This window comes from Carassius carassius, chromosome 30 (genome assembly GCF_963082965.1).
Source record: "Carassius carassius chromosome 30, fCarCar2.1, whole genome shotgun sequence".
Taxonomy (NCBI): domain Eukaryota; kingdom Metazoa; phylum Chordata; class Actinopteri; order Cypriniformes; family Cyprinidae; genus Carassius; species Carassius carassius.
Window position 1 is genome coordinate 22,149,025 of NC_081784.1, and position 71,983 is coordinate 22,221,007.

Sequence of the window (71,983 nt, forward strand, 5' to 3'; positions counted from 1 at the left end):
TTTTGAAAAATACTGAATAATGTATTTTTGCAGTATGTCATATATACAGCTTTTTTATTTGGACACACTGAGACCTCCTTTTAACCAAGGGACTGATGATGTACAACCAATGTATGTACAGTAGTATATGTGGCTTATTTTCATCAAATTCTATTTTAATACGACCAATATACAGTGGAGTCCAAAAGCCTATGACAACATTGCAAATTTAATTTAGGAATAAAAAGAAAAGTAAACCAAGAAAAGTTATGATGTAAAATGAAGATGTATTTCATTATGTTATTTTATTTTATTAATTAAATAAATGTATGACATTGTTCATGTAAACTCAAATGATCTTGCATGCGTTGAAGCTCAAGATGCTCTTTAGATCATTCTCATATCACGTCAAAGAACATGATAATCAGGTTTCAGTCCATAGTTATGTTTGTAATATGATTTGTAATGGAAAAAAATCATCAAATGAGGAAGGAATCCATAATGGTCTCAGACTTTTGGACCCCACTGAACATTCCCCTAAAACAGATAAGATAAGCTATGCTTAAACTAACGAGTCTTTTAAATAGGCTCAGTGGACAAGTCTCTATTTCCTTCAAGTTAGCACACTGTATTTTATACTTGATTGTATTCCCTTAGGCCCTTTGGTGTGGATCCACTTGTCTGAATTTCACATATAATTCTAATATTACTGACCAAAACTCAAACACATCTGTCTTTCATCATGGCATGCTAAAATAATCCCATCTAATGTGAACTCTAGTCCTACCTGCCAATTATAACCTACAAACCCCCATCACTCATGGCAGCTATTTTTGTGAAACTTTGCCGTAAAATCTTTTTTGTGTATTTTTTGTTTAAATTGTTGGCAGGGCTGGTCAAAGTGGGGATGTAATCTCTGCCAAAGCTTCTGATTGATTGCATCATCAGGAAATGAAATGAAATTGTGTATTTTCTTAGGATGGAAGGTCGGGAAGGGTGGCAAGCGTGTTACACAAAATGTGTCCATTAGATTAGTTCTTCAAAAATATTGATATTGGCATTCACGCTCCGTTGAACTATTAAGTGATACTTGTGGTTTGTATATTTAAGCTTTACTGCACATTCACATGTATGTTTGACTATTTAACACTTCTGATTTGTAGTTGGGTACTAAGGCTCATTTGGAGAAGCCTGGACTTTGTACTTCATCAAGCTACTTCTAATCTAAAGCTGTAGATGATTTTACATACTTTCTACAATAGAAAGATTCTCTTTCACAAAAACTGCTTTGAATATTGGCAGTACTTTATGACTTTTATAGTATATGGCTTATACTGTGTATTGTACTTAAATTGAGGATAACAATCATATTAAAATTATTTATTTTATAGATAAAATAGTGCATAGAATCATTACATTTATTATGGTAACTAATACTGTAAGTATTTTGGTAACTAAATAATGCCATTAAGAAATATTAAGATATATCAAATCAGCACCTTGGACAAATCCAAGAACATTCTGTCAAGTGACTTTCCTCTTGGGACATTCAGCAGCAGGCAGTGAATTAACTCTGAAGGTCAAACTAAATGACCACTTCTAATTCGGGAACCTTTATCTTAATAGTCTTAGGGCTTAGTAAAACAACTATGCACCAGAAAAGCTGGTTCATGAGCACATTCATTGTTTTAGCAAATGCTTTGTTGACTTTTGATGAGTAATGGGGGCTTAGCCAAACCACCCCTTCGCCCATACAACCCCCACTTTCCATTACGTTTTACTCGAATGAGTTGTCAGCAAGCTGTCAACAGTCCCAGACCTTCTAATACACTGACCTGCAACTTTAAGAATGCAAATAAAAACAGCTGTAGGTCTGGACAGCCTTGCATAATAAGTCACTTTAACGTTGCAGGAGTGTATAGCCACATTAAATAGCATAAAATGTTTGGAAATGCATTGGTACAGGGCTGTGAATGCTGAATCCGTATGACCATTTATTTTATCAAGATTTCAAGTTACTACTCACACATTTCACATATGTTCTGTGGATTTTTGCCTTAATTGAAAGAAGTGGCTGGATTTTTGATTAGGGATTGGATATTTGGAATGAGTTTGGGTTTCATACAGTAGTTGTTAAAGGGATAGTTCACCCAAACATAAAAGTTAATTTTTTTTGTCTTTAAAGCTTTCTACACCTTTCCATGGAACTTAAAATGAGAATATTCCATTGTTAATACTATTTTTCATTATACCTATATGTGCTTTCATGTCATTTTTAAAGTTTGAAGCCTTCGGTTTCTGTCCATTGTAATTGCATTGGAAAGCAGCATGGAAAATGACAGTAAAAATCATCAGATTTTTTTGTTTTTGTTTTCAGAGGGAAAAAGGCATTCATGTGGGTTTTAAAGTGACGAATGGGTGAATAAATGATGACAGGATTTTAATTTTTTGGTGAACTATTCTTTTAAGCCATTCCAATAGGAAACAAACTGTCATGCTTCCACACTGCTGTCTTTTTCATTCACTTCATCATCTGTCATATGATAACATCATCTTATGCAAGAACCATGATTATGAAATGGGCCTAATACAAAAATACACTGCATTAACCCCATTCTTTCATTGGTATAATGTAAAAACTGGTGATGCTTGCTGTCTGACCACTACACTGTTATCATCAAATTCTTGAATAGCTGACTTCTGTTTTTTTTTTAAGACCGTATTTGGCATACCTGCATCATTACCTTTAAATTTAACAGTATAGTAGATTAATGTTTAGTAATGTAGGCATTTAGTTTGAATCACACTGGTCAGCTTAACATTACTAACTCTTCTTAGCCTTACCATGTAAACATGCAGCTGAATGTCATTTAGTGGTAATAACTCTAGACTGTAGAGGTTCAATCTGTCAGATTTATTGTTCCTGATTTTCACTCTTGACTTTGCATTGACCACTAGGGAGACAAAGGATCAATGGGCATTCCTGGAAGAATGGTGAGTGATTTGATGATATGCATGAAGGCCAACCAGCTGGTCTGTAGTATATGGCTGTAGTCTTCAATAATTGGTCAGTGTCATGCCACTGACACAATTTCTAGCTGAATATTTCTAGCTGCAACTGTACATCACCTTTGTATTTATGCCAAAGATCACATAGATAATTTACTGTAAAGTCAGACCAAAGTGAAGAGTAATGTTTGCTTTAGTTACCAGAGTTTGTTATATACAGATCCCAGTATCAGTGGTTAGTATCACTAAATCATTTTGACCTGTTTTAGCTTTCACTGTGAATGTAAGCATTCACAGTATTTCATATGAATTTCTTCCAAAGGTTAAATGTAGCATTTCAGCTTTTCAGCACAACTTTAGGATGTATTCAAAAACTATATCTTATTTATTTAGCCAGAAAATGGTTCCCACTTCATCACCACCTATAATAGTTAACAAAATTTCTGAATGTCAAGTCTGAAATATTTCACAGCCCCCAAGTCACATTTGAATAAGTACTGAATAACAGAGCTCTTTCTGGCTGCATTTGATGAGAAACTCTCTCTCCATATTACTCAATTTGTCTTGGCTGCTTGGAAGAAACATTTTGTATATATGTATATATATATATATATATATATATATATATATATATATATATATATATATATATCCACAGAGACAAAGCGTACATATTCAAAATGGGAGAAACAGACTGGAAAACCACAGACAGTTGTGAGCTCTGTTTTACCCCCTCATTCATAAGATTTGTGCATTTGGAATTGGTCATTTTTCAGTTTAGCGCCAATGCTTGATATGTGGCAAAAGAAAGCAGGATTAACCAAAATCCATATAGTCATATAGATGTCCCCCTGGAGCCTAGCAGCTACTCTTCTTTAAACATTTTCAGCAAGAAACCGATAAAATTGCATTGTCCTCAAAGGAGAAATTCCAGACTCTTGACCCTTGTATGGTTGCATACTCTAAGCTCACCCTAAAGATTTTTCTTGAAAAACAATCCCTACCTAAAAGCAGGTTTCAGCAGTGTTCAGCTCGAACTCCGAGCCCCAAACAGAGCTTTCCATATTTCACCCAGTGTAAAGCTACATTGTGCTCCTTTAGATTCTCACAGAAAGCATTTTTTTCACCCTTCATGGCTTATCCTTCCCTCCTCCAAACTCCTCCACTGACCAGTCTATCTGTGAGAAAAGTTAGCAGCCCCCTCATCTACTATCCATTACTCCCCACAGGCCAGCAGTGTAACACCCCAGTGCTTCAATCCCCTGTAGCTTCCACCCCTCAACAACCAATTGTTCCAGTACATCAGTGTGTCCCATTCTCCCGACCTCCAAACACTCCATCTCAGGCTGCTGCATGCCCATGTCCTCTCAGAACCTTGCTAACCCTGGTTCCTCTCTTTGTCTCTCTCCTTCTCACTGTGCATGTGACTGTGTCTGCTGTGACTGACCAGGGCTCAAAGGGAAACCTGGGGGAGAAGGTAAGTGCAGGATATCGGCCTGCATGTGCAGAATTGAGACTCTGTCTCATTGTGGGTGGCTGTGTTGATGAGGGTGGGGGGGGGGGCAACCCAAACCTATTGCACAAAGTGCGCAGGTATCGTGATTTATATCAGGAAGGCTTTAGGCTTTATTTTGAAAGGCCTTGGGGGTCACATTCGGAAGAAGTTTCCCACAATGCTTGGATTACCTGTGTTTATTCTTGCAGGGCTCTGAAGTTTTAAGACTCCCCACTCTAGACAAAGAGATGTTTGGAATGGAGAAGCTTACGAAACCCTACCACTTCTAGACACGTTCAAAACTATCTAAAAGTTGTGTAGTCACTGGATGTGTCCTTGAGTCTGTATCTGGTATGAGTAAGCACTCTATACTGGATTTAGTGCATTGAACTTCAGTTCCTGTTGTGGCAAATGTGGTTTGAGCCATTCCTAAGCCAGTCCCTTTAGGCAGCTGCGCTCAGTGTTTGTACAAGCCAGCAGTTCTGCGGCCTCCCTTCATCAAGCTTGAATGATGTGTAATGTCTGAGGCCAAACAAGCAATGTGTGAAGGAACATGTTCCTCATCCTTCTCCATCACAGAAAAGTAGTGAAACTTCTAGATGGTTACCCTCACTTGCCAGAAAAACATTGGGGTTATAAAGAACTTGGAAAGGAAATAAATAGCAATGTGACCACCGAGCTGACAAGTAGAGAAGTAGACAATTTATGACTTTGGAAAGACCCACCAGATTCTCGTCCAGAATAATCAGTGGGCTTCCCTCATTGTTTCAAGGGTTTAAATTGTATCCTCTCTTTTTAAGTGCAGCCATGTTTTACCTTCCAGCAAGGGTAAGTCTTGACCCAACTAATTTTGGGTGAAGAACTTCACTTCATTAGATATCAAAAAAAAAACCCTCAAGATGAATGGGCACGCTAGCCCTGAAACTGGCAGCTTTAGCATATCAGTCCTCAAGCAAATAAATTCAGCTGAATCATAATTGGTTGCATTATAATGTTCATGCTGAAAATCAGGTGAATTGGGGATTGATTGGCTGAAATTTGCAAGAACTGCAGAACTTGAGACAACTTGATATGTATTCTTTACAGAGAAAGGATTACTTGCTGAATGAAATGAAATCTGTAAAGATCGTATCATTCATTAGTAAGTCCAATCCTTGAATATCAACAGAATTTTTTGCTCCTGTTTTGGCTGATTGTATTTGGACTCTTTGTCCTGTACCCGTTCCTAGCTGCCAAATACTTGTAATGTAAGCCTGTTCAAAGGGATATCTCTAGATCTTCGGTTGTCCTGTTGCACAGATCTCTGCAAGATTCTGTGGGTAACCATAGACCTTGGGAGCAAAGCTTAGTCTTTTCCTTTTCCACAACCTGGAAATCAGTTTTGTACATCACACTTATCACTCACCAGTAACCTTTGTAGGCAATTCAAAAAAGTGCTAAAACAAATACTTCTCTATCCTGTGATAAAGTGTGCATTGAACCAGAAAAATAAAAAATTGCCCACAATTTGATGAATGGCTGGGTCATCAAAGGTGTCTTCCTGATAGAGTTTCACATGAGAGAGCTAATTAGGGAAAGTGCTGGAAACCCGAGAGCTTTCCTGTCTGACCACAGAGCGTTGCGGGATTGCGCTGGATGTATGGTACAGTGCTGCGGACAGGCTGACACAGTGCAAATAACCTAGTTTGCACCAGATAACCAGCCCTTTGGGCCGTTTGCTGTGTACTCAGCAGTGCTCCCTGACCCTCCCAACTCGCTGTCAAGACATAAACTACGACCCTGAAATGAGAACATGGGTCTGCTGACATTTTACTTACAGACCAAAATACCGTTTTCACCTCTGAGCCACATGCAAGCACTCTCCATGAGGCGGCTTGGCAAAAGAGTTATGTTAAACAGATGTTACAGGGTGTTTCAGAGAATGTTTTTCTATTCTGCAGATACAATATATTCACTGATACGTTTGGCTTTGTGTACTAGGTGTAGTTTAGTGGACATCATTCTGTCTCTTTTCTGTCAGTTCCTCTCCTCACTGTCTTTCTACCTCTCTATCTGTCCGTAGGGAGCACCAGGACAGCCAGGTCTTTCTATCATTGGCCCACGAGGACCTCCTGTAAGTGTTTGCTCTGTCACTGCTAAAACTCTTCATCATCTTCTCCTAATGTCAGCTCTCCAGAGTAGATAGAGGTCATAGTGCAGATATTAGAAGCTTCTGGTCTGAATCATTTTATGATTCCAGGGGTTCTTGGCAAATTTTTCTTCTATTGTTTTTCTTCCCGCACTGAAGTTACAGACCACCCCAAAGTGAGCTTGATAAATATGTTGTGTAGGGTAGATAAGCAGGATCAGCGTCCTCCAGCACACTACTGTATGTGGAGCAAATCCAATAAATATCTGCTAATCAAGACACAAACTCTAATGTGCACGAACAGGACGGGGATCCCAAAGCAGCTTGTATGGAAGCACTTACACTTCATCAGAGTATTTTCGGGTCTGTGACTCCCACATAATGATGCCCATTTGGATTCTCATCTTCATTAACAGGAAGGAATGAAAACATCCCAGCCTTTGTCATTATAATCCAGACATTAGACGCGCAGATTGCGCTGTATCTGTTAATGAGTGGTCAGCCATCAGACGAAATGGGGCTTGTCCCCAAACTGGAACTCTTTCCCTTTCCATGCATTCCACTCAGTAAGACAAAGGGCCCTATTTTAACGATCTGAAACGCAAGTATCAAGCGCAAAGCGCAAGTAACTTTGTGGGTGGGTCTTTGGCGCTGTTGCTATTATGCCGGGGGAATAAATGACTCTTGCGCCCGACGCAAGTTTCAAAGAGGCATGTCTGAAGTAACTTCATTATATAAACCAATCAGAGCTTCATATATCCTTCCCTTTAAGACGAGACGCGCATATTTCATAGCGGATTGATATTTTAACGGCGGATCTTCTGAGGAGCTGAGGAGACAGATGTTCTCGTCTGGCCATAAAACACAGGTGACATTGTATGGGGATAGGAGAAACACAACCTAATAAGTTTTGGTTTTACAGGCATATAATAATTATGTAAATGTGTAATCTAGATTAAAATGCCTATTTTTCAAAGAGTCCTGGCCGAGAATTGACAGCATTTACAGATTGAAACAACAGCAAATCAATGATTCTTCTTCGCGTGACAGAATAATATATTTAAAATGCCAATATATTATTCCATTCAAATAGAACTGCGTACATAAATGCCATTTTTCCCAATTCGGTCTTGCAAGTGAAACGAGAGTAAAACAATTATCAGACCAGAGGGAATATTCACAAAACCATTTTTAAGACAACCTAAATAAAAAGGCAACAATCCCAGAATAGTTTTTATAAATATTTCGATAAAAAATAAATTTTCCTTCTAAAATACAAAAATGACCAGGATAAATTATTATGCAATTTATAATTAAGAGTTAAAGGCTTACAATCGGATTTAAATCTTAAAGCATCCAGAGAAGAAAGAAGTAGATAGGAATCTAATTCATACACCACATAACTGTGTATAAGTAAAGGCAAGACATAGTAGAAACTTCTCTTTCTTACATTTCATGTTTCTAAAATAAAACCCAAGCTTTATTTCATTTTTTTTCTTTAAATGAGTTATGTGAGACTCAAAAGATAATTTATCATCGTTAATGATGCCAAGATAATTAAATTATTTTACTAACTTAATCACATTGCCTTGTGAAGTCTGGAGAGGAATGCACGCACACACGCTACACTATGGCCATTGCGCGCTTAAAATAGCATCTGATAACATGCGCATTGCGCCATTGACTTTAGACCAGGTTTTTTTTGGTTAGTTGCGCAAACGTTTTATTGAACTGCAAGATAGCATCAGGGACTATTTGCGCCGGATCACGCCTTCTTTTTTGCGCAGACCTGCCCAGGGAGCGCAAGTTCAATCTGTAGTTTGACAACGTGCGTCTGTGGAGGGAAAAGTCCGCTTTGCGCCGGTGCAAAATAGGAATGATACTTGAGTCAGTGTACAAAGTCAATTGCGCTGGGTGCAAGATAGGGCCCAAAAACTTAATGTTACGCCATCAGAAGCGGAATTTTCTTGCTGATTATGCCATGCATAACCTGTGGTTTCCCCATTTATCCTAGCACATTCTTATGGGAGGGCATTCAGACTGTTCAGACTGTTTTTCTGCTTGCTGATTATACACTTATCTATACCTCTGACCCATTACCTCTAATATGGCATCAGGAGTGGACATCAGGCACAGAGAACTGGTAACAGTTCAATTAAATTCAATTCAAGTTTATTTGTATAGCGCTTTTTACAATACAAATCGTTACAAAGCAACTTTACAGAAATTATGTTTCTACAATATTTAGTAACAGCTTATAAGTGGTGACTGTCAGTTTGTGCACATATGACAGGATTTTTCAGAAAAAATTAATACAAGACGTAGTCAGCCAGATGATGAATATTATTAATATTATACAGTTAGATGTTTCTTTGCAGGGAATGTCTTAAGCAGGTGAGCTGAAAGCGCTTTGTCCTCTCCTCCAAAAGGGTCGCAGAGGTTGATTTGAGGCAAAAGTGTGGAAAGGCCAGCGGAAATTACTGCTTTAGCCAGGCAGGTAGACATGATGGGATGGTAACAGTTTCTTTCTCACACATAAGTGGGGCAATATAGGTCATTAGATGATGTTGTCATTCGATCAACAGTTACTGTCTTGGCTGATCAGGTGGGGAACATGGTTAAACCTAAAAGTACAACAAAGATACAACATAAATACAATACATGCTTAACTTAACATTGAAACTTTGACAGGCCTTAAAAAATAATAATGCTAAATATATATATATTTATCCATTAGGATTCCTGGACCCCAGTTTGAAACCCCTGTCTTATGTTGTCAAATATCTTTTGTTGTATTTGTCATGTTTTGTTCAAGGTACACTTTGAACATTGTATCTGTCCTGAAACAACTGAAAAGTGATATTTAATCTGGGTTTAATTCCAAGACAGACTGCTGTCAGGAAATTGATCACTCCTGAAGAATGTTATGTTTTGCGGCCATAGTGGATTTTTGGTTTAGAGGAGTTATTTTCAGTAGACTAGACTTATTTTATTCAATTGTTTTCTGTTACTCTTGGCTACATTTTCATGCCAACAAAATTAATGTTGTCAGTTCTGTTTCGGGTGTTTCTGCTGCTTCTTCCATTATTGCAGACTAAGTTCCCAAGGCAGAGAAAATCAACCATTTTCCAATAACTACCTGAGACCCAGACACACAATCCCCTTCATTAGCTCTGTTCACCTCTTCCTTGTAATTTTCTCTCAGGTCACTCCAATGCAGTCCTTTTTTGCCAGGCATATTGAATGACTTCCTCTTTTCCCAAGGGCTACAAAAGTTTTTTTCAGGAAAGCAAACTTGGCATTGTTCACAGAAGAATGTAGAATTAATTATTACTGACATTTATTTTTTTATTTTGTTAGCCTTGTCTCATTGGCTCTCACATATTGAATTAGGACAACTCTTTAATGTTTTTCAGATTGTTCTTTCCAGTGTTGAATTTCAGTCGGTGTCACACAGTTTTTAGAGCTTTATTTGTCTTTGTCTCCTCAAAGTGCTTCCTAGAGAGCAGGAAGGCTCTTGTCCTTCAACCTCAATTACGACACAACTGAGTTTGGAGGAACAATACTGGATCTCTCAACACAGACCTCATTTCATCGAGTTCACATAATCCTCATGTTTTTCCTACAGAAAATAACTCCTCTTATTTTTCTTTCTGTCTTCCCTCAGGGACAACCCGGTACTAGAGGATTTCCAGGCTTTCCGGTAAGTGACTTTTGTCTGAAGCCAATTGGACAAACATGTGTAGAGTTTATTTGTTAGTTTATAAAAGCCATCAGTTAGCCACAGCTTAGGTAGCCCCTTATTTAATGGATATATGTGGAAATTACTTAAGCAAGTGAGAATAAACATATAGTGTATATACAGCTGTCATTCTAGAACAGTGGTTTTCAAACCTTTTTAAAAGCGAACCTATTTTTTTTCTTTTTAAATTGATGTGACCCTATACAACCATTTACATGCATCAAATCAAGCATATATATATATATATATATATATATATATATATATATATATATATATATATATAGATAGATAGATAGATAGATAGATAGATAGATAGATAGATAGATAGATAGATAGATAGTAACATATTTTGTCCAGTCAATTATTATGATTATCACTGTCAGTCATTGTGGTTTCAAGAGGGAGTACTCCATTTATGTCACTTTATGTCTTTGCTGCGTATTTGCCAAGTTGGTCTTCTTAGCAGCATGAAAAACAAAATTTATTCAAATTCTGAATGGGTTATATATGTAGTCAAGAAAGCGCGCAAAGAGCGCTCCATTTATAACCACCGAAAATCTCTCACTCATTTCAGTTTATCACAATCTCAGAAAATTTGATTATATTCAATGAACTGCATACTGAATCTATTATTTAGATCACGTACACATTTTGTTGGTTATAATAAGAGGATTCACAAGCTTGCAGAACTCTGGAATTTTGAGCGGTGAGTGGATTGTGACTAACTGAAACAGCTCTGATTGGCCATCGCGTTCCAGAAATCAACAGTTGGGCTACAGTGTTCATTGCTGAAAAATCACTTTGTGAATAGAAACCTTTGATGCTCTCTAGAGTGCAAACACAGAGACAGATACACACTAGTGTCTGCTTTGAGGTTGCTGCCGCTTACTTTTTGTTTTGTTGTTTATGTTTATTTTGTTATTAAAGTTATGTTTGTCAGATCTCGCTTCCTTCTTCCCTGAGTCTTAAACTTTGTTACATATATGTATACATTTTCCTTACATCATCTTGGTGACCCACCGGAGTGCCAGGACCCAGGGCTTGAAAACCACTGAAGTGGGATAATGTGATATTATATAGGCACTGTAAGGTCCCTGCATCCTTTCTATAGGCAGTCTGCGTGCTCTGGATGTTAAAAATCACTTTTTAGGTGTTTATTACTCTGCATGATCACTGATCTGCTGGACACATTGGATACAAAGAGTTAAAGTACAATACCCACAGTTTTTCTAGTCTTTATGCTTCACCTCTGCCTTGGCCTGACCCTCACGGAAATACCTTTTTTCTATAAACATTGTCATATTAGTCAGCTAGTCTAGACAGGAGAATTGGAGCTGTTTTGTGCCATCACAATGTCACCAATCTGCTGTTCTCCCACTTTTTTTCCAGGGCCCCATTGGCTTGGACGGGAAACATGTGAGTTACGCTTCATTCCTTACAAATATTTCAGTAATTGGAACCTCCGAACCCTTGTATTAAATTATTTGGCAGTAATTGATAATTGACCGTCATTTTGACAATGAAGAGAATAATCATAGCAATAATAATTATGCTAATTATTGTAATAAATTCTCTATTGTCACCATCATGAATATATAATAAATAACAATATGTGCACAAAGAATGCAGTGATTTGTACTACATAAAAAAGATTAAAGAGAATGGATATTTTTCCTTTGTCAAACTTCTTTTTTTTTTCATCTTACAGGGACAGAATGGTCCAAAGGGTGATACGGTAAGCGTTTTTATTATTATTATTATTATTATTTTTATTTTTTTTTGACATCATTAACTGTCTTTAAAGGAGCAGTGCAAAACCAATTTCCTATGAATGGGATCTTAAGAAAATACATTTTAACCTTGGCTGGAATTAAGTGAAGTGTTAAAATACAAATTTAAATACTTTAAAAGGACACTTTTAGTTTAATGAAATCTGTCATGTTTTCTTTCAGTAATGAAATACTGTTGAAATAAAAACCATCTGTCATAAAGAGAAATATGTAAAAAAGTCAAACGTAAAAAAAAAAAAAACACTGTCAGTGTCTATAAAACTGACCAGTTGAGCCATTTATTTTCAAGATGGCTTGTTACAGTGATGTTTATCTAGGCTGTAAGCATGGCCATATAAATTCACAAGGACAACACTCTTCTAGTTTGATTTATGGATAGTGACTAAATGGTGGTATGTGTGAGAGAAGAGAGGCTGCTAAGACATTAAATTCAGTGGGGATTGTCAAACGTGACTTTAAGTCAATATCTGTATGACTTTGGCCACCTGTGGTATTAAAACAAGGACATTGGGTTGGCTCTGTCCTTTTAAACTGCAATTTAAAAAATATAGTCCACGTCTTTCTTTAACGTGATGAAAGACAATGGGCAGAGACATTATGCTTCCAATCTGTGCGCTTTAAACCATTCCTTGTTAAACATAATACAACATCTATGTTCTTTCTTTTATAGCATTGTGTGAAATGGCAAGCGTAGAAACTATAAAAGAAAAGCACTTTTCTGAAATGACACCTTTATAAGACAGCCTCAGAGCTGAACGGCCCCTGCTGAGCTTTTGAACATGACACATTGAGCTAATAAATAATACATAGGTTACCCAAATACAACCTAAGCTGGAATTTTCTTCTTTTATTGACAAGTTTCTACTCAGAAACTCAGATTGTAGTGTATTCATCAATCTAGCTGTCTGCTCTAAGTCTGTGGATTACATGTTTATTTAAGAGAGCATAATGCATTGTGGGACATTGTTTTTTAATGCCCACCATACAAGCACACAATGACAATTGTAACCTGCTAAAGCTTCCTCAAGCAAAATTTTGCTTCACCCTTAGCAATTAAAAAATAAAATAATTATTTTTTTTATTTTTTTGCTTTTCCTTTTTTACCAACTAAAGCTTCCTCTAGCAAAATTTAGCTTCAGTATTAGCACTTAAAAAATAAATAAAAAAGGTTTCTTTTTTTGCTTTTCCTTTTCTAATATAAGAAATTAATTTACAGTATAAGGATTTTTTTTTTGTGCCTGTTATGGCTGAGAGGTTTTGTAAACAGGAAAGTAAATCATGGACAATCCAGTAACACTTCCATATTGTCATTCTGATTATTTTGCCAGGGTCCTCGTGGTCCTAAAGGAGTACCAGTAAGCATTTGCTTTAATATGTATTATTATTGTATATAGTGATAATCTAACAGAATTTTTCATGGACTTTAAGTTTTTGTTCAACTCTTATTTTTTCAGGGTGAACCTGGTCCAAAAGGAGAGAAGGTAAAATCATACATGAAATGCATTAAAATAGCAGCTAATTTTATTATAATTTTTGAAATGCCCTTAGAGGATTTTTTTTTTTTTTATTCCTAGGGTGTATGTGGTGACTACACTCACAGGGTGAGTGAATCTTTTATTGAACTTATTGAATTGATATTGTGATATCAAAAACACAGTTCGTTTTTGTATTAAAATAAGCTACCAAATACGATTCAAAGGTTATCTGGTGCTGAGCGCTGGAAAATTTGAAACTTATATTTTAGGCATTAAAGAAAGGCCTCTCTTTGTCACGGTATCGGCGCTATTTGTGGTTAGTCATTACAGTTTACATGATATTCTTTTATTTGTCAAAGTGATTTGTGATGTTTTCCCTTAAAAAGACATGTACAATATGTTTTGCAGTTAAATTAGAGACATTAAAATGGGGGGGGGGGGGGGGGGGGCAGTTGATTGACAGCTTGGATGTTGTCTCAGATATGCAGCACATGACCATGTGCCAAGGCAGGGCCTCAAACTTGATCAACTCTCTCTAGGGGAAATCACAGTTTCATGTAAACAAGGCAATTTTTTACCAAAAGCCTACTGAATTGGATTTGATAAGGCTCTCTGTTAAAGACGGCCAAGCTTCTTATGTGGTGGATAGGGGTTTTGGTAACAGCCCTGGCCTATTTAAAAGTAATTTGGGCCTTTTGAAGCTATTTTAACAATTATATAATCTTAAAAACAGCATGCGATATAAAAAGAGAAAAATAGCCTTGGAAGTAAATGTTTCTACTGAATCTGTGTTTGGCTTGAAAAAGAAAGAACAGTAATAGCAGCAGGACACAAGTTGATAGTCTTCTTTCTAAGTATTTGATCTGTCCAGATCAGATCAAAACAGAGCTGTTTTTCTTGAATGTGTGCGTGCGTGTGTCTGTGTGTGTGTGTGTGTGTGTGTGTGTGTGTGTGTTTATGTATCCGTATCTATATCCGTGTATTTGTATGTTGGGACATTTTAAGCAGGGGCTCCAGATGAAAACGCTGGCAGCTTTGCGCTCCAGTCAGGCTCTAATGTTTAAGGTTTGTGTTCTGTTCGCTGTCCCTCATCCCTAATACTGTGATATGTGTGTTACAGTCCTGCTGCAAAGAGAGACATAGTTTATTCACGTGTACAGCTGGAGGTGCAGAATAGTGCCAGTTATTATAACTGATTGAAAACACTGTGGGAATTAATTATGACACATCTTAACATGCAGCTGTTCTCCTGCCTTTTCTTTGGCCTTCTCAGGGAACTTTTATGGTTGTGGTATATAATTTTAAGGTACTCTATGCAACTGTAACTTTATATTGCATCAAAAATGCATCCAAATTTTAAATACATAAATATCATGTGTCTTTAATATTTCGATTGGCCTCCTTATGGATAGAGTATCTTAACATATTGTGACTTTCTGGTAAACTGATGAAAAACCTTCTGCAGGGAGAAAAGAACACTTGAAAACACTCACACAATCGCCTTACTCTAAAATTCATCGAGTGAACATACAGTAGATTAAGTGAGCCAATTTAGTAAAAATGTATTACAAAATGTCTTACAAACCCCCAAACCTTTGAATGGAAGTGTATTTTTCATGCACAGTACGGTGCCAAAATCTGAAACCCTATTACAAATGTTGTATTTTTTCCATTTAAACCAGGAAATAAAGAAAATGTTTTAGGGTTTTGAAAAATTAAAACATTTGATTGAATTAGAATTTAAAATTCAGCATTTTCAGTAGTCTTCAGTCCTTTGGGATGCATTTTTTATGTGTAAACCATTAAATAGAGGTATGAAATACAGGCAGCTCCCAAGAAGGCAAGTTGTATTTAAGGTAACATCAGTTATTAAAGGTATATCTATGGTTCAATAACTCTTCAATCTGTATTTTGCAATGCTGCTGATCTCAACAGAAACGCCGTATTGTCAACGCCTGTGCTGGAGGACAGGCCACAGTAAGTCCGTTGCGAAAGTCTCTTTGTGGCAAGACTGAATCCAGCCTGATCTACACAGCATCGCTGCAGAGTCACAGATGCCATCACAGTGGAAATGAAGACAGAAACATTATCACTGATAATGATAATGTTTGATATGCAAATGTTTTAAGAAGGCTGTATCTTTCGATTATCAAAATTAATTCAGTGGCATTGCATAGACTTTACAAAAATTGGACTAGGAAGTAAATACAATTTGTTTGAACTACATATTATTGAACATAAATCTTTTACCAGCTTTTCAAATGAATTTGATGATTAATTGTGTTTAATCCGCTCTGATGGACCTGTGACTGCTGAATACTTTTGCCTCTGTCTTTTCCTTTATCTACTTAATCTCTCTCTTCCTCTATGCCCATGCTTTTTCCTCACTGGTCACTCTCTTTTTCACTTGTTTTTCTGTTTTTCCCTTACCCTTCCCTCTTTCTGGCCTGTTTCCTTCCTTTGGCTTCCTGGTGAACTTGTTGGCCTGGTGGTTTTGTGCACCGTGGCCCACCTGTGCTTTGTGACCTCAGCAGATGTTACCCATCACCGTCCGCAACATGCCCTCAATAAGCCCTCTAATCCTAAAGCGCCTCAAGGTACATCTCTCTCTGCCACCCTTGCACCCCTTCCCTATGGATGCCAACCTACATCCAGCCTCTGCCAGCCGGGCCTGTTAGTGACCCTCCCTGAGGCCAGTAACAGTTACTGAGCTCCAGACAAATATCATAGCCAATAGTTTCATTGTCATGATATGACATAGTCCACTTGAAATACACTTATTTCCTAAAATAATGTCCAATTCACAAGATTTATAGGTATATAAACCCTACCCCACAGGAAGAGCTTCTGTGAGGCCCTCTCTGGCTTTTCAGACATTGTCCATCTGTTTTAACAGGACATCAATAAAAGACACTAATACATAATGGATTATCCTTATGTCTAGTCCTATTATAATGTTGGGCAAATTTAGGGATTGATCAAGTATTTGTAAGATATCATCTGAATGGTATTTCAATACAATTTCAGAGATTATTTTGGAAATAAAGAACTTAAAATACAACTACTAGAGAATTTGAGATGTTTTAGATGATTTTAAAGACCCCATGAAATCAGGTCACATCTGCTAACTTTGAGACAAAGTTACATTACAATTTGTTAATATAAGTTAATGCATCAGGTATCATGAACAATAAACATCCATTTTTAAAGAATTCTACAATATAGATTAATATTAATTCTGCTATTGTTCATTGTCAATTCATGTGTGTTGACATTATATCAATGTTCACACTTGATTTCAATATTTGAAAGTATTTTTTATTTCATTCTAGATGTTGCATTAACTAACGTTAACAAATAGAACACTGTTGTAAATTGATACCAATTAACTTCCAGCAAATATACACAGTTAAAAAAAAATATATCTTCATGGAAAACAGTCCAAAACTCATCGTAATGTCTTTTTTTTTTCAATTGGCTTTTCTCCAAAATGAATACTAAGCTTCATTCATTAAGCCATTTCATTGGGTGTTTATAAGCTCACAATGAAAAATGTATATTCTTTGTCAATCTACAGTTACTCATCAAATCCCTTAAGAACAGTGAGCAAGACTTCTGCCATATTAACAAAACAAACAAATTTGCATAACGACAGTCGAAAGATAACAAAAGAATGAGATAGCTTATTTGGCAGCCATATGAGTCTTTCCTCCTTTTAAAGGGAGATGTCAGCCCTCCACTTTGGCTTTATTAAGAGCCTCTATGCCTTTACTGCCCGCTCCAGGAAGTGACCCTGGCACAGGTTGACCACAGTTGGCATCCGTCCTCCATCTTATTTCTACAGGTGTGTAGTCTGTGTGCACCAATTTAGAGCACCATGTTTGGAGACAATGGTACAGACTGTTGAAGACCACAGTGTTAGGGAAAGAACTTTCCAGCTGATTGGCTGGGTCTTCAGTTTGGGTCGGGTCTGTGCATTGGATGGAGATCATGGAATGTGTCCATTTAATAGATCTACATCTGGCCTCATAAATCAAATCTAGACAAGACCTGTCAAGAAATAAATGGATAAAATAAGGATCTGAATCTGATGGATGTGTTCCGGATTTCACTGAGCTTCAGAGTGCTACTGATCAGAGGCTGCATTAAAGAAAGGCCTCTCTTTGTCACGGTATCGGCGCTATTTGTGGTTAATATAGGAGGTCTTAATTTTCTGTCTATAGTAGCAGACTTTAAATAAATGCTGTTAATGGAAGGAAAATTAACTTACACTGAGTTCTCTGAGTGCAGGTTAGACCTCTTTAATGTAGAATACAGACTTTAAAAAATATATAATTACATAGCAGAATCTTAAATAATCAGTTCTGCTTATGGTCTACTCAGGAATAGCAGGATATTGTTTAGTCCAATCTTATTTCCTAATTTCACATCCCTTTCACTGTGTAAATACAGGACACTTTCCTGTAGATGATTTTGTTTAGTCTTCTTCTGTGTTGAAGGTCTCCTCTTGCTGAGAAGTAGCCGAGACATGAGTGGATCATGTAGAGTGGTGGTTTTCAACTGTGGAAAAAATAATAATAATAAATTATTAATAATAATAATAACAAAAATGGACAAAAAAGACCATTAAAAATGAGAAAAATTGTATAGTTTGTTGTTTATGTCAAAGGCTGCATGTATAATCAAACTTGCCTCACAACAACATAACTTGGACTAAAGGGAATTTCTGTTCACTTATAACGAGGATAAACATGTCTTGGGCCTACCACAGTGTGTTTTGTTGTTATTGGCTCCCAAAAGAACAAAATCATTGAAATACTATTTTGTACAACAAACAAGTATGGATCACTATTTGATGTACAATTCTAAATTGGGTCCTGAAACAAAACCAGCCGAGAACCACTGAAGAAGATCTGTGAGGCCACAAGCAATATTATTGGTTTTGAAAAGTTGAAACCATTAGCTAATGGTTAGTGGGTCCCTGAAGTGCTTCTTAAAAGCATTAAAGTGTACATTTGTATTTTTTCCAAATTTGTATTTATTGTTATTAAAATTAATTCTTTTTTTCCCCAAACATGGTACTCTGTAAACTAGAATAACCACATCAATCATCTCATCCTGACTCTTGACTTTCAACTCAACCTTCAGGCTTGGGTTCCTCTCCGCTTCAAATCCTCTGTTTCATCAGTGAATTATTGTGAATATATATATATATATATATATATATATATATATATATATATATATATATATATATATATATATATAAATCACATTTTATAAAATATTTTGAGTAGACATTCCAACAACAAATTTTCAAATCTGATTATTGTGAATTACTAGATTTAAATCGGAGTGGACCTTCCTACCTCTGATGTTATAAACTGTACCTTGTACCTAAATAACTTTTTTTTAATCTCAGATCCTAACTTCCTGTCTTTCAGCAGGGCGAGCCCGGAGCCCAAGGACCACCGGGACCTCCTGGCCCCCCGGGGCCTCCAGGGACTCCTGGAATAACTGGTGCTAGTGGGCCTCCGGTAAGTCGCTGAAAATCATCTGCATTAGCTGCAACTAGAAAATAACAATTTCATGACATGTCATGTTCCAGAGAGCTCTGCAATAAATTTAATTAGCAAATAGCTTGAGTTTTGTAAAAAAAAAAAATATATATATATATATTTTTTTTTTTTTTTTTTTTTTTTTACAATTTGTTTTATAGGATAAGTTTTGAGCATTTGCTTTATTTCTGGCATAGGGAAAACCCGGAGAACCTGGAAAACCTGGAAAAGACCCAAAGGTGATTGTTTGAATACATGCGTTGTCATCCTTACCTTCCTAGTACGGATACTTGACATTAAGTGAAATAAACTCAGAAGTCTGTAATGCTCCATATGACAATTTATGTTTCAAACTGAAAGTATGTTTGACTCAGATACTTGACTAAAACTGAAAGTGTGTTTCTTCTCCTTTCATTTGTAGATGCTACCGGGGCTGAAGGTAAGCTTGAAAAGCACGCAACTGTCCAGCTGCTCTGCAATGATAGTATTTTCCACAGGCGAGTCATAAACAGGCTCACAAGAAGTTCACACACAGTTCAGCAGCCTACAGGGTGGGTCTGCTCTGTCGTTGCCAGCACAGAAGGGGTGGATACGCCATAATTGATTATCCGTGTAGCTGCTCGATAAGTATGTATTTCCCCTGATGCATTAAATGATTTTAGACTGGGGAATTTTAATTGTACTTTATTTAGAAGCTCTAGTCCCATATAGAAGCACATTTCAGCTTTCTATAAAGATTGTCTGCCAGTCTATATAACAGCTGCAACTAGAAGCTTTCTCCGTTGGACATGAAGTTCCCAATAAAGGAATACCACTCTGCTTATTGCCCGTTTTACAGCTGGATAGCTCTGACTGTATGAAACAAATAAAAATAGCGAATAGAGGTCTTTGTTTTTTTTTTGTTTTTTTTATAGGGTGAACCTGGTGTACCTGGACAAAAGGTGAGTCTGTCTATCAAAGTACGTGAGTAGACTTTTATTGTTAGTGTTATCCGAAAAGCCATTTGTCAAATCCCACATTTTAGGACTAGAAATCTGGCACTGCAGTTGATTACTTAAACAAAGGGGTTTCGAAATGAATCCTTCTTCTCAGAGGAAACCTTCAGGAATTAAGCTGAGCTGTTAGGGAGTGACGTATCGATTAATCATTCAGTGATTGAAAACCACTAAGCTACAGGGCAGAGCCCTGATTGTGAAGCTCATCATTCGCTATGCTAGTGGAAAAAGAAATTCAGCACATCACTATAAAGTCATGCTAGAGCACAGATTAAAATATTGGTGGATTAGACAGAACACAATTCATCCTGCGTGGCCATCTTTCTCTAACCAATTTTGTCCTTATCTCTCAGGGTGATCGTGGTGAAGCCGGTCCAAGTGGACCTGAAGGCCCCAAGGTAGGAATCTGTAACCTTTGACTGGTTTTAGCAGCTTAAATAATTAACCTGCTCCACAAGTCACCCATCACTTCTGGGTCAACTCATATCATAATCCCACCACAGAGGGTAACTTCAGATTGACAGCCCCCTTTGAGTCAGATTCAAAGCTTACTAGCTTTCTCCAGAGTGCTGTTGTGTCCATAAAAAAGCTTGTGAAGGATGTAGGAAACACAGAAGTATTTAAATTGCATACTTGTTTCTGTCTTTAATCAGTCCCTCAACTGAAGAGGGTGTTATCTAAAACAGTCTGACATCAGATACCCAAATCATATAGTTTTTATTAAGCCAGTTGGACAGCACCTTTATTGTTTGGGTTACCAGACTAACTACCATTGGAGCACTAGAGGGATTGCTCAAAGTATCGAAGCTTGGTGATAACAGCATCTGTTTGGGGTATTACTGTCTTCCCCTTGAGCAATGTGCTTCTCTAAAGTCATTGAGTGCAATGCCCGAGGTAATGAAGGATTGAATTAAGATAGTAAATGGGGCTTAGTCTAATGCTATGAAAAGCACTTAATACACTACAGTAATTGTTTTTTAGTGACGTTTCACAAACGAATTTCGGGAGAAGCGTGCACGGATAACTAACACGGCCAGTTCATCATCATCAGCAATTACACTGGTTAGCAATCAGCTCGAGAAAACGCCTATAAATAATCAAGTACATCCTACCTTCGTTATCTCTTGACATTCAGAATTCGGTTGGCGCAGTTTGCCATCTCACCACAGACCCAATTTTCCATCCAACGAAGAGATCTAACGTTAGACCGGGGATTTTTTCAGATCTGCTGCCAATCGCCGGCCCCATGATCACTCCTATCCCGCCTAACACAGCCGCCGAGCATCAAGCGTTATCGCGACACCTGCTCTTCTCAAACAGCCACACGCTGTGGTCAACAGACCATGCAAAGCCCCGAGCTCGCCTCGCTGGACACCACCAGAGAAGTAATAGGGCCGCGCCCCAGATCTCACCGAAGCAAAGCCTCACTCACTTGCTGCCGCGGCTCAGCCCTTCACCGCGGCTTCCGGCCGCAACGCAGTTCGAGGCCGCCTCCACTAGTAGCGCAGACCGTGTGTTCCAAATTAATATTTTCAGGTGAAGCTGCTAAAATGCAGGTTTCGCTGCTAAAGTTTGTTAAACGATGTTATGACGTAATTCTGTCCGATGTCGATGCCATTTTTATCCATGAAGCCAACAAGGTATTACAAGTACAAGGTACAAGGTAGGAGTTGTTATCCACACCGAAATGTCTGAACCCATTAACGTTACACCAGCCTTACCGTGCATGTCCAAACCTCACTCATGATACAGACATAAGTTTCATTAAATTTTCTGGCAGGATCAATTTATTTATGGAAATATTTCACCATTTACTGGCGCGATCACTCAGAATTGATCTAAAATGCAACTGCCCTCGTGTTTTCCGCAGAACAGCAATCGTGAGTAAATTTTCTGTTGTCTTTTAGGACTGTAATATGAAAAGCATGCAAAATATATTTTTTTTAGAAACCATGTGAAAGTGAATAGCACATAACTGCAAGTTAACTGCTATAAACATGTCTATTGGTAGAATGTGTTACAAGACTAAACATGCTTCGTTTTCAAAGCCTCTGTTTCTACAGTCCATACTACAACGTGAAAACAGCATCTTCAAATTATCCACTCTGGAGAGCGTTCAAAGGCTGGAAGGCCAAAACGAGAGGAAAAGATGTTCTTCAACAGGAACATATTAATGTGGACAAGGCTCGAGGAATTGTCTAATGTTACTAACCCCTCTACTTTCCAGCAGCCAACATCTACAGCAGCCGAAGCAAGCATAAGCTGCTTTTACTTGCAACACTGGCCTGCACATCCCAGTATTTGCATCCTTTTACTTCTAACCCCCCCCCCCCTTTTTTCTTTTTTAGTGTCCTCCAGCTCAAGTAGCAGACATTAGCATAAGGCTGCCTCTGCTAGCAGTGCAGGCTACTCAGGTTCAAGACATCACACATCCCAACCCATTCGCATTGCCTACAGCTACAGCAGCTGAAGCAAACGGGAGGCTGCCTCCATTTGTAAAAATGCCCACAACTCTTCCGCTCCCTCATGCTATTAATAAACCATTTTCTGTTCAGCGGCCTCCAGCTCCCGTAGTAAACACTAGCGTAAGGCTTCCTCCGGTTGTAGTGCAGGTTGCACATAGGTTCTTCAGGATTCCCTTCCTGTGACCAACAACACGTGAAGCAAGTGCGAAGCTGCTTCCACTTGCAACCCAGACCCTTACTTTCTTCCTGCTGCTACTTACCTCCTTTTTCCTTTTCAGTGGCCTCCAGCTCCCGTATCAGACGCTAACGCGAGCATGCCTCCGATAGCGGTGCAGACCCATCCACAACCCCCTTTTCCGACAACCCTCTCCCCTACTCATGGCCTGCAGCCCCACAGTCTAACCCCAGTGTGACATTGCCTCTCATATTGGCGCAGGCCCCTATACCTGCCGTTCACCTCCTCTTTCCCCCTCTTTACATCCACTTCCGAAGCCGTCCCAAGCGTGAGCATTCCTCCGCTAATGGTGCAGGCCCCAATGCCCGCCATTTACCCTCTCTTTATTCCACTACCAGAACCGTCCCAAGCGTAAGCACATCTCCACAGGCGGCTCCAGCAGCTATCTTTCCTCCTCCTCTCTTGCTCCCCCTTCCTTCTCGATGTTCCGCCCTACCCATCCCTCCGAACACCCTTGGCTCAGGCCCTGTTGTCCGCCATTCCCCTCCTTTCCCCTCTCTCTTCCACTCCCAGAGCTGTCCCAAGTGTGAGCATGCCTCCGCTAATGGCGCAGGCCCCAATTCCCGCCATTTACCCTCTCTTTATTCCACTACTAGAACCGTCCCAAGCGTAAGCACATCTCCGCAGGCGGCTCAAGCAGCTACCTTTCCTCCTCCTCTCATGCTCCTCATTACTTCTCTGTTCCGCCATACCCTAATGTCTCCATATAAAAGAAGATCACCGAACCCTCATCAGCCAACCCCCTTAATGCCAGTCCATCCCTGTTCACTCAAACTCGTGACCCACCATAACTAACCCTCTTTAAACATCCCCTTATCCATCCATAATAGCCCATCCTCACTCCAGCATCCCAGCAGTGCCTGCTCCTGCAGGAGACTCTATCTGTTTTTCTCCACTGCCACAGCAGTGTCTGCTCCAGCAGGAGCGTCCATCTGTATTTCCCCGCTGCCTTAGCAGTGCCCGCTCCCGCAGGATCCTTTTTTCCATATTTCCTCAGTGCCGCAGCAGTTCTCGCTCCCGCTAGAGTTGGGCGATATGGTCATTTTTTCAAATCGTCATATCGTCAGCCTGTAAGATCGACAATGCACGATATTATCATGCATGGGTGGAGCTAAACCCTTTGTTCTTGACAAATCATAACTATTGGATGTTTTAAACCGCGCAGGTGCGCGCGAGAGAGCCTATGGAATCAAAAATAATAATCAAATAATCAAAAGCCACCGCCCCCTCCATCGGTTTCGGAGGATTTCACCAAAATCACTGGTCCGCTTCTACATGGCCCTCCCAGCCGTTAGATTTTCCCCAGCCATTAATATCCTCACCCCTTTTCGAGCTATATCATCTTGTCCTGGCAGCCTTTCTGTGGGGAAAAGAATGGTCCAGCATCGTTATTCACTGCGATAACGAGGCTACTGTACATTGAATTAATAATGGCCGTTCTCATTCACCCACCTTAATGCCCTTTCAAAGACGTTTAATCTGGATCTCCGCTAACGATCAGTTCATCATAACCTCAAAACACATTCCTGAGACAAGTTTTGCCTTTCAGAAATTCAGGCTGTTGGCACCACAGGCGGAACCACTCCCAACCCCAGTACCTCCTTATTCAGAACTAATATTCCTCTGAATCATCCTCTGAGACCCCTTCTCGAAACTTCAAGAGATTCTATTCTCCAAGCCATTTCCCCAAGTACCCTGCAATCATACTTAACAGCATGGAAATGCTTTAAAGCATTCCACTCCGCCTTTAATCTACCGTTCCCTGATTTTTCCCTGCTCTCCATCACCTCATTTATATCACACCTCAACCTTAACAAAACCCTCCAAGTCAGCTCCATCAAAAGCTATCTAAGTGGAATCCAATTTTTCCATAAACTCATATTTGGTTCACCCTCACCCCAAATAGCCAATTCACAGACCTCCCTTCTCATCAAAGGCATTCAAAGAGCCCACCCCACGCGCCCAGACTCCAGGCAGCCCATAACCTTTGAAATCCTGATTAAATGCATTTCTACGCTTCGCAAAGGTTACCATTCCATCCACACTGCTCGAACGCTAGATGCCATGTTTATTCTAGCCTTCTTTGGCTTTCTCAGATGCTCAGAGCTCACTACCACTTCCAGCTTTAATCCAAATATCCACCCCACCATTTCTGATCTAGCAGTCCTGGACAATGAAGCCATGTCATTTCATATAAAGCGAAGTAAAACAGATCAGACCATGAAGGGCCACTTTATTTTTATTTTTAACCTCCAATCACCTATTCTCCAATACCAAACTCTCCTAGCCTTCCTCCAGCCCAGGAAAGCCCAAGCTAAATCCCTTTCCGACCCTCTTTTCACAGACGACTGTAGCCGCCCCGTCTCCCGTCTTTGGTTCCAGAAACACTTGAAATCTGTCTTACGTCTGTCCGGCATCTCAGCTGACGATTTCTCCAGCCATTCCTTCAGAATCGGTGCAGCCACCACAGTGGCTTAAAATGGCCTTTCCCAACATCAGATCCAAACACTCGGTCGCTGGTCATCAGAAGCTTTTAAGAGCTACATCCGGTCAGACCGCGTAAATCTCAAGAAAGCCCATCAAACCCTCATCAGCCACCGGTTTTTTTCCCTAGCCATCTCCATTTCCCAATTCCAACAGCACCCCGCTCCTTCAGAAGCCATCATATATTTCCCCCGCTGCTACAGCAGTGTCAGCTCCCGCAGGAGCCTTCGCGTGTTTTTTCCTCACTGCCGCAGTAGTGTCAGCTCCCGCAGGATCCTTTACGTATTTCCTCACTACCGCAGTAGCGTCGGCTCCCACAGGGGCCTTTACGAATTTCCTCACGGCCGCAGCAGAGTCGGCTCCCGCAGGAGCCTTTACGAATTTCCTCACTTCCGCAGCAGTGTCAGCTCCCGCAGGAGCCTTTACGTATTTCCTCACTGCCGCAGCAGTGTCAGCTCCCGCAGGAGCCCTTATGTATTTCCACACTATCGCAGCAGCGTCAGCTCCCGCAGGAGCCTTTACGTATTTCCTCACTGCCGCAGCAGTGTCAGCTCCTGCAAGAGCCCTTTTTCATATTATCCTCACTGCCGCAGCAGTATATGCTCCCGCAGGAGCCTCTCCATATTTTCTCACTGCCGCAGCAGTGTCAGCTCCCGCAGGAGCCTCTCCATATTTTCTCACTGCCGCAGCAGTGTCAGCTCCCGCAGGAGCCTCTCCATATTTTTCTCACTGCCGCAGCAGTGTCAGCTCCCGCAGGAGCCTCTCCAGATTTTTCTCACTGCCGCAGCAGTGTCAGCTCCCGCAAGAGCCTTTTCCATATTTTCTCACTGCCGCAGCAGTGTATGCTCCCGCAGGAGCCTCTCCATATTTTTCTCACTGCCACAGCAGTGTATGCTCCCGCAGGAGCCTCTCCATATTTTTCTCACTGCCGCAGCAGTGTCAGCTCCCGCAAAAGCTTTTTCCATATTTTCTCACTGCCGCAGCAGTGTATGCTCCCGCAGGAGCCTCTCCATATTTTTCTCAATGCCGCAGCAGTGTATGCTCCCGCAGGAGCCTCTCCATATTTTTCTCACTGCCGCAGCAGTGTCAGCTCCCACAAGAGCTTTTTCCATATTTTCTCACTGACGCAGCAGTGTATGCTCCCGCAGGAGCCTCTCCATATTTTTCTCACTGCCGCAGCAGTGTCAGCTCCCGCAGGAGCCATTCCGTATTTTTCCACTGCCGCAGCAGTGTATGCTCCCGCAGGAGCCTCTCCATATTTTCTCACTGACGCAGCAGTGTTTGCTCCCGCAGGAGCCTCTCCATATTTTTCTCACTGCCGCAGCAGTGTCAGCTCCCGCAGGAGCCATTCCGTATTTTTCCACTGCCGCAGCAGTGCCAGCTCCCGCAGGAGCCTTTCCATATTCCCTTACTGCCGCAGCAGTGCCAGCTCCCGCAGGAGCCTTTCCGTATTCCCTTACTTCCGCAGCAGTGTATGCTCCCGCAGGAGCCTCTCCATATTTCCTCACTGCCGCAGCAGTGCATGCTCCCGCAGGAGCCTTTTCCATATTATCCTCACTGCCGCAGCAGTGTATGCTCCCGCAGGAGCCTTTTCGATCTTCCCAACTGCCGCAATAATCGCGTCTCCAGTGGGAGTTCCCATCTCTCTTTCAAGTGGATGCTTCCATGGAAGTCAAATAGACACTGCCTTAACATTTATACACCAAAGGACGCCCAGCACCCATCTAACATTTAAGCACAGCTTTTGGGGAGACGTAAATTTGCGTATCTGGCTGCTGTCCCATTCTAATTGCTTTTTGGGGAGCACTTGGGCTAAGCCGAACTCCGGACGGGGGGGGGTGCCCCGGGCTCGGGAGTCTTGCCGGGCTCGGAGCTCTCCGCCCGGACAGCAAGCCAAATACGCATAACCTTTATTTAATTATAAGTAAATGCGAACTCGTGAAGTGACGTTTCACAAACGAATTTCGGGAGAAGCGTGCACGGATAATTAACACGGCCAGTTCATTATCATCAGCAATTACACTGGTTACCAATCAGCTCGAGAAAACGCCTATAAATAATCAAGTACATCCTACCTTCGTTATCTCTCGACTTTCAGAATCCCTCCGCCACCCCGATCTCGCACCTTCAGCCAAGTTTCTACCCCAGCTCAGGTAGAAAAACTCAGGGGAGCACTTGGGCTAAGCCGAACTCCGAGCTCAGACCCCTATCCCCGGACGGGGGGGGGGTGCCCCGGGCTCAGGAGTCTTGCCGGGCTCGGAGCTCTCCCCCCGGACAGCACGCCAAATACGCATAACCTTTATTTAATTATAAGTAAATGCGAACTCGTGAAATGATGTTTATAAAAGACGTATCTTACCCTCACCAAGGCTGCATTTATTTGATCAAAAACACAATAAAAACAGGAAAATGTTATTCTAAATATTACTACAATTTAGAACAACTGCTTCTATTTGAATATATTTTAAAATCGAATTTATTCCTGTGATGCAAAGCTGAATTTTCAGCAACATAACTCTTCAGTGTTACATGATCCTTCAGAAATCATTCTAATATGCTGATTTCTTTATTATTATCAATATTTCTGTGGAAACCATGATATATTTTATTTTATTTTATTTAATGAATAATAAAAAAATGTTTTAATTAAAAATAACATTAAAATGGCTTTACTGTCACTTTTGATCAGTTTAATGCACCATTTCTAAATAAAAAATATGAATTTCTTAAAAAATAAACTTATTGACTTACTCAAAACTTGAACAGAACTGAGTCATTTTTGTTTCCTACACGCACAACAATATTTCCACCTCATTCCACACTTGTTTCAGAATAGCACAGAATAGAACAGTGGGTCAAACAGTGTGCAGTTAAAAGTGCAGTGATTGACACTTTGTGAGGGATACATGTTGGCACGAAAACCACATAAAAAATTTTCCATGTGAAATTGAATTAGATACAACCTATATAGTTTTCAATCTTGGATTTGTGATACACTTTTACACATGTGAACTCTGGAACAACCTGAATAACCATTCTCTTTGAAATCTACCTTTGTGAAGTTGAGCTTTCTTCCATCAGCCACGTTGTTCTCGTCCAACACACGCACCCCAGTCAATAGCTAAAGCTTGATAGTAAGCATGTCATGCAGTGAGCTTACATAAAATTCCTCTATATGATAGATAGAAGTTTCTCCAGGTGTGTGTTCACTGTGTGTGTGTGTGTGTGTGTGTGTGTGTGTGTGTGTGTGTGTGTGTGTGTGTGTGTGTGTGTGTGTGTGTGTGTGCACTTTGGTTAAATGCAGAGCACAAATTATGAGTATGGGACACCATACTTGGCTACCCATCACATTACTACACTAGCTCAGGTGAAATATTTTGTACTGAAACAGAGAAGCAGTTATTTTGCACAATTACTCCACCTTCTGGATATTGGCAGGTGCTGAGCTCATGAATGCTTACAAAACCGGAGACTTGTGGAGGCAGGCTAAATTTTGTTCTCCCCTGTGAAATGAGGTTGTCTCCTCTCTGGCCTAACATTCCTACTCTGAAAAGAGACATCTTTACATTAATCTGTGAGAGAGGCAAAGGGCCAAGTTAATGGATTTATAATTAAAAGGTTAAAATCAGAGGAAACATGTTATTCGGCACATTACCAAGACAATTAATCAGCGGCTGACTTTGCCTTTTGTCCCATGAGACATTTTATTTCTGAAACATTACTGTCTGTTACCTTCATGGATGTTTAGCAGGGCTGCCAAGCCATACGGCACTGAATATGACAGAAAAGAAATGTTTGATCAAATAATTCCTCCACTAAATAGGAGACTGAATGGGTTGTTCAGAAATAAAGATGTTGTGAACTGAAACTGTTGCTCTGATAGATGTAAATGAGTTGTTTTAGGCCAAGGAAAAGCAGGTCAACATTATGACCTTTGACTTATGACACTTTTTGACTTATTAGAAGCTGTTTTTGCATTTCATAGCATATTGGTCACTTTGTCTGTTCTGTTTCTCTTTAGGGAATTAAAGGAGATGAAGGAATTAAGGTAAGGAACACGTGATTCTTGCTATTGCTGTATTTGCTTCATTGTTTTAAAAATGGAAATTTTCTTATAATGGTTGGAAATTTAAAAGTTAAATGAATTATTTTGTCTGGGTTAAAATGCTAAACTGTAAGTAACTTGTTTGTAAGATGAATGTCCCTTCTTTATAGTGCCATCAAAACATTGATCTGTTTGTTTGATCTCAACCAGCCCAACATAGCAACATTGACTCAACCAATACCATGTGTTTGAGGGCGGGACTAACTGTTTGATCAGCCAATGGCAAACCAACTTGCAATTGCGTGTTGTGACACATAAATTGCACACTTCACTTTACATTTATTATTGTTCTATGTATGCAAATCTCAGATTTGCATTCAGTTTTGATTATTACGTCATTTTGGGGGTTTATTAAAATCAAACATTCAATACATCTTATTAGATTTATATATCTAGTTAGATTCCAAGCAGATTTTTAACCTATTAATTAGCTGAAGCATCCTGAATGAGCAGTGTTCTGTAAAGAGTAAATCGAAATATCTGAAGATTTATGTTTATGACTGTATCACATGCGAGGCATTTCTCCTAGTAAAGACTTGCATCTGCTGGAGTGCTTACACTGTTTCTCACTAAGGAGACTTTTGCCCTGTAAACAGGAGTGGGACGCACGTAAAGTTTACACCTGCTGATGCAGAAATAGATGCTATAGGATACAGCTATTCTGACTGTCTTTACTTAATGCTTAAATAAAATAAACAAAAATGTCCTTTTAGCATTTGTACATTTAAATTAACAAAGCAAGTAATCCTGCACTGTGCACTTTTTTTAATTGCAACTAAAACAACTACATTTAAAGCTAGATAGAAAAATGGCAAAGACGTAAAAATAAAAACAATCTAATATATAAAAATATAGTAAAAAGTGGGTTCATTATAAAATACTATATAAATCACAAATACTGTAATAGTATTTAAATAATACTAAACAAAAACTGCCTAATACCAACTGCCTCTGACTAGAAAATAGCATATCATTCTGTGGCTGTGATGTAGGCTACTGTAGTTAAGGACGTTTAGCTAAACTTTAGCTATTTCTTTTTTTTTTAATATGTTGTATGTCCTGCCCAATCCAGTTTCAGTAGAAAATACAACACAGGAAAGAAAACAGTGCTTGCCAAACAATTTCATGGTGTGTTTAATAAACCCTGTGTTCAGACAAGAGAGGAAGCAGAGGCTTGAGTCCATGGGCCAGACATCTTATGTGTACTCTGGGTCTCGCTGAACTCCTTTACTAGCCTGAATTTGATGGAATTTTCATTTCCTACCGACTCCCCCTGACCACCCTGTAGAGTCCCATAGTGACATCGTCCTGGTGCGCACAGGATCAGAGGATTACTCTTGATCATCATCTTCATCGATTTATTATTTCTGGCTTCAGAGTGTGGCAGAAGAAAACTCTTTCTCATCTCATGACTTTCTTTGGGATCACTCACATGTCCCATGTCTGCATATGTGCTCCCGTTGGCTTTCAGCAGTTTGTGTGTATTTGTGAGGTGTGTGTGTGTGTGCATGTCGCTCTCCTGAAGATGTCCCCATTTGTGCATTTGTCAAGGGTGAACCAGGGATGGATGGGCAAAGAGGAGAGAAGGGGGAAAAGGTACTCTGCCTGAGAAACATAGTTTTATTGCGCATTTAACTTTGGATGGTTTGTTTGTATGCGTGTAAAAAGCAAAAATCTAACTATAGTGATTTTTTTGCATGATGTTCTGAAACCTCTTGGATACACTTCCAAAACTTTAATATCATTTTGATTTTTATGTTTGTGAAAAAAGTGTTTTATGCTCATCAAGTCTGCATTTATTTGATCAAAAATACAGTAAAACAGTAATATTGTTAAATATTACCATTTTCTCTTTGAATATTATTCATGTGATGGATAGCTGAATTTTCAGCATCAGTACTCCAGTTTTCAGGGTCACATGCTCCTTCAATAATCATTCTTATATGCTGATTTGCTGCTTAGTTATTATCAATTTAAATTGGGCTCAATTATTAATTTTGGTTCTCATTATTATTTTCTTTTCAGTGGAGATATCTGTTTTCTCAAAAATATTAAGCAGCATAACTGTTTTCAACATTGATAATAATAAGAAATGTTTCTAGAGCAGCAAATTAGCATATTATACTCATTTCTGAAGGATCATGTGACACTGAAGACTGAAGGAATGATGCTGAAATACAGCTTTGCATTTAGCTCAAATACAAAACAGTTATTTTAAATTGTAATAACATTTCACAGTATATAGTGTAGGCTATTTACTGTATTTTTGGATAAATTAATGCAGCCTTGGTAACCATAAAAAAATGTAAAAATATTATATAAGCGCTATACAAGAACCCAAAGGTCGAGAGCTACAGACAAGAAGTTTTGGTCCGTTCAATACACAGGGATTCAATAATGACAGAACATTACCAAAGTGAGGACTCACAAGAGCTGAAGGGAAGACAAATGCTTTGCAACTTAAACCAGGATGTGCACAGAGACATTTGACTCAGTCCTGGATTCGTGCTGAGAGAGCAGAGGGATTGCACACTAAGAGAAAAACAGGCTGCAAGCTCAAGACATTCCCTACTTCCTTCAGCTGAGCACCTGTGCGTCTGATTTACAGGCATCTAATCCTTCTGTTTGTTTGAGAGTCCCCTGTTACACTCAGCTTGATGGACCTAGCACACTTATTTTCGCTACCTGCCGTTGTCCCTGCCAAACATGTGCTGCCATGCTCTTTGATTGTTAGGTCTGTTGTCATGACAGTGCTGTGTGTTTCTGCATTTGAGTGCTGTGTTTAAATATATGAATGTTTTCATCATCAGACTCTGCAGACATACCATCTGGGGAGCTGACAGATGAATAAGCACATCTACAGCAGTGCTATATTTAGTATTTTTTTTACATTTATATATATACCACATGATCACTGCCTCTAATTGAATGCAGAAACAGTTTTTGTTTGAGTTTGGGGATGAAGGATAGTTTGCTTGGACCGGGCTGTTGCTAATTTTAATATATTGGAATGAAAATAACATACACTATTATTCAAAGGTTTGGGATGAGTAAGATAATTTGTATGTTTTTGAAAGTCTCGTATGCTCACCAAGGTTGCAATTATTTGATAAAAACAGTAAAAACAATAGTATTGAGAAATATTATTACAATTTAAAATAATGCTTTCTATTATAATATATTGTACAATTATATTTATTCCTGTGATCAAAGCTGAATTTCCAGCATCATTAGTAAAATGTTCCTTCAGAAATCATTATAATATGCAGATTTGCTGCTCAAGAAACATTTTTTTATTTTTCTATGTTATTAATATTATCATTACCATTTTAGAATAATATTAAAGTAATCAAAACTATGAAATAAAATTATATAGTGACCAAAATTTGTAAACATTTCAGCTCTGCTCAACTGACTCAGTGTGGTGCATCCAGGGATACATTTTAAACAGTTCACATCTGCAGTATCTTTGCTTCTCTATATGTTCCAATCCATGCATTAAAAGACTTAAGAAATGTTATTTTCATTAAGACATTCATATGTATGCACAACTGTTTGTCTAGAGAGCCTCTTTTAAGCATTTCAGACTAATAATGTATGTAATGCATAATACGTTTTTAAGAAAATGAGAAACAGATCAGGAAAGTCCAGTTTGTCCAATCATTAGTAATAAACTAGTATTGTATACCCACAATGGATGTCATCACTTTACTATGGTATCGACACAGTACCTATTTACTTGGGAAACTGCTTTCTTCCCTCAAAAACCATCTGTCTCTGTCATCACAGAATTGGGTTTTGTGTAGTGAAAGCCAGTGAATATTTATGAGATAAAAAGGAAATAAGCAAACGCTAAATTAATTCCTCTTACATATGCTCCCAGAAAGCAGGTGAGCCTCATCTGTTTTAAGTGAGGCTGTTAAAGACTGTCTGCTTTTCTCTCCAACAAGAAAACATTTTACACATTTACATTAAAAATGAAGTGTGCACAAACACAGTGAAAAACACTCACTCATATAACACATGTGATTCCTCTGCCAATAAACTCTTATGTCAAGTAGGAATGAGAGATGATGGCATGACATGAATTTAAAATGCAGCACCTCAGAGATCAAATGAAAGCCATTTTGTTTCGTTCTCTTTGACATTGGCTTTCAAAACTTCTCAGTTACACACTCCCCTCCAGACCAGGACTGATAAAACAGAGAACCCAAGGGCTCTTAAAGCAATAAGTCGGGAGAGGCCATGCATTACAGTTATTGGGTTTACAGCTACATAAAGCTGGTACAACAGAATAAATGACAAGGATGAATGAAATGAATAAACTAAAAGTAAAGACATTTAAAGCTGAAGTAGGTAACTTTTGTAAAAATGTATTTGTGAAACCTGTCATTATGTCCTGACAGTAGAATATGAGACAGATAATCTGTGAAAAAATCAAGATCATCTGGCTCCTCCCAGTGGTCCTATTGCCATTTGCAGAAATTCGACCGCTCCCTGTAAGAAACAACCAATCAGAGCTGCGGGGTCCGTAACTTTTTTTGTGTTCAAGATTTACAAAATGTATATAATAAGCGAGTACACCATGAATCCATTTTCCAAACCGTGTTTTTAGCCTGTCCTGAATCACTAGGGTACATCTATAATAAGTGTTTATATTCAGACTATTTTACATTGCTTCGGGGGTACAGCGACGGAGTAACCCAGTACCTTTGTGATTCTTCATAGACATAAACAGAGAGAAGTAGCTCCGGCTACAATGTTCTTCCGCAAGAGGCAAGCAGTTCTGTTTATTAACCGCTAGAGCGTCAAAAGTTACCGACTGCAGCTTTAAATTGTTACAAATAGTTCTATTAAAAACAACAAACACAATGGTTTTCAACACTGATAGTAAGCAGCAAATATATTACAATATATTAGAATATTAGAATGATTTCTGAAGGATCATGTGACACTGAAAACTGGAGTAATGGTGTTGAAAATCAGCTTTACCATCACATGAATAAATGATATTTTAAGATGCATTCAAATTGAAAACAGTTATTTTAATTTGCAATAACATTTCACATTATTATAGTTGTTACTGTATTTGTTACTGTGTTACGGTACTTTAGATCAAATAAATGCAGCCTTGGTGAATGTTCTTTACAAAATGTTGGATTTATGATCATGCTTTTAAAAGCATAAATCAAACATTTTGTGAAGTTTGTCAGAATGTAAATTCAAACAGATTGCTATTACTCTTGTTGCTGCTAGTGCCTCAAAAGTGACACACTGCCTCTTTAAGACAAGGACCCTTTGTGTCTTAAAGAACTTGAGTAGTATATGATGCATCTTGATGTATATAAATGGTTACTTGTTAGGTTTAGTTTGGAAATTCCATTCTTCTGTTTTCTCTTTTTACCTCGGGCCAAGCATGTACAGTCGTGGCCAAAAGTTTTGAGAATTACATAAATATTAGTTTTCAAAAAGTTTGCTGCTAAACTGCTTTTAGATCTTTGTTTCAGTTGTTTCTGTGATGTACTGAAATATAATTACAAGCACTTCATACTTTTCAAAGGCTTTTATCGACAATTACAAGACATTTCATGCAAAGAGTCAGAATTTGCAGTGTTGGCCCTTCTTTTTCAGGACCTCTGCAATTCGACTGGGCATGCTCTCAATCAACTTCTGGGCCAAATCCTGACTGATAGCAACCCATTCTTTCATAATCACTTCTTGGAGTTTGTCAGAATTAGTGGGCTTTTGTTTCTCAATGGGATTAAGATCTGGGGAGTTTCCATGCCATGGACCCAAAATTTCAACATTCTGGTCCCCGAGCCACTTAGTTATCACTTTTTCCTTATGGCACGGTGCTCCATCGTGCTGGAAAATGCATTGTTCTTCACCAAACTGTTGTTGGATTGTTGGAAGAAGTTGCTGTTGGAGGGTGTTTTGGTACCATTCTTTATTCATGGCTGTGTTTTTGGGCAGAATTGTGAGTGAGCCCACTCCCTTGGATGAGAAGCAACCCCACACATGAATGGTGTCAGGATGCTTTACTGTTGGCATGACACAGGACTGATGGTAGCGCTCACCTTTTCTTCTCCGGACAAGCCTTTTTCCAGATGCCCCAAACAATCGGAAAGGGGCTTCATCTGAGAATATGACTTTGCCCCAGCCCTCAGCAGTCCATTCACTATACTTTCTGCAGAAGATCAATCTGTCCCTGGTGATTTTTTTGGAGAGAAGTGGCTTCTTTGCTGCCCTTCTTGACACCAGGCCATCTTCCAAAAGTCTTGGCCTCACTGTGCGTGCAGATGCGCTCACACCTGCCTGCTGCCATTCCTGAGCAAGCTCTGCACTGGTGGCACTCCGATCCCGCAGCTGAATCCTCTTTAGGAGACGATCCTGGCGCTTGCTGGACTTTCTTGGACGCCCTGAAGCCTTCTTTACAAGAATTGAACCTCTTTCCTTGAAGTTCTTGATGATCCTATAAATTGTTGACTTAGGTGCAATCTTAGTAGCCACAATATCCTTGCCTGTGAAGCCTTTTTTATGCAATGCAATGATGGCTGCACGGGTTTCTTTGCAGGTCACCATGGTTAACAATGGAAGAACAATGATTTCAAGCATCACCCTCCTTTTAACATGTCAGTCTGCCATTCTAACCCAATCAGCCTGACATAATGATCTCCAGCCTTGTGCTCGTCAACATTCTCACCTGAGTTAACAAGACGATTACTGAAATGATCTCAGCAGGTCCTTTAATGACAGCAATGAAATGCAGTGGAAAGGTTTTTTTGGGATTAAGTTAATTTTCATGGCAAAGAAGGACTATGCAATTCATCTGATCACTCTTCATAACATTCTGGAGTATATGCAAATTGCTATTATAAAAACTTAAGCAGCAACTTTTCCAATTTCCAATATTTATGTAATTCTCAAAACTTTTGGCCACGACTGTATACCATGCTCTCATTTTTCATATGAGCCAAAGTAAGTCATTACTTATTATGAACCATCCTGAAGGAATCAAGTTTGTCAGCAAAGAATGCAGCCACTTCTCCTCAGTGCTGATAACGTTTCTCCTCACCTTCCCAGAGTTCCCCTCAACTCCAAAGGCTCCGTCCTCATCGTTTTAAGCCTGAAGATTAGCACTCCCATAAATCACTTGCAGCCTGTCAGTCCACACACTAGCCTCTGTTTCACCAAGTGCTATTCGCTCTAAAATAGAAGCGGAGAGGGCTGAAGGAGACATGACGATGGGCAGAGGGGCCTAGAGGAATGGTGTGAGTTGATTGGAAAGAAAAAAGATCAAAGAGACTTCTTGTTTTCAGCATGTGTCTCTCTTTCACGATTAAAGATGCAACAATCATTGCATCATTCCATTCATTTAACGGAACAGTAACATGAAGTTGGGCTCTTTCATCTACTGGGAACATGGATAAACACACAAATTACTCTTTGCCTTGTCCAAACCCTGTCACCCATTCTGGTGCCTGATTGGACAGAGTTGATGAAGGCAGCTGAGTATGACAAGCAGTCTCATCTCAAGCCCAAAAGCACACTAGAGTGCCTTGCATCATTAATACCCTCTCAAACCACACACATATGGCGTCTGGCTCTCTTGATAACCTGCAACTCTCTCCAAGCTCTGACCGCTGCACCTGTCAAAGCGGGTTATGCCACACTAGGCTCTGCCACTTGACCCCTGCTCAGACTCACTGGAGTCTTCATGCCATCTTTGACCTCTCCAAATGGCATGCATTGATCTCTGTTGAAGCTTTTTGGACATGTTGTCTTGTTGTCTTGGACATGCTTCTCTTGTGGCACTACCATGTAATGTAATGAATGTGTGCTGGCTAATCTACCTGTGTGTGTGTGTGTGTGTGTGTGTGTGTGTGTGTTTGATAACCCTACTAAAGAGAGCATCTTAAACTTGAATTTTCATACTGGATTATGCTGATTAGATGTGGTTTGAAGCTGGTCTAGTGGTGAACCAGTATGGTCTTCTAGTAAAGCTGGATACATGTTGGGATAGTGTTAGGAGATTTCCTATAATAGATCAGTGGACTTGGCTTATGAATGTAACCATTTATGTATAGAAAAGATGAGTAATTAATGCTGATTTTGCAGGGTGAGTTAGGGATGCCTGGAATGCCTGGGAAACAAGTGAAGGTAGTTCACTTCAACTGCAGCCTCTATTCATCCATTACCCATTCTTTTATAAAGAACTATCCATTTTTCCCAGAACCCTGCATGGTGTTCCAGAAGCATTCCACTGCTAAAAAGCTCCTTTGAGAGTTCAGTCTTATCTGTTGTGATTTTATGTAAAGCAGCTTTCACACCAGAGCATGATTAATTGCTCATTATACAGGCACCTCACATATAACCGTCTCACCTATTGACATTGTAAAGTGGCGTCTGAGACTTAAGGAATGAGATGGCAGGAGAAATACGGATGGTGCTACTAGCAGTCAGATCCCCACAGCCACCCTCAACCTCAATGGGTGGAGTGTCCGCATGCAGCCGCAGCTGTGTCTATAGATTACTGCCTTCATGTCTGCTCATTAGTTTGAGATAACTGACATGAATTAAATAGCTGTCATGTGCTCCTGACTATTAATAACAAACCAACTGTGGGCCGACTCATTGCAGCACTGCTACTGATCAGCTATCTGCGTGCCTGGAGAGCAAAAACGTTGTCATGCCAGTCTAAATATTGATACCAGCGCGTGCTGTCTAATTGCTTCAATAGAAATAATGACATCTGATAGACCCTTGGGGGTTTACAATAGAAGTAAACTGTTTGTCTGAATAATTATTGAGAATCTTCAGTTGAAATTCCAAAATATATGATGCTGATTCCTTTGTTGATTTTCGAAGGTCAGCATTCGAGGACGTCTTTAGGTCTATTCTCGCTGTTTTCGTTTTCTTTCTTTTTGTTTTTCTAATGTTGATGTCTTACACCCTTCAGGGAGAGCCTGGTTTCCCAGGTGCCCCTGGACGAAAGGTAAAGGCCTGGTTTGGTGTGGTTGTTGCTTTAACACATTTTGCTGTTCATATGAAATTTTTGAAGTAATGGAGGTTTTTCTGTCGATATGAAGGGCCAGGAAGGTGTTTCTGGTATCCCTGGAAAACGGGGCTACAAGGTACACCCAAATGTGTGCTGTGGGTATTTCTTGCATAAGTGCTTGTTCTGATAATGATCTTAAACCCTCAAGTTACATTTACTATTGATGGTGAATTTTATTCATTTTACCCATTTGCAGTTCCAAAGCTATATGACTTGGAACACAGTCTTTAATCTTTGAAGATATTTTGCCAATTCTTTTAAATTAAATGATATTGGCAAGCTTCAAAATGACAAAATAAAGCACCAAAAAGTGGCCCATACAAATAGTGCACCTTACTCCACCAACTTAACAGTTATTTTATTCATATTTTGAGTTAGCTATATTTTGTTTTCCTGTAAATTATTTTTTTTTAGTAAATGTGCTTTTGTAATTTTTATTATTATTTATAAAGGTTGACATTTAGTGTGTATGTATTATAATTTTTTAGTTTTTATCATTTTAATGTTTCGTTTTTTTTTATCTAATAGTTTAAGAATGATTGAGATATTTTTTTAATTACCTTTGGTGTTCTACAGGAAAAGGACAGGGTTTAGAATAAAAAAAAAGAGGCTGAATAAAAATAAAAACATTTTATTTTTTGGTAAATTGCATTGATTTGACTAATTACACATGCATGTCTAAAAAAATTGTGTAGTAGTTACCTGACTGTCTGCACACAGTGCTGTTTGTTTTTGATGTCATAATGTCTCTGTTTCATTGAATTTTTCAGATACTACTTTGTCTGTACTGAAGCCTAACAATGTGAAATTATTATGCTGTGGTTTCACTAGACTTTGTGTTCCATTTATTTTCATGTGCAAACGAGCATTACATCTGCATGGTTTTCAGTGTTGCAGGGAATAGAAGAATGTCTGTTTGAACATTTTTAATGTGTTATTGTTATGATTTAATTAGTGTTCCTGTTAAACAGAAGCCCTAGAAGGTGGCCTCATATTCTCTGGCCCATATTTGTTGTATTTCAGTGACCACACCTTTATTCTCGCTCCCTGTGTTTAAGTACCACAGCTGTGGTGAATTAAAGACACTAACTGTAATGCTTCAAGAGGGAAATGGTAGCAAGATTCTCACACTAGACTGTTTTATACACCTTTGTTATATAGAGTCACAAATCCTGAATCTTTTGTTAACTTCTAGATTGTTATTTATTCCTAGGGAGAGAAAGGCGAGCCTAGTATTGCAGGAACTGGCATTAAAGGAGAACCAGGTGCCCCAGGACAAGATGGGCCCAAGGTACTTACCCCTCATTCTCCACATTATATATGCTGCTTAATTTCTTTTTTAATGTGGTGTGGCATGTGCAGTCTAACAAAATATGCACCTGGTTTAGTAAGAAGTGAATTTCAGGTTTCATGTCTTTTTTTATAGGGTGAGAAAGGTGATGAAGGCATAAAGGTGGGCGATTTGACATTTTATGGCAAAAACAAAAGAACATAAGTGACAACTATACATGAACTTGTTATATTTTAAATGTGTCCTAGAAAGTAGTGTAATTATTATTATTTTTTTTTTGTCTTGCAGGGTGATCCTGGCCAGGAAGGCCCGACTGGACCAAGGGTGAGTAGTGGCCATGTACACAGTGTCAGGTTTGTCACTGACGGAGAAAACAACGCAAGTCACCAGATTTGTTTAACAGTGTGATGTCAATGGTTGATATCAGATATAATGGTATATATTAATTGAGTTTTTCCCCATCGCTCAACAGGGTCCAACTGGGGAGCCAGGAAAAACTTTAATCAACAACAATGAAAATGTATGTCTTTATTTTTTATGTACACAGATTAATATTACTATAATTTAATTATGATTTAGTTATAATGCATATTCGTTTCATTGCCTAACATAACCGATTCAACAGATTAATTTGTATTATGTGAAGGCACTAATTAAATTTTGTTTTACAGGATATTCGCAATGTGCATTTAATGGTAAGTGTCGCTCTAAAAGTCTTCTTGTACTTATCTGTTGTGAAAAAGTATTTGTTGGGAATCTGGATATTTTATGAGTACTTGAGCACATGAATAGATGAACAGACAACTACTTTCAGATTTTTCCGTAATTATAATATATTTTATTTTTATTTTAGGGCCCTCCTGGTCTACCTGGACCTCCAGGGCTTCCTGGCACCCCCGGTTTGAAGGTAGCTGACCAACCACTCTCATTTTTACCCTTTTTATACTCAGTGTATAACATTAGGTGAATTTCAGATTATATTCATATTAAATTCTGGTAAGATTTAAAGAAGTTTTTTTTAAGCAGCATGCATACCATGATTTTGCAACATGTCACTGTAGATACCTTGTTCGTTTGTATTTAACATCACTTATTTTTTTTCTTCCTCAGGGTGATGTAGGACTTCCAGGTCCCCCTGGTCTTGATGGAGAAAAGGTAAATATTATTTTTTGTTTGTTTGTTTTACAATAAATGAAACATGTTAGCCACTAATTTGCAATTAGTCCATTGGTGGATACATTTATGCAAAGTGATTGCACCTGTTTACTTCTTAGGGTCCAAGAGGAAAGCCAGGAGAACAGGGACCCATCGGCCCTCCTGGACCTGAGGGACCACGGGGAGAAGGAGGACTCATGGGCTTGCCTGGGAAAAAAGGAGACAAGGGAGACATGGGCCCCTCAGGATCACCTGTGAGTGACTGTCTGACTATACCTGAATTGTTATACAACCACAAGGGCATTGTACCTTTAAACCCCTGCATGAAAGAATATTCTGATATTTAAAATATGTAAACATCATGTAAACGCATTAATGATAGCCAAAATTAACCAAATTACACCAATATTTCAGTTTCAAGAAATTAATTAAATAGTTGGCATATACCTGTAAGGAAAAGTTTGGATTCATAAAGCAATAAAGCATGCCCAGTATTACCAAAGGAAATGAATAATGCTTGTTTTATAATTGTCACGGAGTGGTAGAGAAGGCGCCGAGGAAAGAACAAGGTCAGGGTTCAGATGCAGGGAAGAATTTACTTTAATCAGAACAGAACAAAAAAGGCCAACAAGGCAAAACAAAACGGGCTCAAACACGATCACTGGCAAACCACACACATGCATGCATATCTCGAGGAACACTAGCACTAGAAATACAGATCAACAATTCACAAGTACAATTAATCCAGGCAGGCAGAGTGGTGGGAGTGAGGAGAATATATACTCGTTGACAATGGGCACCAGGTGTGTGTGTGTAAGTGAGTGAGTGGATGCAACAGGTGAGCAGAGTGAACCAGGTGTGTAGTGTGAAGGTAAAGAGTCCAGGAGCAAGGGAGAAACACAGGTGAAGCAACTAAACAATAATGAGTTAACAGGATGGGCGGGTCAGAAAAAGACATGAGAGAACACATGGCACCAAACAAACACAACACTCACAGAAGACAGTGACAGAAAGACAGAAGACTGTGACAATAATAGTCTGGTTAAAAGAACATAGGAATATTGCAATAACTGTAGGACATGTAAACTTCTAATAATATTGATAATAATAAAGCATGCCCAATATTACCAGTGGAAATTCATAATGCTTGTTTTATAATAGTTTGGTTAAATAAAACATAAGAATATTGTAATAACTTTAGGACATGTAAACTTATTTTTTCTTTTTTCAGGCTTAACCAAAAAATAGTCCATAATCAGAAAATCGTTTGCATGTAAATGCTGTCATTGTTATTTGAGTATGTGGGATCATCCTGAGTGATTTGATGCATTTTGAAAGAGTTTGTGGTAGGAGGGCAGCATTGCACCGTGAAAACCTTGTTTACTAATCATTAATCCTACATGTTGGATGCTACAAATTCAAGGGTATCTTGGTTGTGGACCTTGTTTCAAGGCTGTCAAGTGATGTTCATCAACCCAGTTCATCTCTAATTGACTTTTCTGCCAATTTTAATTTCCATTTCCTCATTTTGTCCTCATTCTGTAGGGTTTAGATGGCCCTACTGGAGAAAAAGGGGTTTCAGGGCCCCCTGGTCATATTGGATTGCCAGGCCCAATGGTACGCAATGGTGCCCCTTAAGCAAACAGATTGTTGTCATTGTTGAAAAGTCATGGCCTGACTTTGGGATGCAGTGTATTTCGTCATGCTGTTGAAGGATTGGTCAAATTGAGTATTCCTATCCTTTTGCTTTTTCATAACTTCTTCAGGGTCAAAAAGGTGAGCCTGGGGAGAAAGGAGATATAGCAGAGCTGGTATGTTCCACACCTTTTAGCCATTGATTGTATATTTTAGAGGGCTTTATGGGGTTTCAATAGATAATAGAGCCTGTTTGTTTCCTAAGATGGAAAATAAATTGAATGAATGTCTTAATGGTGACTCCTATGTGTTCTGTCTCAGGTCTATGGGCCCGCTGGACCTCCAGGACCTGCAGGGCCAGTTGGGCCAATGGTGAGGACATATGACAAGCTTATCTATGCACTTAAGTAGCATCAATGCATTTTTTCCTTTGGTGCATTTATGAAGAGAAACTAACTTTAAAAAACTCTAAATGTTTGCATTTTCATACTGACTTCTAATATTTATTATTTTTTTGCTTATCAGGGACCTCCAGGTTTGTCAGGACCAAAGGTAAATATTTCAACCTAAGTTCCCTTTAGTCCATAGTTATTAATGTAAAGTCAACTGTTATTTGTTTTCTGCCTTATGCTAAACAAGGCATTAAATTGCATATGTTCTTTTCAGGGAGAACCAGGTATAGGCCTGAGAGGAGAAAAGGGATCACCTGGACAGAAAGGAGAGAAAGGAGACAGGGGCCATCTTGGACTCCCTGTAAGTTCATTTCTGATTCTTATAATCCAGTGTTTGATTAACTTGCATTGCATTTACAGTCAGTACAATGTAAAATAAGCTGTCTGATTTATCAAATTACTCATTATGAAAAATAAAATGAGTACTTCATACCTGTGATACTAGTACATATTAATCTGATCGTTTTCATAGAATCTTGTCAATCGAATCAAGATGTTTTTGTCTTCCCTGAGTGCAACGTTAGTGGAAAAGCATGTTTTGTGTAAGGTTTGTGCTCAGCCCCCGTTAATGCAAATATCAATGTGCTGCTATTTCACGTGTCTTTGTTACTAGGTGTCATGGTTCATGACTAAGTGTTGTCACATTGCATGAATCAGTGGCTGTCCACATTTGGCAATCATATATACATATGTATATCATATATACATACTGTATATATACAAATATAGTGTTATCATGTAATCACCCTGTCACTTTGTTTTCATACACATTTTAATAGATTACCAACAAGTTCATGATGGTTTCAGATTACTGACTAAAGTTCATGTTGTTATTATTACAAAATACTGTATGTGGTTGTTTTCTCTCTCTTCTCTGAAAATAGCATGCTACAGGTTTTGTTACTATGAATTTCAGGGTTTTTTGCTGACTTCTGGTGTATATCTTTGGTGTCAAAGTCATTGATAAACTTATTCTAGTCACATCATCAATGGCACAGTAACTCCTTTTTTAAATCTTAGATTTAAAAACTGAGAAATCAAAAATTTGTGTTAAGTCTTATTTTAAGCATAAATCTCACAACATTGTGTTAGATATATGCTTAAAGCAAAAACTATTTGGCAATGGTGCAAGAAAAATAGTGCCTTATGTACTTTAAGGACATTTTAAAATGAAATTTGTTTACAAATTCTTATTGAAAACAATATTAAAACACTGTTTAAGAAAATGCAGCTTGGATGGCTAGTTACCCTGACAGTGTGCTCTGTTCCATAACCTAATGAGCTGCCTACTTCGATATAATGTTAAGACATTGTAGGTGCACTTCTGACACAATGGCTGGATGTTTTGTTGGCTTAGCAACATGCTATCATCAAACTTAACTTATCAACATGCTAAATCAAATCTCTTGTGCACTTCTCATGAGGAGTGCTATTTGCACTTCCTATGAACATTTTTCCAATTCAGTCTCTTACGAGGTTGCGTTTCAGTTAGCATGTAGCCTTAGAAGGCAGCAGATGGCAATGTAGCTCACTAGGTTTTGGAACCAAACAACTATATACAAGTATTATTTGTAGTTTTTGCATCTCTCTTGAAATTTACATTTAATTTAATTATTTTATCACGATCTATAGAGCTGAAATTAACAATTGAATGGACCAGGTTAGGTCTTGTTCACTAGCAGTCACACTTGCACTAAGACAATAAGAAGCTGAAGTCACGTTATAAGGAGTTACTGCTCATCTCTCACAAGTCACCCCTCCATCAAAACTAGTGTTGTTTTTATGTAGCACACAAGTCACTGCTTCACTCACCTCCCCCCACACTTCTCCCCTCCATGTCCTCCACCTCCATCTCTCCTCTCGCTCTAACTCTTTACACACTGTCCAGGGGGCTCATGGTTTAGACGGCAGGCCTGGTCCAGTGGTGAGTGGCGCAAGACCCGTTCCCATTATCCACCCCTCTATTTCCATCCATCCTTTTTTTTCCCCCTCTGCAGTATTTGCCTGCTTCTCTCTTTCTGTCTGTCTGCCTCTGCTTGAACTGTTGCTTGCTTGCTTCTACATTTTTGTGTCTTTTCTGTGTTGTCTAATGGTCAAGGCCTTGTTTAGATCTCTATTGAGGTTGCATCAGCATGAATGACTTTGATTTGACTTTGTCCCTAAGCCTGTTTGGCTGTTGCCTCTTGCTCTTTCCAGATCTTGCTCTTTCAACCTGTCCACACGCGAGTGACTGAAGGGAAGCATGGCCAAACACTTATAAACATTTCTCTCTCTCAAATGCACTTTCTGTGTTTTTTTTTTTTTTTTTTTAGTATGCACTTAGTGCTCTTCAAAAGTGAAATGTCTGTATACTAAAAAATTCCATTTGCATTTTATGCTGTCGCAGCCCTCTTTACCTTTACATATATTCAAACATGCTTGTCCTTTCAAAGGCTTAATTCGCTCCAAACTTCAGAGTTTTGTTTCATTACATGACAAGCTTTGATCTTGTAATGTCATACCAGGAAAGAGCATGATGGGATGCGGCAAGATGGATTTGCTGTTATATTTACTTGTATCTGTTTATTTCTACTTAGATCAACAAACTTTGGAGTTTTATGGAATTCCTCTGCAGATTGGTCCTCAGATGGCTCTTTTTAAACATATAAGGAGTTTAAATTGCTGTTATTCAGCTCAGAAAAGTTTGTTGATCTATTGGTGCTCAACTGATTCATTTCTATCCATTCTCTAAACTCTTTACCCACCGCCGTCACCTCTGTTAAAGCTAACGCATGTCATTTTCTTTGTTTAAAGGGTCTGATAGGACCAGCTGGAGTGCCTGGGCCTGCAGGACCAAAAGGAGAAATGGTTAGTGCTGTATTTTGTCTGTAAAAACAATTTACCAAATCTGTGGGGCTCCAAAAATGGGTTTCTAGAAATATTTCATATTATGTAAAATGGTAAAAACCTCAATGATACTGTAGGTGTGAAAGCAAGCATCATGACAACTCGCCAAATGACATATATTTTTGAATGAATTAAAATTTATTGCATCAAGTTGTTATGTGTGTGCTATCAGTATTTCAACAGCCTCTTGTCAACCAATCAAAATCAAGCATTCACTGATTTTATAAAGTATAATGACCAGTAAATACAGTCCAATATAATTCTGTTTTTACTTTACAGGGGGAAAAGGGTGATATGGGAGTAGCTGGACCAATTGGGCCTCAAGGCATCCCTGTAAGTGCTGTACCAGAGCACAATTTAACATTTCAAATACTGTAATGTTTCCATACCACGTATAAGTGCGTTCAGATTAAAAAAAATGACCATCAGTAACGACTCTCTACCCATGCATTCAGGGTTTAGTAGGACCACCAGGATTAAAAGGAAACCGGGTAAGATTATAAATGAGTTCTTGATTGTAGTTTGTTTGTAGAATATGTTTTTGTGACTTTGAGGGACAATAACATGAGTCCACTTCCTTAAAATAAAGGAATGGCTGTAATTTCTAAACCAGCATGAATCTGCCAAACCTTTAAGCAGTGTTAGTGTAACGTGTTACTGAGTAATTAAATTGCTTGTCCACTGAAAAAAAGTAAAGTAAGGGATTACTGCTCATTTTTAGGTACTGTAATTGAATTACAGTAAGTCTGCCGTTTAGGTCTCCGTGAGTAACTTTCTACAAGTCACAAACTCAGCGAATATTTGAGACAGAGACATGAAAAATATGTCTATAAAAGCTTGTGTCTTTATTTTTTTCAAAAACAAATATTATCTGATTATGTAATCTGTATGAAACTAAAGCGAGGTGCAGTCTTTACCGTATCTGAGCTCATTATATGCAGTCACCTGGGCTCAAACACCCTAATCTAGATACAAAAAGTAGATAAAAAACAAAATCTAGATTCATATAATTTTCATTGTTTTTGAAAGAATTCCTGTTAGAGGAATTAATTCCAGAAGAACAGCTTTATTCAGCAGAGAAGATAATTTATTTAACTTATTCTTACCTATACATTACTTAGCGTGTTATTTTTACATAAACCTGTACAGATTTTACCAGTTGGACTTTTCCTGAACATCTTGCCAAACTGAAATGTATTGTTTAACTTTTCTTAAGCTTTTTTTTTTTTTTTACAATTTCAGATGTTGTTATTCAGAGTATTTATATTTTTTTTTACCAAAGAAGGTTACATTTTTTATAAAAATGTTTAAGTATTATAGTGGTTTTAAAGATAAAAGGCTAAACTATTCTGTGTTTGACTCAAATTGAAAGAATAAAGAGTTTAATTTCTATTAAGGTTTATAGGGATTTTAAGATGTAGCCCTTATTAGCAATTTGAATAATTAAGTTACGTATTGAGTAACTAAGTTACTTTTCAAAAAGAGTAATTAGTCATTTAGATACAATATTGATGATGTAATTAGTAATAGTAATTAATTACTTTTTGAAATTAACTTACCCAACACTGCTTTTAAGCATTAGCTACTGTTCATTAATAAATAAATGTGGTTATTTAATTTATTAAATAAAAATGATGATGCAATATTAATTGTAACACTTTTTTGTTTGTTTTTGGTTAATGAGACGAACAGAAGCATGCTGGGTATAAGAAATTAGAATGGCAACTGCTTACTACTAGAAAATAAGTTTACTGTATGTATACAGTGAGGTCTAAAAGTCTGAAAATAAGAAATTTAACATCTAAAACGCTTAAACCTGTGACAAAACAGTTCTGGGATTTGAAAAACTGAAAACAAAAATTTTATGACATAATAATGAGCAAATACAATTTCTCAATCATTATTGAAACAATATTTGTGAGATTTTATGACTTTTTGTAGATTGAAGCACAAGTTGCACTTTCATTCTCAAATCATGATGAATGAAGCATCAGGATTTACACACACACACACAAATTAAATTCAAGTTAAATTTATATTTTAAAAAATTGCATTTAGAAAAACTACAACTACTACTCCTTTTGGATGCCACTGTATATGTTCATTGATCACGGTTTAAGCATATAATATGCATAATTTCTTTGCAATTATTCTTTTTGTATTTTTACAGTTCTTCAGTTTAGAGTATACTTACAGACACATTTAAACATACAAAAATGTATATATTTTTTGCATGATTAACTCTAAAACTGACATATGATATAAATGGCAAGAGTTAAAATGTTCCAAAAGAGTTATTATTATAAATAGCAGTACATGTGAATAGACCATTGCTTTTCTATGCTTTTCCTATGCTTTCATCCTCCCGGACTTTATGCCTCTCTCCTATTAACCCTAATTTCCTCAGTTAATCACTGAATGTTTCCCACCTTGAAAGTCAGGACATGTCAGTGCTCCTCCCAGCATTCTCCACTGGCGATGTAGTATTAAACGGGACCAAGAAACTCAATCAAACTGATCGGTATTGGATAATTCTGCTCCGTGGAAGGCAGGGCTTGAAAACGAAAAGAAAATTAAATCTGTTCACGCCGAGCAGAATCGATATTTTAACATTTCTGTTCTGCGTTCCTCTGATATTATTACCGTTCCGAAACCGGTTCGGGTGGAAGAAATACCGGTTAATAACGTTATTTTTAAAAAACAATATTATTTGCCTAATAATAATAATATAATAATAATAATAAAGTACTTACTCAAAAAGAAAAGGAAAAAATAGAGATCTAATGCTTAGTCACAGCCAATAGGCTACAGCATCATCATCTCTAGATTTTGGCCAAATGTAAGCTACTTAAAAAAAAAAAAAAAAAAAAAAAAAGATTAACACTTTAAAGACAAAGTATTTTTAAGATATAAAATTTTTTTTGCTGCATTGTTAAAAGAAAAAAAAACATTATAAGATTGCGTTTTTGAGAGTTAAAAAAAAGAAAAAAAGTTGCGGCTCACGTCGCATTTTATTAGCCCTATTACTTCCGAAATAATAAAGGCTAAAATGCCTGTAGTCTAAAGCAAAATGTTTAAAAACATTATAAAAACAGTTATTAGTTAAGGCTATAAAAATGTCAATCCAAAAACAAATTAATCTAAGGTGAAGCTGATGCCTCTCTTTTTTTGCACGAATCCAAATGTTTCCATGTTCCCGACGTATCTGTATGCTAAAATTTTATTTAATATAAAGAATATAGAATAATGGTAAATGTATAATAAGTAACGCTGTATATGCGTCCGAAAGTTGGACTCCAAATTTCATTCTAAGAATTATTTTGAGGTTAATATAGCAAATGAAAACTGTTCAGCTGTTCATCAAATTTTCGATTCTGTTCGGAACTATAAAATTTTATAAAATTTTAGTTTCGGGTTCTGTTCCTGTCAAAATTTGTTCGTTTCCGGTTCGGAGCCCTGGTGGAAGGTGCTGTGGAGGACCCTTGGACACGGTGCTGTTTTTACTCTTGTCCTTTCCATGTCTTCCTCTCTTTTTTTCTACAGGTCTTCCTATCCCCTTTTCCTCCCCCTGCACCCTGGCCTGTGTCTGTGGCTCTTTTTGCTGAGTCGGGCCGGGTCGTCCTCTCTGTCCCCTTCTCACTCCCTGGCCTCCTTCTGCTCCTTCTGTATCCTAATGTAGTATCAATACTCCTCCTCTTCCTCACCTCATATCCTTCACTGACCTCCCTACCAACCTGCATTCATTTTCTCCCAATTGTTCTAATGCACAGAGTTCTTATTGTTCCACAAATCCTCATCTGGATTTATTTTGAAAAGGCACATAACCAAGCAATGTGGGAAAAGGCAGTATGTCAGTGTGGAGCTCATTTTGACATCCTGATGAGAGTATTTAGGAAAAACACTCCAGCCTGGAGCCAAAAGTTCAGAAACAGTCTTAAAGAATCAGTATTTGTCAAACAGGATTAGAAAATGAGCTCAATGTTGAATCACATTGTAATTCCACTTTGATTTTTTTTCTTCCTCTGTTAAGTGTTAGAGTAACAGTCATGATGAGGGCTGTGTGGAATGTTTGGAACTCTGTATCCTAGCTTGGATAGAGCCCACTTTGGAAGACTTATAAAGTTTAACTGTAATAGTTTCCTCTGAAGAACCCTTTAACTTTGTGTGCAGACTTGAAGATAAATCACTAAACTCTCTAAAAGCAAAGCTGGTCTTAATTAGTAATAAAACATAGGGATGCTGATTAAACTGTTTTAGTGCCTTTTCAGCTTTTGTAAATTAGCCTTTGTAATTATATTTCATTGAATTGAGTTCTGTGAAATCAATCACATATTTCCTATTTATCGGAGCCAACATTTGATGGCTAGATCAGAAAATAAAAATAGTGATAATTATTTATTTTTTTTGACAGACTTGTAGAGTAATGATGCAGATTTTTTTTTCATCACAGGAATGAATTACATTTAATAATACAAAATTATTATTAAAACAGACTACTGCTGTTTTCCTGTATTTTTTTATTAAAATGTATTTACTCTTGAGAAAAACGATTTCTTTCTAAAACTTAAAAAAAAAAGAAAAAAAAAATTAAATCGTACTGACCAAAAATGTTTAAATGGAAGGTGCGGTGTATATGTAATTGAGGAAAAAAATGAAAAAATAAATAAATAAAAATTTAAAGTAAAACAATTTATAAAATTGTCACTTACATGCATTCGACAAGATTCCACTGATATCAGTTGCCTAAAAACCCCCCACAAAGAATAATAATAATTGTAATCTATTAATGATGTGTATTGTGAAAATTACTATACAAAGAACTTTTCATTGAAGTAATCAAGCAAATGAAAGTCTGCACACTAACCACACTGGCTGATCTCCTTCTCCTTAACCCCTCCACTTACCCTCCTTAAATGATCCCAATACTCATCATAGCTCCATTCAGAAACACAGCTAGTTTTAGAATGTCTTGTAGAGCATCCATAGTTTGTTACAGTTATTCATAGTGATTGTGCTTTTTTTTTACTAGTACTGCTGTAGTAAACTAGGAGGACTAAAGTCTGACTTTTTTGAATGCATTGTTGTTTGCAGGGGGAGAGGGGCAAGAAAGGTAACAGGGGGGCCAAAGGGGATAAGGGAGACCAAGGAGCCCCAGGATTAGATGCCCCGTGTCCGTTGGTATGTCTTTCGTTCAACGTGCAGCACTAAGGCAAAAGGAGACTTCCCCAAAGCCACGTCTTCCTTTTGTCTTTGTGTAATAAACACTAACAGATGCCTAGAAGAGTTCTGGTCGAAGTCAGTGAATAACGACATGCATTCATATAAAGAGACTTTGTGCTTATATGTTACTCATTAATTATATGAGAACTATTATAGATTGGGATTTGAATTAAAAAGGACAAGGCACCAGAACTCTCAGAGGGATTTTTGCTTTTCAGGATTAAGACTGACAGGAATATGGTTCTGCTGAACACAGTAGGATGGAGCCACTAGTTCAGTAACTAGTTCTTGTTGGACTAGTTGTGAGTTTCCTGCTCTGTGGATACAGTGAGTCTCTTCCTGTTAGTCTTGGGTCCAGTGTGCTCTGGGCCAATCAAACGCTGGAAGAGAGCGGCCAGTGTGGTTGGACAACAGGATGTTTATATGATTGATTTCATAAACAGGGTTTCCGAGGCTTTAAAGGGGAGAAAGGTGAACCGGGGCTGCCAGGCCTGGATGGGCTAGATGCCCCGTGTCCTGTGGTATGCTGCTGTCTATCCCTTTCCTTATTCTGCATGCATCCTGCATTCCCGAAACCATAATGCTTTCTAATTGCATAATGCTTCAACACAAGTCCCTGTAAAGTCAATTCTGAGAATTGTTTCTAAATGCAGATGTTACAAATGTATTGCTGAAACACATTACAAAGACTGTGGATTCTGTTGTACTAAATAGTGGAGTTAGACTGATAAACAGTTTCTCAAAAATGTTGTGTTCAGGATTTTTGGGGCGAGGCTAAAATGGATCATGACCCCTCCCCTAACACTAATAACTGTCAATGACGCACCAGAGAAAATATATGTGGGCAAATATGTATGACTTTGTAAATCCAATTAAGCTGCTAGAAGCATCCATATAGGCTGTAGCGGTATTTGACAGTTAAGAGGCAGCAACTTTCCCGTAAGTGGGTGTGGTTTCAGCACAGACAGCGGACACAGCCCCAGCGTTTGAGAGCAAAGGATACCGCCCATTTTTTGATATTTTTATAACTTATTTTAAGTACTTAGCAGATTTTTTTTTATCATTCAGTGGTTAATATTTTTTTTCCCGTGGTGTGACACATTTTACTGTAGTATAAATACTTAATATTGACTTTACAGTGACTTCAGAATCATAATCAGAAAGAGCTTTATTGCCAAGTATGCTTGCGCATATAATGAATTTGTTTTAGTGACATTAGCTTCCAGTACACAGAGACAACAACACACAGACAAAAAATACAAAATACAAAAAATTAAGCAAATAAATAAGTGTATAAACAATTGTGCAATAAATGATAATAGAATAGGATTGAGTAAGATGTAGTGGAAGTGGATAGAAAATAGTTAAAGAATAGGGCAGAAAATTAATTTCCATTTATCAGTATTAATATCTATAATTAACTCTATTAATATATTTTAAAGGAACAGAATTAACCTTAATATATAAATTTACTTACCCTTCATTTAAGGGAATCAAAGATGTAGATGAGATTGTTTGTTCATGGGAGCAGATTTGGAGAAATTCAGCATTAAATCACTTGCTCAAGAATTGATCCTCTGCAGTGAATGGCTGCTGTCAGAATGAGAGTCCAAACTGCTGATGAAAACATCACAATAATCCACAAGAAATTCACATGACTCCGGTCTACCAATAATGTCTTGTGAAGTGAAAAGCTGCATGTTTTTAAGAAGCAAATTCATCATTAAGGCGTTCTGACTTTAAACCATTGCTTCTGGCCAAAATAATTATGGGAGTATTATGGGAACAGTCTCAGGTTTATTTAAACCCAAAATCTGATACAACCTGGCTGATATATATATATAAAAAATTAAATAAAATCATGATATTTACACCAAATCAAAAACAACAACAACAAAAGAACAAAAGGTAGAATTCAAATAGTTTACTAAAAAGGTTTTTTTTTTTTTTTTTTTTTTTTTTTTCTTTGATCTGTGCATATTTCTCTCCTGATTCGGACGAGGCAGCTTGTTCACGCGGTGAAATTATATTATGGATGGAGGACATATTTTAGTTAAAATCTTAATGGAGATGTTTCTTACAAACATGCAGATTTTCACTTCACAAAATGTAAATTGATGGACTGAGTAATGCGGATTACTTGTGATGTTTTTATCAGCTGTTTGGACTGTCATTCTGACAGCACCCATTCACTGCAGAGGATCCATTCGTGAGCAAGTTATGTAATGATACATTTCACCAAATCAGTTCTGATGAAGAAACAAACTCCTCTTCATCAAGATTACCTGAAGGCAAGTACATTTTCAGGAAATGTTAATTTTTTTTAGGGTGAACTATTCCTTTAATTATTAACCAGTTTTAAAATCTGCTTTAACCCAGTTTATTGATATATATAATAAAATAATGAAAATCTAAGTTTCTTTTTTACCAATACATTAACTTAAACTTACTGTATTTAACTTGATTTCTGTGAAACAGATTGAGATTACTGGTAAAATAGGATGGTTGCTACTTAAAGGGTTATTCTACCCCAAAATTAAAATTTTGGCATTAATCAATGAAGTGGCGGAAACACTTTTTGTAAGCGAAGAAAACAAAAATAACATATTAATAACAATTCTCAATAATTCCCCAATAATTGTCAATGGTCTCCTCTGTGTCACTCCATATCACTGTGCTGCTTGTGCTCTTCAAACAATTCTCTTCTAAGAATTCTAACAATGACCTTTTCATACCTTTTATGGACCTTGACACTGTTATTTACTTGACAGTCTCAAGCCTCCAGGTTTTCATCCAAAATATCTTGAATTGTGTTCCAAAGATGAACAGAGCTTTTACGGGTTTGGAACGAAGTGATTAATGACAAAATAATGTACTAGTTTACTTAAAATGACTGCATGCATTCCATTTTCATTTCACTTATCTGCATATCCACTATTCTTACACTAACCCGCATATTGACTAAACAATTCTCCACTAAATTTCACCACATCTGTCTCAGTCCAGTAAATCGGACCACCCCGGGTCACTACAGATATCTGCATGAGAGAAGGTGTTCACTAGAAATAGATTTGAATTGAAAACACTTTGATTTGAATAAAAGTTTCCAGGTACTTCATATGTGCATATTGTAGATGCAAAGAAAAGTATAATAAAGTTATAGTTGTCACTATGTAAGTTTGTGTGTGTGTGTGTGTGTGTGTGTGTGTGTGTGTGTGTGTGTGTGTGTGTGTGTGTGTGTGTGTGTGTGTGTGTGTGTGTGTGTGTGTGTGTGTGTGTGTGTGCGTGCATGGACAGTTATCTATTGATTCATTCATTGATTGAGCAACTTGCTGCAGAGGGGAAATGGAAATGTATGTTTCAAAAGTGACTTCAAAAAAAGATTATGTATACTGTATGTGCATGGATACAGTTATGTCACCCATCTCAAGAATATTACAAATTCTTACAATTCTTCACCACTCCTCTTCTTTGTTTTAGGGTGATGATGGTTTGCCAGTACCAGGGTGTTGGAATAAAGTGAGTTATATCGAATGATCATGTTAACATTTTAATTTTAAATAATTGTCCAAATCATCTTTAATATGATATAACTCATCCAAAGAATTCATGATATGGAGGTACAGAATTAATGTTGTTAAATAAGTTAATATATAATGTAATACAAATTGGTTTATGTGCATATGAATTATTTTGAGCATTACTCAGTTTATAAATAAACATTTCAATCTCAATTCTATGATACTTTATGATTAGTTGTTTTGAAATATGATTTGAGATTTATTGTTGATTCGACATCTGATAGGAATAACTCTATGCCTCCATTTGCTTGGAAGGTGTGTGCTTGAAAATAACAGTCTTTTTGCCTCTTGTTTTGCAGTGACGTTAATTCCTGAATGCGACGTGTGGTTGTAAATAGAATATTTATTTTTGTACTTTTTTGCCATTAATCTATTATATTGATGGAAAATACAGCAAACCGTAAAAATACTGGCAGGACTTGTGTACAGATGTTTATTTTTATTACTGGTGGTAATGTTGTTTAAGTAATGGACTTTATACTGTACCTATGCATTATGTCAAAATGTTTTTTGATGGAGGAAGAAATATACTGTGGCAGCATATGCATGATATTTGTGCATTATGTTAACTGTTAAGTGCCTATTAACTTATTGTATCGGAGTGTTTTAATGTGTTGTGTCGGACCATGCTGCACTGATTAGTGGGGCTGGAGTTACAAATTGGCCTTGTGTGTAAGAGGAAACCCTTTGCTCTGAGATTGACATGTTCACACCACACCTAATGAGCTTACACTGTAACTGCATATGTTTGAACATTAAAATGACTTATTTCAAAGTCCATACTACATGCAGTAGACTTATCAAGTCAGTTGTTTCATATGAGTTTCCATGCATAAATTATAAACACTTGCACTGCGTGGCTTGTTTGGTGAGCATTTCATACTGTTTTGTCCATATTCACCTGCCATTTTTTGCCAAATATATTATTGCAAAAACTGAATTAGTGAATAGGTTTATGAAAAGACAAGAATGATTGAAATCTACACGCAGTGCTTTGCCTTGATGGGCTTCATGTAAATATGCCTAAATCTTGCCCTTTGAGCAGCTATATATTTTCTCTATCTCTATTCTTCTATCTGACAATGGAATAGATTAGCATATACATGTAATTTACATACTTTGGCAATGAATTAAGTCTTAATCTATCCCTCTTATATATTGCTGCTCACTGTCAAGCACATCTTTGTGTTTGTTAAGCATCAACCATGATTCAAAAGTTTGGGGTCAGTATTTTTTTTTTTTTTAAGATTAAAGTACTTTTATTCAGCAAGATGCATTAAATTGATTAAAAAATACTTTTATATTGTTGAAAAAATATTATAATTTAAATAATGTTCTTTTAAACTTTCTATTTATCAACAAATCCTGAAAAAAAATACATCAGTTTCCAGAAAAATATTAAGCAGAACAATTGTGTGACACTGAAGATCGGTGTAATGATGCTGAAAATTCAGCTTTGAAATCACTGAATTTTCTTTTTACATTTTAAAATATATAGTTATTTTAAATTGTACAAATATTTCACAATGTTACTAAGTTTACTGTATTTTGATTTCTTAAATGCAGCTTTGGTGAACATAAGAAACTTGTTTCAAAAATCGTACTGACTCCAAATGTTTGAATGGTAGTGTGTGTGTCCCATTTTACCTCATCCATTAAGTAAAAATGAAGTATAAATCCAACTTAGTATTAAAAACATGTCATATACATCATAATTTGTTTATTCCCAAGAAATATCAGGGTGATAAAAAAGGTCCACAGCTAAATAGGTTTTGTTGTATTTGTTTTGTTCATTCAGTGTTGAAGTGGATTGTGTAGTTCTGCTGCTGCTTACATTAACAAGCTATTTGGGTTCCAATTTGCCACTTAATATCAAGTTAAGCATGGTTTGTAATAATCAATGTCTATAAAATCTTTATCTGTCTGTAATACCTCATACTAACATGTGCCTTAATGCTTTTACTCTGCCAAAGTAGTTTTGAGACACATCAACATTGTCAAAGAAGCTATGCTGTCAACATGAGGAATATAAAATAATAAATGGCTGTAAAAGCCAAAACATTTCCTAACACGTCTTATTCATTCATATGTTCTCTCTTTAATTTGATATCCTTAGAAGATTCTCATTTTTAACTTAGCTTTTATAGTAATGACACGACATTTACACAGAGACCAAGAAAAATGAACACCCTCTGGATGTTTACATGCTGAAGTTGTGCTTGTTATTGCTGATTTGCGTTTGACAAAAAGTGTGAAAATTGCATGAGTGGGTTTCAGGATTTAGTTAGTTTATATGCATACATGCATGTGTTCTGAGGCCCTCTCCGTGTCATCTTTGCAGAAGTCTACTACAAATTTATGTGTTTCTTTTATTGAAAGGGTCAGAATCCGTTCCAGCTAGCCAAGAAGTAACCCTGTAATCCACAAGCTTCTGGTTCAGTTTCCTTCATAAGCAACACAAAAACTTGGAGAGATTTTGGGAGATCTTTTAAGATTGGCCTGCTCTTTGGTGGATGTTGGAAGGATTTAGTTTCCTCTATAACCGTCCAGTAGTATGGAGAGACTCCAGAGAGCAGCAGATGTGAGCAGACTGACACTGACTGGACTACAGAAAAGACGATAATGCAGAAGTAGCCTATCGTTTCTCCAAGATTTCACACCATTTTCTTTCTCTTCTATATTATTCACTATGTGAAAGAAACATTTTAGCACATTTCGTTCCTTGTTGATGATGATGTTGAATAATGTTTGTGATCAGAGGATCCAGCGCAGCTCGTTGAACATGCAGATGTGGTCTGAGTGTTCTTGTGTTTCCAGACAAACCAAAGAAAGACAAAATCTTTGATGATTCCTGATTCAAACTATCACTGCCTTCTGTCGAGAATTGCAGGTAGAATGCAACCTCACACTTCACTCACAGTACACTTTTATTCTCGTAGTTTAATATTAATATTAAGCCTAGATGGATGTACATAACCATCCTGCTTTGCATTGAGCATACAGTACATGTATTACATTCATACAGCAATGTTGTTGTGCTTGTACAAAGCATAATGTTATATTTTTAAAAATGAACATAAAATCAGTTGTACAGCTAAAAACAAAGTAAACATGAGTGGAAATGCCAATTTGAAACACCAACTATTACCACAATCCTTCTACATGTTACTTTGCAAAACAGTAAAAAAAAAAAGTAATAGCTGTTTGCAGCTGGGCATTTGATGGTGTTGCAACATGCATGCAACATTTCACTGCTGTAAACATAGATGTCAGTGCCCACTCCATCTGTATATTTTGCCAACTCTTTGAAATGCAAATAACTACAGTTCGTTTGGGTAAATCTACTCTAACAGAACGGTTGTGCTTTTTTTTATATTTTGGGGCAGCTAAAGCAGTGACACATTAGATGTTTAATTTACCATCAGTTCCGCATATGTTTGACCTTCAGATATACTATGCCTAGGTATGATTAAAGTAAACTTCTTTTTTGACATGAAAACTATTTTGGTTGTCCAATATGCAACTTGTTACCAGAACCACAGAATATACGCTATGGGATAACATCGCATTTACCATAACAGCGTTTGTGAGGGGAAATAATCTTTAATCTCCTTTCAAAAATTGGGATCTGGATTCAAAGAAGGACAATTTTATGCAGTTTCATATTTACCAGCAGCTATGTTTTGTTTTTTCTTTTTTCTATTTCTTTTTTAAACCTAATGCAAGCATTCCGTATGTTGTATTTTGACTGTTTCAGACAAAGATTGGTTGTATATAAATCCACTGTAAATGTATATCCAGATAACAACATAATTATTGAATTAAATGAGTTTGCAATCAATGTATTCAAAACCTGAAACACACCTATTTTTTCATTAGTATCTTGTTTTCATTGTCATCTGAAATTAATATTAGAAGTCAATTACTGAGAGATAAAATCAATGTTAAAATGTGTTTATTTGAAACATGGATTATTGGATATTACATTATTGAGAATCCACTTTTATTTGTTTTGAAGACATTCAATTGTATGATATGTGTAAAAAAAAAAAAAAAAAAAAAAAAATTACACTCCTAAAATAGAGGTTTTTCAGTAGATTATTGGGGCTATTTTCACCGTTTAAGAGACTTGACTATATGATATTCTGGAGATTTTGCAAGCTCTTGATTAATTTTAGGATCTTTAAATCACAGATCATCAGTACAATATTTTTAAGAGTTGGTTTCGGGCTGTAAATCATGCTGATTTATGGCTGTAAAGCCCCTCTAATTGCAACCTTTATTTTTAAGTGTGTTGACAGCTGTACATTTACAAACATGCATTTGTATGCTAGTAGGTACAGAAGGTGAGCGTGATTTCACCAAGTACAACATCTTCCTGGATCAACATCCTTGTTGATCCTGGAACAACATTCCAATCAACCAATCAGAATAGAGATATAACTTTTCAGGAAATATCTGTTTTAGGCTTACAATCAGGGTTAGGTGCTTCTTCACCCTTCTTAATAAGCTATCATTTCCCACTGATATTAGGAAAAATTATGGGTAGGATTAGGTTTAGGGGTATGGATTGGGTTAAGTCCATATTTTGGACAATAATGTTGATCAAGGATCATCAAAAGATGTTGATCCAGGAACATGTCTTACTTGGCAAAATCACGGCGACCGGTACAGAATGATTAATATTTGCAACAAATTTCAGATTGTAATAATAACAAAAAATACAAAAAAATAAAAAGAAGAGAAATACTTATTAGTATCTTAGATTATTATTAGATACTTAGTATCTCTGAATGATTGTATACTCACATAACGCTCAATTTTGCAATGCTCAGAAAACAGGATGAATCAGATTTTATGCACTCTGTATTATATTAGCATTAACTACTTTTTTGACTCTAGGGCATGTTATAAAGTGTTTTTCATTTTATTGTGCACGAGGCATAATTTCTTTTTTTCTCAGTATAATTTTGCACATTGAAGTGTGTGTGACTTTTTTCCATGTTTTGAACGAGAATATAATATTTGTACTGTACATCATGCGTTTTCTACACATTTCCCTTTTTACAAAGATTGTAATCTTGTATTGTCCTTTGTATGGTGTAATCTTCAAATGACGTGTCACTCAAAAATATACTAACTTGATTCATATCTGCGACACAGCATTGTAGAAACAGTTCACCTAAAAATTAAAGTTAGCTGAATTTTTCAAGATGTAGATGAGTTTATTTCCTCAGTAGAATAGATCTGGAGAAATTCAGCATTGTATCACTTGTTCACCAATGGATCCTCTGCAGTGAATGGGTGCCGTCAGAATAGGAGTCAAAACAGCTGATAAAAAAATGTCCTCAAAATCTGTTCTGATGAAGAAACAAACTCATTTACATCTTGGATGACCTGATGGTGAGTATTTTCAGCCAATTTTCATTTTTGGGTGAACTATTCCTTTAAATAGTCACCTCTCCAGATAATCTTTTGATCCTGCTTTTTTATTTTGTAAGATATTTATGTAAAACAAGGATTATATATTTGTTTGAATAATCAGTTTTCTCCCACATTATACTGTAAATTGCCCTTTAATGAGGAGCACACTTTCAAAACTCCTGTGAAGTTCAGCTAGGAACATTAACCACTTGTCAGTTATGGTTTTTGATGCCAGTTTATTCTTGGATTATTCTGATATCTGCATAACGCACTGCCTAAGTGAGCACTGCTGTCTCTTATAAGAACTTCAGTCTTTGTTCACCTGCTGCTCACAAATACATTTTTCCTTTACATTTTTCATCAAGTGTGTTTCATACACAGAACAAATGTATTATCAAACATTATGTGATATCTTTAATATTGTTGTTTTTGCTGTTGTACGTAATTGAAAATGGATAAGAGGGCATTTATTTCTGTGTTTTTACAGGAAGTGCATATGCAAGATTAATTGCATCCACTTGCATGGTTATTATGCAACTTATTGTATACATTTACATTTAAAATGCCAGCCTGACTAACATGTTACTGTCGGTTTGACTAAAGATTGACTTTAGGGTTATGTTTATCTTTTCTTTCCATCTTTCCTTCTTTAAACTCTTCAAAATCAAGCATTGAATAAATATGCAAAAGTTTATTATTGTTGATTCAATATATGCTTCTGGAGACAGCAACATTATTATTTAAAGTTTTGTTAAGATTTTTTTTTCATAATGAAACTGTCTATATGTTTATTTATTTATAGCTTTTTGATTATTTTTCAAAAAGACATTTGAACTGTATAAGCCAGTGAAATAAAGCCGTCTGAACTGCTCTGTTTGACAGTCATACGGTGGTTGACAAAACAGAATTAAGGCAGATGACTAAAGACATAGATGCAATAGTGCTATATGGAATATTGGATAGTCTAGAAACAATATATATATATATAAATATATATGAGACATTTGTGATGTATTCATAAAACAAAATATGTTTCATAAATTGAGACAGTGTTTATCTCTTATGACAGGTTTGCAGATAGTAATGGGTGGCATCAGAGAGTTTTGAATGCAGGTACTGAGGGAGTGCTAGATCAGTGTTTCCCAACCAGGGGTTCCCTACTGGTAAAATAATTACTAATATAATTATCAAAACCAGTACATTTTAGGTTAAAGTTCAAGTTACGGTAGGTGTATTTTGACACCATTTTTAAACATTCGCATGAACAGCTCAAAACAGCTCTTTGGAGAACAAATCAGCAAATATGCACAGGTAGGCCTGTAGCGATAACTACTATATCAAATTATCACATGACATATGGACATCACCGTAATAAGTTTTGGTATATTGCCCATTGTGTTTATATGGTTGTTTGTTTACCTAAAAAAATTATTTGACCAATATTTAAGTTGATTGCTCTGCCTCTGTCATGCCATCTGCTCTCTTTGAAGTCGTGGCCTAATGGTTAGAGAGTCGGACTCCCAATCGAAAGGTTGTGAGTTCGAGTCCCGGGCCGGCAGGAATTGTGGGTGGGGGGAGTGCATGTACAGTTCTCTCTCCACCTTCAATACCACGACTTAGATGCCCTTGAGCAAGGCATCGAACCCCCAACTGCTCCCCGGGCGCCGCAGCATAAATGGCTGCCCACTGCTCCGGGTGTGTGCTCACAGTGTGTGTGTGTGTGTGTGTGTTCACTGCTCTGTGTGTGTGCACTTTGGATGGGTTAAACGCAGAGCACAAATTCCGAGTATGGGTCACCATACTTGGCTGAATGTCACTTCACTTTCACTTTCTTTCTTTTCTGTGTATTAAGCAGAGGTGGGGCTCAGGCAGCTACACACACACACACACAGAGAGAGAGAGAGAGAGAGAGAGAGAGAGAGAGAGAGAGCTGACAGCAGAACTGAGGGTGTATAATTACCTGGGTCCCTCTTTATTTAGAAAATAAGTCTGCCATCAGCTGTCAGAAGATGAAAGCGATATCTTTGTCATAGTACCCTTTCAGGGTTAAGCAGTTTTCCCATGATTAGCGTCAATGTGACAGTTTTTTCTTGGTCGACATCTTTACTGGTGGAGCTACACAATGGAGATGCAAAATGTGGAAATAAGGATTTCCCCTGTATGGCGAATAAATCAGTTCCACAGCATATTTCGTTAGCTCTGCTGTGTTTTATTTAAAACCGTTTTCTTCTTTTTAATCCTCTTATTCAAATGAAATCTTTTAGTTTTGTGATCATATAGTGGATGAGTTTTCAAGATTTTCAAACCATATATTTGGTATAGTTACTCTGTGATATATACATTTGATTTTTAATCTTGCGTTTTATCTCAATTGCTCTTTATATTTTTTCCTTGATTTTTGTTGCAATTTACAATGCCTGCTCTCAAGGGTGCACATCAAATATGATTTGGCATCTTTAATTCAGCAGTCTGAAGTGTTCTGAAAGAAGGATCATTTATTTTTAGCCACCTCCACTTCACTCAGAACTGATGAACCATGCCTTGAAGAAAGCGTGGTCTAATTAAATTCTATTTCATAAAAGGAGATTTGATTTTATGAGACACTTACGCCTTATTCCAAAAAAAAAATTATGTAAATAGCAACCATAACAATCATTTACATATATTTCTAAAATACATTATGGGCCCTATTTTAACGATCTGAAACGCAAGTATCAAGCGCAAAGCGCAAGTAACTTTGTGGGCGGGTCTTTGGCGCTGTTGCTATTATGCCGGCGGAATAAATGACTCTTGCGCCCGACGCAAGTTTCAAAGAGGCATGTCTGAAGTAGCTTCATTATTCAGAGGTGTGGTTTGGGCTTAACATGAAATAAACCAATCAGAGCTTCATATATCCTTCCCTTTAAGACGAGACGCGCATATTTCATAGCGGATCGATATTTTAACGGCGGATCTTCCAAGGCGCGCGCCAGGTGCGGTGCAGAGCTGAGGAGACAGATGTTCTCGTCTGGCCATAAAACACAGGTGACATTGTATGGGGATAGGAGAAACACAACCTAATAAGCTTTGGTTTAACAGGCATATAATAATTTTGTAAATGTGTCATCTAGATTAAAATGCCTATTTTTCAAAGAGTCCTGGCCGAGAATTGACAACATTTACAGATTGAAACAACAGCAAATCAATGATTCTTCTTCGCGTGACAGAATAATATATTTAAAATGCCAATATATTATTCCATTCAAATGGAACTGCGTAGCCTATATAAATGCCATTTTTCCCAATTCGGTTCTTGCAAGTGAAACGAGAGTAAAACAATTATCAGACCAGAGGGAATAGGATTCACAAAACCATTTTTAAGACAACCTAAATAAAAAGGCAACAATCCCAGAATAGTTTTTATAAATATTTCGATAAAAAATAAATTTTCCTTCTAAAATACAAAAATGACCAGGATAAATTATTATACAATTTATAATTAAGAGTTAAAGGCTTACAATCGGATTTAAATCTTAAAGCATCCAGAGAAGAAAGAAGTAGATAGGAATCTAATTCATACACCACATAACTGTGTATAAGTAAAGGCAAGACATAGTAGAAACTTCTCTTTCTTACATTTCCTGTTTCTAAAATAAAACCCAAGCTTTAATTCATTTTTTTTTTCTTTAAATGAGTTATGTGAGACTCAAAAGATAATTTATCATCGATAATGATGCCAAGATAATTAAATTATTTTACTAACTTAATCACATTGCCTTGTGAAGTCTGGAGAGGAATGCACGCACACACGCTACACTATGGCCATTGCGCGCTTAAAATAGCATCTGATAACATGCGCATTGCGCCATTGACTTTAGACCAGGTTTTTTTTGGGTTAGTTGCGCAAACGTTTTATTGAACTGCAAGATAGCATCAGGGACTATTTGCGCCTGATCACGCCTTCTTTTTTGCGCCGACCCGCCCAGGGAGCGCAAGTTCAATCTGTAGTTTGACAACGTGCGTCTGTGGAGGGAAAAGTCCGCTTTGCGCCGGTGCAAAATAGGAATGATACTTGCGTCAGTGTACAAAGTCAATTGCGCTGGGTGCAAGATAGGGCCCAAAATCTTAGAAACTAGTTTTCAAGAAAGCCACACTGCTTCGGTACTTTTAAAGTGTTGGGGTTTTGCAAATATTTTTCCTCTAGTACTAAGAAACTAAATAGTTTCTAAATAGTTCAATTATAACATTTAAATAATGTTCTGGACTCTGCTATTTTTATTTTTCCTATTGGTGCTCATTTGATTATCTGTGTCCAGAGGGTTTATTTGACGTCATTCATAATGGAAAGCTCCTGGGTAAGATACGTCCTGGGACGGCCTTTGGAGAGTTGGCCATTTTCTATAACTGTAAAAAAAAACAGCCACAGTCAAAGGTCAGTGTGTGTGTGTTCTTGTGCTCAGTGTTGGGGAAAGTTGATTTTAAAAGTAATGCTTTACAATATTGTGTTACTCCATGAAACATTATGTTACATTATGTTACTTTTACATTACTTTTTTGTCAACTGAGCTGGGACTTGGCTTGCTTGTTTATTTTTGATAACAAAAAACACAAAAGTAAAAAAAACTCATTTTGGCAACTGTAAAGGCTCTTTTACACCAAAAGTGAAATTAATAAGCCTCAGACTGAAGGAAGTGCCTCTGCACTAACTTCCAATTTCTCCCAACATGATGAAAAGAGAGGTGTCAGTGAATAAATGAGAAAACAAAGTTACATTAACATTGCTTTAATTTTTTTAATGAATTTTTAAAAATGTATTTTAATTTTTTTAAATAACTCTAAATTTAAAAGTAATCTGATTATATAGCTCACGTTGTTTGTAATGCGTTACCCCCAACACTGCCTGTGCGGGTGAGTACAGTGGTGTGTAGTCTACGTGATACGCAGGTATACACCGTATACCTACTAAGAAAGGTCAATGATTTCCGTATACCTGTCACGATATCGGTGGGGTCCGAGGCTTTTGTTGTCCTGGAGTGCATGGCCTTTTGTTTTGGTGGCTGCCAGGTCTTCCCAAAGGTCATAACTATGTTTTCTCTGCCCCTCTTGTTATCCCTGTTAGCGTGTTCTCCCTCACCTGCATCCTGTTTTGTTCTGATTATCTTCGCTTTATCATGCTCATGTGTTTGCTGTGTTGTGTCATTCCGTAAGTGTTGTTAGAAGCTCTGATCTTCTCATTGCCAGTCGTGTTTCTGACCCTAGCCTTGTTTGTTTATTTTTCCAGTCTGGTCAGTCTGGTGTTCCTGTTTCTTTGTCCTCTTTTACCCGCCTGCTCCTCTTGGACTCTGGGGTGTTTTCAGCCTTGTCTCTCGCTGTTCATAAGCCTGGGTCTTCTAGGCAGCCGACTCCACTCTGCTCACACTCGGCGATGCCTCTGGAATTCAGCGGCAGCTATCCACTGCTGGCTCCCGCCTCCCTTCACTGCTGGTCCGGAAGATGCCGGTTTGGTCTCCACGCTGGTCTTGCTGACTGAGTGCTGGCAGTTTCGCTATCCGGCCGATTAGTCTATGGAGTTTTTTTTTTGTTAATAAACTTTGACATTTATTCACCTGCAGTTGGATCCCGGTCTCGGTATTGACAGTACAGACTCACCAGAGAATGGATCCAGTGGGTGTGGAGTTTCTTCGGTCGGCTATCGCTCATCAATGTGCTCTCCTCGGCCACCAAGCCAGCCAGTTCTCGTCCACCACTCAGGAGGTGGAGATCCTCAATGCCCAAATGGCTGAGTTAAGCAGCCGTTTCCACAAACTGCAAGACGTTCTGTCGTCTGCCGCTTCGGAAGTTCCCCTGTCTCTTTCTCAGCTTGAACTCGAGCCACACGCCAACGACCCACCCTTGTATGCAATGCTTGACCCCCTGCTCGTCTTGGGGGCTAGATGAGACCCAGCCTTTTAAGAGACACCGACCGCCTCAATCGTCTCTGACTAAACCTGAGCCCATGCAGTTGGGGCAAGAGTCCAAGAGAAACAACAAAGGCTGGTGCAGGGCCTCTGCCTCTATTGTGTAAAGCCAGGTCACTTTGCTCAATTGTGTCCATTAAAAGCCAAGGCCCACTAGTAAACCGGGAGTTCTGGTGGGTGCTTCTCCTCTTATCTGCCCTCAGTCACACACCCAGCTCTCTGCCAACATCATGTACTAAGGCTTGGCCCACTCCTGCAAGGCCCTTATTGATTCTGGCACCGAAGACACCAAAGCTCTTTTCTAAGAGCTGGGGCATTCCTGCCATTCCCCTTTCTTTTCCGGTCATTGTCTGGGGCCTCTCTGGTCAGCCTGTAGCCACTATCACCCACACCACTCACCGTGTATGTCTTGTTGTGTCCGGCCATCACCATGAGTCGGCTGTGCTGTTCCTCCTGGAGTTCCCTTATGCTAGTCTTGTTCTGGGGCACCCTTGGATGGCTCAGCACAGCCCTCATGTGGATTGGTCTCACAGTCAGATTGTGTCTTGGAGTTAGTCTTTTCATGCATGTTGCATTGGTGCTGCCTCTCCTCCTGTGTCTGTGTCTCCTGTGTTGCAGGTTGAGGCTGCTGACCTCACCGGGTGAGTACCATGATCTGCGGCTGGTTTTCAGCAAGTCCCAGTTCACCTCACTGCCTCCTCACCGGCTGTTCAGTTGTGCCATCAATCTCCTTCCAGGCACTTCTCCGCCCCGGGGTTGTCTATTTTCCCTGTCAGGTCCTGAACGAGAGGCTATGGACATATACATTCAAGAATCCTTAAAAGCTGGTCTCATTCAGCACTCGTCTTCCCCTGCTGGGGCTGGGTTCTTCTTTGTTCAGAAGAAGGATGGCTCTCTGCTTTATTCCATTGATTACCCAGGGTTAAATGAAATTAATGTTAAGAACAGGTACCCCTTGCCATTAATGTCATCTACCTTTGAACTCTTGCAGGGAGCCAAGGTCTTCACTAAGTTAGACATGCAATACCTATCATCTCATCCACATTTTTGAGGGGGTTAAGTGGAAGACAGCCTTCAATACCCCAACGGAATGTTATGAATACCTAGTCCTTCAGTTTGGGCTTACTAATGCTCCTGCTGTCTTCCAGGGCATGGTCAATAGCATGTTGGGAGACATGATTAACCAATTTGTCTTTGTGTACCTCAATGATAGTCTCATCTTTTCTCCATACCTTCAGGTACACACTCAGCACGTGCGTCAGGTCCTCCAATGGCTGCTGGAGAACCAGCTTTACGTCAAGGTGGAGAAGTGCGAGTTCCAAGGCAAGTCGGTCTCGGTCCTGGGCTTTATAGTTTCAGCTGGGGAGATTTACCCAGATCAGGCCAAGGTCGAGGCTGTCGCCAAGTGGCCAGTTCCAAACTCCAGGAAGGCTCTGCAGCGTTTCTTGGGCTTCGCCAACTTCTATCAGCAATTCATCAGAAATTTTGGCCAGGTAGCCGCTCCCTTAACGCCGCTCTCCCCCATCAAGGTACCATTCATCAGGCTCAGGAGGCCCTTGATAATTTAATGTCCCAATTTATATCTGCTCCTGTTCTCTCTGTTCCAGATCCCGAACGAGGTGGACGCATTTGAGGTAGGGGTAGGCAAATCTTGTCTGGCGCAGGGTGGGAAGGTGCACCCCTGTGCATATTTCTCAAATCGCCTTAACCCTGCTGAACACAATTATGACATTGGCAACCATGAGCTGCTGGCGGTTCGGTTGGCCTTGGATGAGTGGCATCGCTGGTTGGAGGGGTCAGCACTGCACTTCTTGTTCTGGACGGATCATAAGAACTTAAAATATATCCATTCGGCCAAGAGGCTGAGTTCGCGGCAGGCTCTTTGGGCACTCTGCTTTGACCCCTTCAACTTCACCCTTTCATACCGGCCCACTTCCAAGAACGTTAAGCCCAATACTATGTCCTGCCGATTAGGAGAGAAGGCCCCTGCTGAGGCCATAAAACCTGCAAATTTTAAAGTTTCGTGAGGATGCACCATCGGAGCATGTTTCCATCCAAAGATTTGAATTTAACTGCGCAAAACTGGAAAATTGCATAAAACGTTTGTGAATATAGCACCGTTTCCATCCAACGAGTCAAAAAACTATACTTCCTGATAAACTGGCACTAAATATCACTAAGAAAAGTAGAAGAAACCGCTTAATATAATAATTTTCATATGAGAGCAGACATAACACAATAAATGTTGTCATGCCATTGCTTTTGGAACTAGATACTTTCTGTTTGGGAATGCAGTCGTGTAAAAATTCTGGGAAGCATTTATACAGAAATATTTTGATGACAGACTTTGCTCAGGCATTTCAGAACCATTTCAGATGGAGTGCAACGATATTGGTCCACTGGTTAGTCAAGTTATTCCCCATTGTGCAAAGTCACATGACTTTTTCAGTGCACATGGTGGAATTTATTTGGTAAATGTGTTTCCATCATAATTCATGCACATTTTTGCTTGTCACATATTTCTTTTAACCTACTCAATTGTGCAAAAAAGTTTTTTATTTATTTATTTTTCTTATGCGCACCTTTGCGTTTCCATGCAGCGTTTTTTTTTTTTTTTATATATATATACAGTACAGACCAAAAGTTTGGACACACCTTCTCATTCAAAGAGTTTTCTTCATTTTCATGACTATGAAAATTGTAGATTCCCACTGAAGGCATCAAAACTATGAATTAACAGATGTGGAATTATATATGGAATTAAATACATAACAAAAAAGTGTGAAACAACTGAAAATATGTCATATTCTAGGTTCTTCAAAGTAGCCACCTTTTGCTTTGATTACTGCTTTGCACACTCTTGGCATTCTCTTGATGAGCTTCAAGAGGTAGTCACCTGAAATGGTCTTCCAACAGTCTTGAAGTTCCCCGAGAGGTGCTTAGCACTTGTTGGCCCTTTTGCCTTCTGTCTGCGGTCCAGCTCACCCCTAAACCATCTCGATTGGGTTCAGGTCCGGTGACTGTGGAGGCCAGGTCATCTGGCGCAGCACCCCATCACTCTCCTTCTTGGTCAAATAGCCCTTGATGCCTTCAGTGTGACTCTACAATTTTCATAGTCATGAAAATAAAGAAAACTCTTTGAATGAGAAGGTGTGTCCAAACTTTTGGTCTGTACTGTATATTTTTTATGTGATATTCCAAAATGCACACAAGGTGGATGGAAACATATAGTGACAGATAAGTCATCCGCCCAGAGCATCTTTCACACTGGCTTCTTGCCTCTATCAGATAGTCACTACCTAACCTGGTCATGATCAAATATGTTAGCTTTGCTTGGCAGCATAAAGGAAAAGTATGCAATTATTTGTAAATTTAACTGACTGAAAACGAAAGTAAATGAGGGGAGTTGAAAGATTTCTTATCCTGTGGCTCCCTCTAGTGGACTACAGTCCTCTAGGGATTTTTGCTCAGTCAATGCAAGTCTATGGGAAAGCTTTGGTTTTTTATAATTATTTGTATGAAAACTGTAAGTCTCCTCAGTTAAAGATATAGAAAAAGATATAGAAACAAACTACAGATCAGGTCCTCTGTAGACCTACAGAGTTTGGTGCCTGTAGCATTAAAACCCTAGGATGAGATACAGTACAGTTGAAAATTCTTGGTCTCAGAAAAATAGGAAGTTTAAATAGTGTAACAGTATGTTGGCTTGAGTTTCTCAAGCCAACACAACTAGCCTAGCTAATAACTTAAGTTCCATTAGTGTGGTGAATCAGTGAATGCAGGAGAATAGGAGAGATAACAAACACACTCTGTATGTGTAACTGTGTGCAGCATTTAAACTGAATACAAGGTTTATGTCTCCTTGTTTCAGATGATGAGAGATATGAGAACTACTGAACAGTCAGGCTAGGGAATTTAAAAACAGGCACTTTTAAATGTGCATTGGAAATTGTTGATAAGACCTGTGCTCCAGAGACCATATTCTTAAGATAATTTTAACTTTAATTACATTAAATGATTAACACTAAACAGTAGAAAATCAGTCCAGTCTCCCCAGCTGTAAATGTCATTGGCTGTTAAAGTCTTCTGTTGCTTATACAACCCGAATTCTGGAAAAGTTGGAACGTTTTTTAAATTTTAATAAAATGAAAACTAAAGGAATTTCAAATCACATGAGCCAATATTTTATTCACAATAGAACATAGATAACGTAGCAAATGTTTAAACTGAGAAATTTTACACTTTTATCCACTTAATTAGCTCATTTAAAATTTAATGCCTGCTACAGGTCTCAAAAAAGTTGGCACGGGGGCAACAAATGGCTAAAAAAGCAAGCAGTTTTGAAAAGATTCAGCTGGGAGAACATCTAGTGATTAATTAAGTTAATTGATATCAGGTCTGTAACATGATTAGCTATAAAAGCTTTGTCTTAGAGAAGCAGAGTCTCTCAGAAGTAAAGATGGGCAGAGGCTCTCCAATCTGTGAAAGACTGCGTAAAAAAATTGTGGAAAACTTTAAAAACAATGTTCCTCAACGTCAAATTGCAAAGGCTTTGCAAATCTCATCATCTACAGTGCATGACATCATCAAAAGATTCAGAGAAACTGGAGAAATCTCTGTGCGTAAGGGACAAGGCCGGAGACCTTTATTGGATGCCCGTGGTCTTCGGGCTCTCAGACGACACTGCATCACTCATCGGCATGATTGTGTCAATGACATTACTAAATGGGCCCAGGAATACTTTCAGAAACCACTGTCGGTAAACACAATCCGCCGTGCCATCAGCAGATGCCAACTAAAGCTCTATCATGCAAAAAGGAAGCCATATGTGAACATGGTCCAGAAGCGCCGTCGTGTCCTGTGGGCCAAGGCTCATTTAAAATGGACTATTTCAAAGTGGAATAGTGTTTTATGGTCAGACGAGTCCAAATTTGACATTCTTGTTGGAAATCACGGACGCCATGTCCTCCGGGCTAAAGAGGAGGGAGACCTTCCAGCATGTTATCAGCGTTCAGTTCAAAAGTCAGCATCTCTGATGGTATGGGGGTGCATAAGTGCATACGGTATGGGCAGCTTGCATGTTTTGGAAGGCTCTGTGAATGCTGAAAGGTATATAAAGGTTTTAGAGCAACATATGCTTCCCTCCAAACAACGTCTATTTCAGGGAAGGCCTTGTTTATTTCAGCAGGACAATGCAAAACCACATACTGCAGCTATAACAACAGCATGGCTTCGTCGTAGAAGAGTCCGGGTGCTAACCTGGCCTGCCTGCAGTCCAGATCTTTCACCTATAGAGAACATTTGGCGCATCATTAAACGAAAAATAGGTCAAAGACGACCACGAACTCTTCAGCAGCTGGAAATCTATATAAGGCAAGAATGGGACCAAATTCCAACAGCAAAACTCCAGCAACTCATAGCCTCAATGCCCAGACGTCTTCAAACTGTTTTGAAAAGAAAAGGAGATGCTACACCATGGTAAACATGCCCCGTCCCAACTATTTTGAGACCTGTAGCAGAAATCAAAATTGAAATGAGCTCATTTTGTGCATAAAATTGTAAACTTTCTCAGTTTAAACATTTGCTATGTTATCTATGTTCTATTGTGAATAAAATATTGGCTCATGTGATTTGAGAGTCTTTTAGTTTTCATTTAATTAAAATTTAAAAAACGTCCCAACTTTTCCGGAATTCGGGTTGTAATAAATTGACATGTTGATATCACATAAGCAGTTTTCAGAATGTTCTCAGCTATATTGTATGCATTAGTGAGTGTGGTGGTGATAGAGTAGCTATGAGGCTGCGGGAAAATACCCACTACAAAAAACCACTGGGTGAGATATATATATATATATATATATATATATATATACACACACACA

General features: G+C 38.1%; 1 protein-coding gene across 18 annotated transcripts; it reads left to right on the top strand.

Annotated features, from left to right (window-relative positions):
• Positions 1-2,171: 2,171 nt before the first annotated feature.
• Positions 2,172-58,129, top strand: LOC132110908 (collagen alpha-1(XIII) chain-like). 18 transcript variants are annotated; one of them, XM_059518010.1, is made up of 35 exons: positions 3,671-4,465; positions 6,546-6,596; positions 10,279-10,314; positions 11,746-11,772; positions 12,065-12,091; positions 13,475-13,501; positions 13,601-13,627; positions 13,721-13,747; positions 16,153-16,218; positions 19,066-19,158; positions 19,377-19,418; positions 19,601-19,618; positions 20,094-20,120; positions 20,528-20,572; positions 29,380-29,406; positions 39,735-39,812; positions 39,948-39,974; positions 40,101-40,136; positions 40,285-40,332; positions 40,484-40,507; positions 40,666-40,719; positions 40,923-40,967; positions 41,087-41,221; positions 42,513-42,584; positions 42,734-42,778; positions 42,924-42,974; positions 43,128-43,154; positions 43,269-43,355; positions 44,943-44,978; positions 45,848-45,901; positions 46,220-46,273; positions 46,396-46,431; positions 51,032-51,118; positions 54,641-54,679; positions 57,121-58,129. In XM_059518010.1, the coding sequence occupies exons 1-35, from the start codon at positions 3,938-3,940 to the stop codon at positions 57,151-57,153; spliced, it is 2,136 nt and encodes a 711-aa protein (XP_059373993.1). In that variant the 5' UTR covers positions 3,671-3,937; the 3' UTR covers positions 57,154-58,129. The 18 variants fall into 18 exon arrangements, with proteins under 18 accessions (XP_059373997.1, XP_059373983.1, XP_059373985.1 ...); XM_059518011.1 differs by lacking the exon at positions 51,032-51,118 and adding an exon at positions 51,604-51,681; XM_059518013.1 differs by lacking the exons at positions 51,032-51,118; positions 57,121-58,129 and adding exons at positions 51,604-51,681; positions 55,041-56,810.
• The last annotated feature ends 13,854 nt before the right edge of the window (positions 58,130-71,983 follow it).

Excerpts from the sequence above, each read along its gene's own strand:
- LOC132110908 (XM_059517996.1), top strand. The coding sequence starts at position 3,938 with ATGGTTGCATACTCTAAGCTCACCCTAAAGATTTTTCTTGAAAAACAA. Across the intron at positions 40,333-40,483 it reads TAATCAACAACAATGAAAAT|GATATTCGCAATGTGCATTT; the intron begins GTATGTCTTTAT and ends TTTGTTTTACAG. Across the intron at positions 42,975-43,127 it reads CAGGGCCAGTTGGGCCAATG|GGACCTCCAGGTTTGTCAGG; the intron begins GTGAGGACATAT and ends TTTGCTTATCAG.